This window comes from Akebia trifoliata, chromosome 4 (assembly GCF_017979445.1).
Source record: "Akebia trifoliata isolate Shusen 1 chromosome 4, ASM1797944v1, whole genome shotgun sequence".
NCBI classification, from domain to species: domain Eukaryota; kingdom Viridiplantae; phylum Streptophyta; class Magnoliopsida; order Ranunculales; family Lardizabalaceae; genus Akebia; species Akebia trifoliata.
Window position 1 is genome coordinate 25,061,007 of NC_141378.1, and position 72,089 is coordinate 25,133,095.

The following is a 72,089-nucleotide window of genomic DNA, read 5'->3' on the forward strand; positions in this document are numbered from 1 at the left end:
AGTTGATGTGGATTGGACTTGGGTAATGAGTTAGGCTTAGGTTGGATTGAATATAGAATGAGGTGGTTTTGGATAGAATAAAGATGGGTTTGGGGCTTATATCGGGTTGGCTTTAAAGATGGGGTGTTTGGGTCCATGGTCCACGTGAGTGGCATTGGGAATGCATCGAGTTTTTGTAAGTTTGGGCTTGGGGAGGGCCCATTCCAATTTTTTCGATTTTCGGGGTATTTTGCATCGAGGGCCCGCTCAAATTCGGGTGTCTACAACGTAAAATAGTGTATATATATATATATATATATATATATATATATATATATATATGTAGTTGTTTATATCTAACCCGTTTTGATATGATCCATACCCTACAAGAAGCAAGATCAGATTTGATTCATGATACTAAGATCCAGTAAGAAAACCAATCCAACAACATGAGATCCAATTATTCGATCAATTCTAAATCCGATCCAATCCTTATCAGATTGGTTCCACCAATATAGTTTGGGTTTGGGTCATTGTTAGTTGGGCCTTAAAATATAATTAAAAAATCAGGCCCATTTTCTAATCTGAATGTGATGGGCATCTTGAAACTTGATTTTTAAATACCAATAAAAAGGTGCAGTTTTGTATTTGAGAAAAGCACATCGATTTTCCAGCTTGTCATGTCACATTGAGTATGCCATATGCCTAAATAAGATTATCACAACTCTTTAGAAAAACTTACTTAAAAATCCCTCATAGAGAGATTTCTTTCTAAATAGTACTTAAATTTTTTACTCTAGTTTATCAGGGACTTCATCCTATAAGGTACGTGAAATATTCAAATTGTCATTTTCTCATCTTTTTCACATAGTTAGGTTTTCCAACAATAATTGTGATAATTTCCAACGATCTTTGATCATGAATGATAAATGAAGAATGATATTCTCTTAATTTTGAACATCTAGATATATTTATTTCGTTGATTTGATGATTACATAATAATTTTTGAAACAATCATAATTGATGAATTCAACGTTATAATGCAAATCGATTTTTTATTTATTTTTCTAGATATTCAAAATTTAAGATAATAACATTCGTCATTTATGAGCAAAGATCTTTGAAAATGATTGGAATTGTTGTTGAAAAATCCAATTATGTGAAGAAGATAAGAAAATGATAGTTTGGATATTTCAAATACCTTACATAGGGGGAATGAGTTTCAAGGATCATTTAGAAGGGAAAAGTTTAACAAATGTTGCTAACCAAAATATCAAAAACTTATGGACTATTTAGGAAAAAGTCCCCCTCGAGGGTCTAAGTAATGTTTCCTATATTTTATGGAGTGACCGTCAAAGAATGGTTGGTACTATTGACTTACCAAACTTTCACTCGTGATGTTGGTTTGGTTATATAAACACTGATGCTAAATGCAAGTTGGTTTTGCCCAACATCCTTTTCTCTCTCTTGCCCATAGTGAAAAACATAAATTTTTTTGATTTGATCACCTTATGACATTAAAAAATATGATTCGATTGAATGGAATTGTAGAGGACAAAATTATCTGAACTTAAAAAAAAAAATTATTTTTTATTAATAAATTTTATTTTTAAATTTTGGTGCTCAGTGACCGATCATTTTCAACATTATGTATCAAATTCATAAAATAATATTTTTTTAATTTTCTTTTTGATATTTTCATAAAATTTAACAGACTGTGTCGTTGTATTGTCAAATTGTGATAGTCAATGCGGGTCCAACGAGCTTTTTCAACATTAGAAATCTGAAAAACATAAATATGTGGGCAGCGGGCAAGAGAGAGAAGTCCTCTGTTGATGAGGTCATTGCCCCCACATGTCAAACGTTTGTTAGGCTGTTAGCCAACGCCAATGGCGTCCATTTAGCATTTCTCTTGTATAAACGAGAGGGAGGGAGAGAGAGAGAGAGAGAAGTGTGCAACTGCAGTGTTGATAGTTGAAAGAAAAGATGATGGAGAGAGAATATGGAAGTATAAACGAAGTAGAAGTAGAAGACATAGTTAAAGGTGGGCTATCCCTGGAGGAGGCTCGAGTCATACACAAAAGACTTAAATGGGCGATCGATCGAGCCGGGACGGACCCAAAGGAGATATGGCGCGAGATCTCGGACCAAAGAGTGTTAAAACCATGGTATCCACATGGTGTCCACCAGCTCGTCTATTACAGCACCTACGCTGGGTGGGATGTCTCATCCAAAGGCCCTCCACTCTATTGGTTCCCTTCTCTGTAAGACCGATCTCATTTTCTTTCAACTCTGTTTTTTTTTTTTTTTCTTTTCTATTAAAGTGAGATCCAGAGCAGTGTCCCATTCGCATAGTTAGCTTAGTTTTCTACGTGGCAATATTTTATTAGATTCTAAAAACTTTTGGTTACTAAGGAAGCTGTGTGGAAAATCAGAGACTTTAATTAAGGAAAAACATTAGTTACAAATGATCACTGGAGAACATTGGATTTATTTATCTAAATGGAGAACATTGGATCTGTTGACATTTATATGAACAAAATGACTAATTCAGATGTAGTAGCATAGCATGATTCTAATGAAAAAATGGCTTATTTTTCTCGGATTTATGGATACCCTAATTTCAAAAATCAAGATCCTCACCCGTCATTATAATCCCCTTTTCAACCATCGCAATCAAATAAACGTTGGGAAAATCAGATCCATTGGACGGATGGGTGGACGACTACGACGTTGATTTCAGATGATGCAAGCGTAGACGTTAATGGTGGTGGGATAGAATAGGGGGGCCTGTGATCTCCCATGGTTTCTTGAAGAACCTTCTCTAAGATTGGAAGATTGATTTTGCTGTTGAAGATGATACCATGGCGGATTGGTTGGAAAAGTAAGGACAATATTTTATTTTTAATTAAAGTCTCTGATTTAGAACGGCTTAGGTTAGCATTACGAAAATATATGGAATAGAATGTTACCACGTGGACACCTAACCTACCTATAGGAACGGGAGCGGGATATTGCCATGGATCCTCACTCTTTTAACATTTGGTCAAATATTTGTGATGCCCTTGTGCTTTGAAATTTGATGACATGGACCCTTGGCCCAACGTCTTCTCTTATAAATTTATTGTACATGATGTAATTTAGAAAAATTTTAATTGTTAGACTCACATGGATTGCCGATGCCTAAACCAGATTTGAAACAGATAAAATTAGGGGTGCATATGGTTTAGATTGATTCGGATTTTGAAAAAATTGAAACCGAACCAAACATGATCGGTTCTATAAATTTGGAACCAAACCAACCTTGGTTCGGATTGGTTCTCGGTTCTCATATTTTCAAAATAGAAAAATTAGTATTTTTTTCTTTCAAAAGAGGAACCTTTTGGATCATATCATAAATAATGCTTATTTTAAAAAAGAAATTGATTTTATGATTAAATTTTGACTAAAATCTATATAAATTGAAAATTAGAGGAAGCTTAATGAGACTAAAAAAAATTACAATTTTAAAATTAGTATCTTGGATGGATTAGTGAGAAAATTAATCCATAGATGGTAGGTTAACGAATCCAAGCCTAGGCTCATATAGTATATTTCATCTAACAAACATAGCATAAATGTTCTCGTAAAAAAAAAAAAAGGAATTAAACTTTTTGAAAAAGTTTTTCCATAAATTGGTTGATCCATTTGAAAGTTGAGAAAGAAATTTATGTGCATTTTTTATGAACTTTTATTAGAAAAAATAGAGGAGATAAAGTTGAAGACTTTGATGAGTTACCTATTCGTAACATACTAATATAGTTGAAAGAGAGAGAGAGAGATATGGTTTACCTTTTCGTTTTTCAATGAGGTGACGAGTGGCGAGGTGAGGGAGATGAACGACGGATATGTTTTTTTCAAATTTGAAGAAGAGAGAAATAGATAATAGAATAACAAAACTAAGAAAGAGTTTTATTTTTAAATATATATATATATATATATATATTAATAGATACTTCGGATTAGTTCGGTTCTCGGATTGGTTCGGTTCTATTATACCCCTAATCTGGAATCGAACCAAATCAATTGGATTTTTTTTATATACAATCCGTACCCGAACCAAACCATGCTCAATCCGAACCAATCCAATCCAAAGGCTTCGGATTGGTTTGGTTCTCGGATTTACCCAATCCAATGTGCACCCCTAGATAAAATAAGAGAAACTTTTTTATTTTTTTGTGTTTTCTCCATACTTTGAAAATGGATGGTCACTAAACTCTTAAATTTCAAATTCAACTTCAATGGTGAAAGATTATCTTTTCATTTTTTTTAATTCTTAGAATCTTGTAATTTACATCCATGTGGTATTGGATCATGTTTTTCAAGTTGAAGTGACATGATTTTGGGAAGAAATAAAAAAAAATACTTACTTAATATCTTATTTTTGTGTCCGATTGGTTTGACCAGTTTGACCTGATGCACTTAATAATATGAGTCGACTAGGGGCGGAGCTAGGGTTTTGCCCATGCGGGGGCAGTTAAGAGTATAAATTTTCTTTTGTGGGGACAATTAAGAGTGAAAAAAAAAAAAAAACCTTGTGGGGGCAACTAAGATTAGGAAAAAAAATTGTGGGGGCAATAACAGCTGATTTTTCTATCTGCTGCTAATATCTGTTGCAATAGCTCATTAATCCATAGACTTTGAAAATTCTTGTGGGGGCAAGTACCCCCACTATAAATCCACCCCCAGGTGCAACTCGGTTCGATTTAGTTCGGTTTGTGGCTAAATTGAAATCGAACCAACATAGGTCGATTCCACTAAATAAAAACTAGAACTAGAACTAGAACTGAAATGCCAATAGAATCGAACCCACCCAAACCAAACTAAGGTTGGTTTGGTTTGGTTTGATTCCATAGATTGCCAATATCCTATAAACTTAGTTGGAAACAACATATTTTAATAAAATAAAAAATAAATAAAAATTATATAATAAATCATTAATCTATTCAGTAAAAAAATTATTAATTTATCCATAAAGAAGTCAGTAATCTATGTCTTAACTCCTAAAATAATTTATATAACTTAATAAATTTATTTATTTACTTTATGAGGTTCGGTTCTATATAAGTCTTGAACCAGAACTGAACCTAATTGATCACTTCTCCATTTTGTAAACCCAGAACCAAACCGCAACTTGTTCCAAAGCGAACCAAACCAACCCAAAGCTATCGGTTTGGTTTGGTTCTTAGTTTGAATCAGACCAAGTTGGACCCCTAAGGTCAACCACTGGTCTGATTTTTAAAACATCCTCTAAAGTTGGCTTCATTATGAATTTTACTTGGATCCTTCAAGTTTGATTTCACGATTCCACTTAGTATGATTCGGACTTGACCCTTTCTTTGGGTCAATTGATTACAAAAGAAACTGTTGGATAGTTTTGATTTTTCAGATCGATTGGTTTTTCATGATTTGATAGTTGTTCAAGGATCTAATCCTATAACTGGATCCCTTAAAAGTAAAATGTTACAAATATAGTAGCATGGTTTAAAGTGAGAGTCCTGCTCATATACACTTAGGGATGAGGGTTAAAATCCCACTCCCATACCTCAATATTTTTTACCACAAGGATCGTTTATTAAAAGGTTGGATTATTTGCACCTACTTTTTTACTCTAGAACCCTAATTGATGAGCAATCGTTGTCGACCCCATGACCAATTACTTCCCCCTGTTGCTCAAACAAACTCATCATTAGAATCAATGATGTCTGAATTTTTAAAGCAATAACAACAAATCATGCAACATCAAATTCGGACCAACCAGAGCCAGTCTCAAATCAACCAAGTAAATGCGCAAGCAATTAGCAAACTAGAGGTTTAGTTGGGTCAACTAGCTTCTTCTATAGGGGAGAGAAACAAAGGGCAATTTCCTAGCCAAAGAGTGCCCAATCCGGGAGGAATTGCCCCTAGGGGGTAGTATGAAATAACAAGTCAGACAAATCCCTCTAATAATTCTGTTTAAGCCATCCACACCTTACGATCTGGTAAATTAGTGCACAATAAAGTGAACCCAAGGAAGTTCTAAAATGAACAACCTCCAGTGCACCTTCCACAGAGACACGATAATTGAGAAATGTCTATTAGATCTTGAGGCTAGTGTGAATCTTCTTCCTTTCTCTGTATACCAGCAACTAGGTTTGGGGGAACTCAAACCTACTGATATCATTATGAGTCTAGCAAATAGATCAGTGAAGATTCCTAAGGGAATAGTGAAGGACGTGGTCAAGTAGAGGCAACAAACAAAACAATTCTCTAGATTCTAAGTCATATTGTATCTGACCATCATGCTAATTGGCACAAGAAACTCCCCATGGCATTATGGGCATATCATGTCGCACCCCGAAGTGCAATGCGGATGTCACCTTTCTAATTCGTGTATGGGGTGGAAGAAGTGCTACCCATTGAAGTACAAATAGAATCAGCAAGGATCGCTTTAGCTAGCCGAATCAACAAAGGTAGCGAGTACAACATGGCGAGATTTGGAGAATCAAAAACCTTGGATGAAAAGAGAGTTGTCGCAACGCTTACAAAAAACTTTTGGTGTGAGCATATGATAGAATAGTATGACCATGTTGTTTCTCAAAAGGCGATATAGTTTGGTGCACTTGCATCAATATCAGAAGAGGAACATAAGTGTTGAAGTATAGCTCAAAAATCAAGTAGGCCCTGTCCAAGTGTGTGTATTGTTGGGTCGGTCTAAGGTAATCTGAGTTGGGCTTGTAACTTATGTAAGTGACACACTTATGTGGTGCTTCTAAAAAGGGTTTTATTCTTTTGTTGTAAGAAGTTTAACTTCAAGTCAAAGTCTTTTCTAGAGAAAAATAGAGAAAGAAATAAACTTAAGAGATGAGAAGTTGAGAGGTTTGGGAAGATTGAGATCTAGAAGAAGGTGAATCTAAGTGATAAAGGGAGTCCTTGTATCGATTTGCCCTATTTTTTTCATAGTGAAATCGAGCTCCAACGCTCATACCTCCGTGGACGTAGCCTTTGAGTGAACCACGTAAAATCTCGTGTTGTGGGTATTGTGTTCTTACTCTTTTCTTTGTGTGGTTGTGTATCTTCTTTACATTTGCTACTATTAGTTGAGTTACTCTTCATTGCCATTATCAAACAAGGTCTTGGAAAGTGTAGCATATAGGGTGTTTGGTTAAATATCCAATAGATGTTTGATCAAATTATTAAGTGTGCTTCACAAGGGTGTTCACATACACAATAATAAGTTCACCCCAAATTGGGAAGGTCCTTTTATCATAGAACAAGCGGCAGTGGATATTACTTTTTGAGAATTGTGGAGGTGCTCTATCCTATTGTGAAGTTGTATTTTGAGCATTGTACTTGTGAAGACATATTATATTTGTTAGCCTTGTCATTAATGTAATGTGGCGTTTTTATCATTGTGTGATTGTCTTTTATTTCTTTTGTGGTCGGCATTAGTTCTATAAGAAAAGACGTTTTGTTAAAATAAGAGGGAGCTTTCTCCTTAACAAAAGAGTTCTGATTACATCGAGTACAATTCTGTCAAGGATCAATAAGTTACATCAAAACAACTCATTAAGAAGAGAGATGCTACTTGAAAGTATAGACTACTGGCGCACTTTATCAAGTTCTAATCGAAGGGTCTCCAGCCTGAACCAAGACAGTTGGTCTTTGAATTCCAAAACATGTGCCTTTAGGGGTATCAATACATGTTCAGCCTTAGTAAGCAGCTCTCTCTTCTGGGCGACTTGAATATCAAGGGTGGAAATTTCTTGAGCAACATGATGTTGGGCTTCAAAGTCTTGTTCAAATTGTTCTAACCTCGCCTTCAACCAAGTGATGCCAACATTGAGACGCTCAAACATATCTATGCACTTTTCCCAGGAACTTAGCTTAGAAGCAGAAACAATTAACATTCTCGACACATGTATTGCCCTCACTAATTGAAGAACCTTAGTCACAACGGTGTAATGAATGTACCACGAATTGTCGAATACTTCAAGGCAGGCAATATGACCATGCCTTGTATGTATAAGTTCATAGAAAGGCTCATCTTTCGAAAGAATTTTCAAGCTACCTACCATGGTGAATTTATTACCTGCCCTATTCTCCGAGAGGCTGTAAGAGTTACATTTTGATTGAAAAGTGTAATCTGATGATTTGTATCTCGTACATCAGCGGAGGGGCACAACTCTACCCATTGCATCGTCCGCCATCTGAGTAGCATTCTGCTCTGTTTGTACCTGGTGAGTTTCAATTTGAAGGTCACAAGGTGGCGAAACATTCAGAGTTTCAACCTCTGCCTCGTTATCTCTTGTCATCTCTGTCGTTGGATGGTGAGATACATTTTGAAGGTTCTGAGAGGACTCCATATTTGGGGTTTCATCAACCCTTGTCTCATTCTTGCCTATTGCATCGACACTTCTCCCGTTATCTTGACATTGAGTCTGATCCTCATTACCCACCCTTCCACTGGTTCCGCCCAAATCTGTCTTATTGGAATTAAGCGCAACGCTACAGCCCTCTTCAGGTTCCGAAGGTGCCTTATCAGAATCGAATGCCACAACACCCTCTTCGACAACAACTGTTAGGAGCTAAACATTTTCATATATGGCTTAAAAGTTTCAGATTGGACTGACTTTCTGTGACGATGATCTCTATGGTGAGGAGATCGTCCTCACAAAAAGTCAGTCCCATCTGAAACTTCTAACCCCAACAAAAGTGGTTTAAAAATTAACTGTAAAAAATTGACGGTCCACAATCCTAAACCACTTTTGATGGGGATAGAAGTTTCAGAATGAGCTGATTTTTTGTAAGTATTTTCCACTACATTTTTTTCCAATAATACCCTTAATCATTTTGTCTTTTATTAAAAAACACAAGGGTATGTTGGTCTTTTACTTAATAAATTCTTATTTACATAATAAATGCTAAGGGCATTTAATCCTTGAATTTAAATGTTTTGTTCGTAATAAATGCTTTGGCAATCAATACAAACAAATATTTATTATGTAAAATACCAACATATCCCTATCTTTTTCACTAAAAGAAAAAATGGGCAAAGGTATTATTGAAAAAAAATTTAATAGAGGATGCTAACATCCCCATGAGGTCTTGGATGTTAGCATTCCCCTTCTATATATAAATGGGTTGGGTTTTATATATATATGGATAGAAGTTTCAAAATGGGCTGATTTTTTGTGAGGATGATCTCTATGGTGAGGATATTATCTTTGCAAAAAATCGGCCTATTTCGAAACTTTTGACCCCAATTTACAAGTTGAGGAATTATGGACTTTCAATTTTTACTGTTAATGGGGTTAGAAGTTTTGGAATGGGATGATTTTTTGTGAGGATAATCTCCTTACCATAGAGATCATCCTCACAAAAAATCAACCCATGATGAAACTTCTAATCCATATAGGAAAAAACACATTAGTTGTATTATTTATTGGCTCTTGAACTTGACCCATATATATTTTGCTAGGCAAACAAGGGATTAGTGGTCTACATGAAAGTGGGTTCAACGGGTTTTGAACCTAAGTCGTGGGAGCAACACTCCACAAGCCTTACCAACGTAGTTAAGTTGGAACCTTCTTCAACATCAATATATAATAGGATAGGACTTTTGGAGAAGAATACATATAGATTTTCTCAAAACTAGAAATCTTTGACTTTTCGATAAAATCATTGATCCTAATCTTCAACCTAAAATTCTAGATACTTCATCCAATAAACCTCAAGAACAAAATAGGATTTTTCGGGTACTAGAAAACAATGACTGATCTTGGATAGAAAAATCAGGTGTTTATAAGAGTTTAGTGCGAAATTGGAAATGATGTATCAAAAAGATGAGGATGAATAGGTTAAAAATAATTCCTCATAGCTTACAGAGGTTGAAGAGCTTGAAGATGATGGATTTTTGAGGAAAAAATCTAGTGTTTTGTTAACAGCTTTGAAGATGACAAATTTTCTAGGAAAACTAATCTAGGAGTTTTGGTTTTGGCTACAGGTTGAAAATTGAGTATTTAGATCATTTTATGTTTGTGTCTCAAATAAAACCTAGTTTAAGGGGGGCATCTTATCACTTTGAAAACCCTAGGGTATCTATTCTATTGATCAAAATAGAGAGGGGTATCCTTGATATTATCACTCAGAAAAAACTCAAAATAACGGTGTTCCATTCATTATAACAAGTTTTTTTTCCCCTTAATCTTATAAGGTTATATGGGTCTAAACCCCTTTTATCGTTTGGGCTTATTTTACAAACATTAGAAATAATAATTTTATCGTTATAATCACCGCTACATTCAAGGGCGGAGCCAGGATTTTCTTCAAGGGGGGGGGGGGTGGAACTATAGTCTGTTGTTTCTGAAAACTGATTTCTTATGGCAAAAAGAGAAGAAGTTAGAACAAATCTTAATTTCGAAATCGAATGTAATAGAAAAATATTACCTAAAAAGAAATGGTTGAGGTTTATTGCAAAAATAACAATTTCCCTTGATCTTCTGAATATTGGCTTTTGGACCATGCAAGTTTTTCTTTACATATTTTTTCTGGAATCTGGGTTTGAACTTTCTAGTGAATTTGGAAGGTTCTTCTTCCACTACATTCGCTTTAGAAATCATAGAATTTGTTTCACTCTTCTTCTCATTCTTACGGTTATCCTCTTCAATTCTAAGTCTTATGACTAAATCCTCGAGTCTCATTTCCTTTCTTTTATGCTTCAAATTATTTTTGAAGTCTTTCCAAGATGGTGGTAATTTTTCAATTATCGATCCAACTTGGAATCCTTCACTTATACTCATGCCTTCAGCATGAATCTCATGAATAAGGATTTGGAGCTCTTCGGATTGTGATACAACTGACTTAGAGTCTACCATCTTAAAATCTAGAAAACGCCCAACAACAAATTTCTTTGTGCCGGCATCTTTTAAAGTATATTTCTTTTCAAGAATTTCCCACAATGTCTTGGTAGACTCAATAGAGGAATACACCTTATAAAGAACAGTACTTAATCCATTTAGGATATAATTCCGGCACATGAAATTGGAATGTTCCCATTTCCGATATTCGGTTCTTTTGATTTGGTTATCCTCATCATCATCTAAAGAAATTGGTTCTTGAGTGATGATATGAGCCAAATGTAATGTTGTTAAATAAAACAACATTTTCTGTTGCCAGAATTTAAAATTCTTTCCATCGAATTTATCGGGTTTTTCACTGTGCACGGAATTAGAGACTGTCTCCATAGAAATCAGTAAAAAATAAATTTCATTTTAGATTGTTGTTTCTGAAAACTGATTTCTTATGGCAAAAAGAGAAGAAGTTAGAACAAATCTTAATTTCGAAATCGAATGTAATAGAAAAATATTACCTAAAAAGAAATGGTTGAGGCGTGCACAAAGCACTGTCCTAAAACGAAATTCGCCCCTGCTACGGTACCACAGTTTGTAGGCGTTCGTTCTGCAGGATTCAACAACCCACGTATCCAAAAGGGTACTCTAAATTGGAACGTAACTTCGAACTCGATGATGTTGTGTGCTCTCACAACGAATAATAAATTACTGATAATTCGAAAATATAAAATAACAGATAAAATCAAGTGTTTTAAAATCGACTAAACAATTTTAAATAAATAAAAGAGAAAGTGACTATTTAGAACAGTCACAAACCTATTCCGAAGAGACACATTGTGCTGGTTCAGAATAAACACATGGGTTCAAAATAGAATTTAAAACGTCTAGAATTTTGAAATAAAATTGGGCTTGGGCCTTGATAATTAAAGCAAAAACGGGCCTTTGCGCGCACCCACGTGAGGTGTAAATCCGAGATTTTGCACCCCTCCTGCGCGCACGCATTAAGGTTTCCGGACCAGTGGATCCAAATTCCAATTGAAACCTTGGGTTTTCCTCTTGGACCCCCGTGTGCGCGCGTGAGCCCGCCCACTACTTCTATCCACTTTTAAAGCTATTAGAAGCACAACTACTTAAGAATTGCAAATCAATTATTCTCCTAGTCGATGTGGGACTAAAATTACTCAAGGCAAAAACAAAACTATCAACTAAACTAAAAGCAATAAAATAAAAAAGCATAAAGCATAAAGCATAAAGCAAACATGGGATTTAAATACCCTATGGTTAATAGATTGATTTACCATATGGTTGCAATTAAATGAATATTAAAGAGTTTTCCAATTCAACCCTCTAAATTCCAACATAGTCAACTTGTAAGATTTGAAGAGCTTGAATTCAGATTTTGGTTAGAAGTTGAAGAAAAAGGAGTATTAAGGTTATTTCTCATTAGTCTATGAAATCAGACCTAATTCAAGTATCATTAGTTTAAGAACATGAATATTCGCTAAAACGCATACATGCTCCCTTTGATCTCGCTCTTCCTTAATAGATTAATGTGTAATGATCTCATATCCTTGTTTTCAACCAAGAATCAAAATCCTTTGGATTTCTCTTTCAAAAATTGATTATATTCAACCTATTGGGTAAAATTTTTACCCTAGTCTTCAACTTTCAAATCTAAAGAAATAATGTGGGATTTTTTTTGAGTGGAAAATATGTGATTCTTTGATAGAAAATTCAAGGATTTTCGACAATGCGAGGTAATGATCTATTTAAAATGAAGACAACTAGATTAAAGTTCATTTACTATAGGGGTTGAAGAACTTGAAGATAACTAGATTTTTAGGAAAAAAATATATTTAGTGGTTGAAAATGAGGGAAACCTTGGGTTAATTTTTTTTGTTAGTTCGTAAAAGAAGAACACAGTCGAAAGGGACACGTCATCAATTTGAAAAAATGGGTATCTCAAATGTTTGCCAAAATGTAAAGGGGCACCCAAAAATTAAGGGGAGGGGAAGGCAAGAAGGTCAAATATGCCATCAGTTTTATAACATAGGGGTGTCTCAAATATTCAACAAAACTTAGTAGGGGTGTCTAAATTACCCCAAAAATTTTAGGGGGCAGGATAATGGAAAGAAACGTGGGGGCAACAACCATTGGCAGAAGGAGAGGGTGCAAATGGTGTTGCATCTGTTTGAAACATATGGAGGCACCTCAAATATCACTATATTTATAAGGGTATTAAAATCAAATGAGAAAGTTGGCCCCCTGACTCTGCCCTGGCTCCATTACTATTATGGCTATAATTGTAAACCATGGATAGGGCTTAAAACGATTCGGGTTTGGGTCGGATACGAGTATGCCCATATTCAAATTTTTTATTTGGATCTGATCTGATCAAATTAATTGATACAGGTTGGTCGGATTGGAAAATGTCAAACCATTCAAGATTATTTCAAATAAAATTGCTAAAATGGTACAAAATGGTGACTTGAACTCAAGACCTCTCCATTTTGAAGAGAGGCCTTGAACACTACACCCAACTGTTGTTAGGTTAATAAAACATAACTTGAAAAATATATCATTTGCAAAGTAATGTACCATTCGGATCTTGACAGATATAGCGATGGATCTGTATCCGACCCAGGTCAAGGGACATCAACCCATATTCAAACCATATTTTAATTCGGATGTACTTGAAGGAACCAAACCTACTAAATTCGGATTCAGATCACTTGGATTTCAGATAAAATCCGTCCCATTTTAAGCCCTAACCATGGGTTGCCGCACAAAATTCCTTTAAAAATTTGTTAAAAATACAAACGAAAAAATAATAATAATTGTGATTTGTTAAAATTGTTATTTCGGAAAAAAAAATTAGTTTTTTGAATAATTCATGCATAACACATTCATGAATGTGTATAATTCTAAATATAATATGTAGGTCTAAAAATACTAATAAGGTAATTTTCTAATATGCACCTCTATATGCGAAGTTCTCAAAGTGTTTAATTGGTTAGGTTGCAGGCTAAGCATACAAATCTGGGGAGAGTCATGGAAGTTCATGGTCCAAAATTGTTAGGGGAGTTGTATCAGGATCCTATTACAAGCTTTAGTCTTTTTCAGAAGTTTTCAGCTCAACGGCCAGAGGTAAGTGTATTATTTGATGAAATAGTTTTTTCTTCTTAAATTTGCAAATTAAACAAATTAACCACGTTAAAATATGAGATAGATTTTGGACATTTTCAAAGAAAATGTTGGAGTAGCACCCATATATTTAAGCAACTAAGAGAAAATTGATTGACATGGTTTGAGCATGACATATTCAGCGAAACCTAATTATAATCCTAGTTAGAAGAAATATTCTAGTTGAAGGCCCTTAAAAAATTAAGGGGAATTCCTCAAAAGAAAATGGATGGAGATAGTGAAAGCATATAGGAACTCACTTTGAATAATAGAAGACTTGATTTTGGACAAAGTGGAATGGAAGAATATGATTTGTCTAGCCGACCCTAAATATTTGGGATAAGGTTTTGTTGTTAATATACATTACATGACAACAGGATTCATCCAAATTGTTTAACATTAAAGATATCACAAATTGATGGGTGTATACCATAAAAATTAGGAACTTTATAATTACTTGAATTAGATATGAAATAAATTGTGGGTAAGGCTATCTATATGATGGGTTGTTCAAAATCAATGTAATTTTTGATTTTATTAATAATCTTACTTCTTTTGGTTATGTTTTTGAGTGTTCTCATATTTGGTATGTTATATTAGGCCATGTTAATAATAAATCAGTTATTAAATTAATGAATAGTGGTATGATTCCTAAAATGTATTGATACATTTAAGAAATGTGAAATTTGTGTTGAATCAAAATTTGTTAAAAAACCTTTTAAAAATGTTGAAAGATTTGCAAAACCTTTAGAATTAATACACTCTGATTTGTGTGATCTCAAATATGTTTGATGCATTTAAAAAATGTGAAATTTGTGTTGAATAAAAAATTGTTAAAAAGCCTTTTAAAAATGTTGAAAGATTTACAAAACTTTAGAATTAATACCCTCTGATTTGTGTGATCTCAAATATGTTCAATTTAGAGGCGGTAAAAAATATTTCATAACTTTTGTTGATGATTGTACTAGATTTTATATGATTTATCTTTTAAGTAGTAAAGATGAAGCATTAGAAATGTTTAAAATTTATATTTCTAAAGTTGAAAATCAACTTGAAAAGAAAATTAAAATTTTAAGATCTGATCAAAAAGGAGAATATGAATCTAATCCTTTAATTGTATTTTGTCAAGAAAATGGAATTATACACCAAACAACTGCTCCTTATTCTCCTCAACAAAATTGTATTGTAGAAAGAAAAAATAGAACTTTGAAAGACATGGTTAATTTTTTTACTTATTAATTCAGATGTACCTCTAAATTTATGGGCAGAAGACTTTTTGACATCTTGTTATATTTTAAATAAAATTTCATTAAAGAATTCTGATTAATCACCTTATGAACTTTGGAAATGTAGAGCAATTACTTTTAAATACATGAAAGTGTGGGGCTGTTTAGCCAAAGTGGTTGTCCCCTTGCCTAAAAGAACCAAATTAGGTCCTAAAGCTATAAATTGCATTTTTATTGGATATACTATTAATAGTAGTGCGTATAGATTTTTTGTGTTTAAATTTGATGTAAATGATATTAATCCTAACATTATAATTAAATCCAGAGATGTTGGATTTTTTGAGGATGTATATTCTTGTGAAGAAAAAAAAAACTTTTAAAGAGATCTGAAAATGATATATCTAATAATGAACCTAAAGAACAAAAATCTAATATAAAACCTAGGAGAAGTAAGAGAACTAGAACAACAACATCCTTTGGACCTGATTTTATTAGTTTTATGTTAGAAGAAGAACCTCAAAATTTTAAAGATGCAATTTAAATAGATTCAATTATGAGTAATAACACTTGGGAGTTAGTCAATCTACCTCCTAATAATAAAATAATTAGTTGTCAATGGATTTTCAAAAAAAAAAAAAAAAAAATCCAATGGAACTATAGATAAATAAAAGGTTAGACTAGTGGCTAAAGGGTACAGGCAAAAAGAAGGCATGAACTTCTTTGACACTTATTCTCCTATTAGTAAAATCACTTTTATTAGATTTGTTATTGCTATAGCTTCCATTTATCATTTAGAAATTCATCAAATAGATGTAAAAACTATTTTTTTAAATGGAGAACTTGATGAAGAAATATATATAGACCAATCGGAAGGATTTGTAATTAAAAGACATGAAAATAAAGTTTGTAGATTAATTAAATCCTTGTATGGTTTAAAACTAGCTCCAAAATAGTGCATAAATTTTTGATAATATAAGGGTATAAAATGGAGAATCAACGAAGCTGATAAGTGTGTTTATTATAAAATTATAGTTGATTCTTATGTGATCATTTTTGCCTATATGTAGATGACATGCTCATTTTTGGATTATATAAATGTTGTGAATCAAACTAAAAAATTATTGTCTAGAATTTTGACATGAAAGACTTAGGTCTTGTTGATGTAATTCTTGGAATAAAATTTTTTAGAAATGTTAATGGATTTGGTTTATCTCAATCTCATTATATTGAAAATGTTTTGAAACGTTTTAATTAGTTTGATTGTATTCTTGCAAAAACACCTTTTGATCCAAATTGTAAATTGATGACTAATGTTAGTAAAGGTGTTTTTCAATTAGAATATTATCAAGTTATTGGTTGTTTAATGTATATTATGAATTGTACAAGATCAAATATTGCGTATTCAGTAAATAGATTAAGTAGATACACTAGCAACCCAGGACATGATCACTAGGAAGCTTTGGTTAGTATCATGACATACTAAAGGTATACTATGAGTTATAGGCTGCATTATAATAAGTATCTTGCTATATTGGAAGGATATAGTGATTCCAATTAGATATCATACTCGGAAGAGTCGAAATCCACTAGCGGCTATATTTTTACACTTGGAGGTGCCGCAATCTCATGGAAATCTACTAAGCAAACATGCATAGGTCGTTCCACCATGGAATATGAGTTTATTGTCATGGACAAGACTAGTGAAGAAGTAGAGTGGCTTATGCGAGGGCCAAAAATAATGTAAACAATGGTAAGTCAAGGCATATTAAATGGAGACACAACTTCGTAAAACAACTATTCTCTAATGGGATTCTTTCCATGGACTTTGCAAAGTCTAAGGAAAATTTGGTGGATCCTTTAACAAAAGGATTATTTAGAGAGTTAGTTGCATCGACTTTGAGGGGAATGGGCCTAAAACCTATTGATTAAAAATTACTTCAATGAAAACTCAATCTAATTGATTGGAGATCCCAAGATCTAGGTTCAATGGGAAAACCAGTTGAACATGATTTAAAAAAAAACACTAATGGAACATATTGTTCCAAGTCCATTTTTATGAAGTGTTAATGTTGCCTGTAAATAAGAAAGGTTAAAATATAATTTCTTAATGTTGCCTATACTTGTAAAAGTAGAGTACAGCAGGGTACTTCTCATAGGCACACCTAAATGACTGTAGTATTGGGCCGATTCTATGGGAGTTTAGGCTAAGCTCTTTAAAGCACTTATGATACCAGGTTTTGTTCAGGGCTAAAATGAACACCATCGATGGAACTTGATAGTTGATTGAGTAACCTGCGTGTATAGTCTATTGTTTTGGTTTACACTAAAGGTTGTCAATTTAAGGCCTAAAGTCCACTGACCGACTAGTAAATCCGATAGACTTATACTAGGTCCAAAAGACACCTATACTGAAACATGATTGTTCAAAAAGTACTCTTTATATTTTTTATATATATTTTTATTTTGTGTTTTCTGCATTCATGTGGGGGATTGTTGGAATTTAGAGGGTTGAATTTAAAAACCCTTTGATATTCAATGGGTTTAAACCATACGGTAAACCAATCCCAATTTTTTGCTTTATGCTTTATGCTTTAAGCTTTAGTTGTTAGTATTGATTTTGCCTTGTGTAATTTTAGTCCCACATCGACTAGGAAAAGAGTTGATTTGCAATTTTTAAATAATTGTACTTCTAATAGCTTTAAAGTTGATAGAAGTAGTGGGCGGACTCACGCGCGTACACGGGGGGCCTAAGAGGAAAACCTAAGGTTCCAATTGAGATTTGGATCCACCGGTCTGAAAACCTTAATACGTACGGGTAGGGTGTGCAATATCTCGGATTTATACCTCACGTGAATGCACGCGAAGGCCCGTTTTTGCTTTAATTATCAAGGCCCATTTTATTTAAAATTCTAGCTATTTTAATTCGTTTCTATTGGTGTCTGTTCTGAACTAGTACAATACGAAGAGGTTTGTGACTGTTCTAAACGGTAATTTTCTTTTTTATTTATATGCTTCTGTTTAGTCGATTTAACATACAATTTTCTCTAATCTCTTACTTAAAAATTCCGTTGTTTTATCGCCATCAGTATACTTGTATTCTTCGTTGTGAGAGCACACAACATCGTCTAGTTCGAAGTTACGTTCCAAGTAGAGTACGTTTTTTCTATTACATTCAATTCAAAAATCAGGAATTATTTCAAACTTCTTCTCTCTCATTCCATAAGAAATCAATACACAATTAAACTAACAGTTTTGCATTTGGTCTTCTAATAAATATTGGAAAAATAAGACCAATAAATGATTGAAAAGGAAAAAGAAAAAAATAGTGTTAAATAACAAAAAGAAATTTAAATCCCAAAGTAGTTAAAATCATTTGAAAAATAACAAATGATATATTGGTTATGTTGTGTATGAGATGTCTTGTATTCTTTTGAGCTACACAAGGTTGTGGGGTGCAAGGGGTAGTGCCTTCGCAGGGGGTCTTATTGCCCAGTCAGTGGAGGGCATCACCCCCAAACCAAATTTTTTAGGATTACAAGAAGGGCAATCTCGTAATATTTTCTTAAGGGTTTTCTGTTTTTTTTTTTGGGAGGGAGGCAGAGGTTCTATTTTGGGGAGAAAAATGTGTTTTAGCAACTCCCGATTTTATAAATAGAGATCTCTAGAGTTGTAAAACTTGAGAGAAAATAGTGATTGTTCTTGTTTTGTGCCATGGACGTAGGAACACTGCCGAACCACCTAAATCCTTGGGTTTGTGTGATTTTTGTCATCTTTGCTGTTTCGTCTTCTCACAGGTTACTGTGTTTCTAATAAACAACAACTGCAAGCCTTATCCCAAAGATTTGGGGTTGGCTAAACAAGTCTTGCCCCTCCATACCACTTATTCCAAGCCAAGCATTTTGTTATTGGGGGTGTGTTCCTATCTGCTTTTGTTGTCTCTATCCATCTTGTTGGATCTTTCTCTTGCTCTTTCATCACCTTCAACTTGAGTATTTCTTCTAATTGGGGCTGTTGTAGACCAATTATTTTGTTCCTTGCAAAATGAATAATATTTTTAGTTGAACACGACCACATTTTGTATTAAAATTGATAATTGGTCTATTATTTTCAGGTCTACTGGTCAATTGTTCTCAAAGAGCTTTCAGTTATATTTCATCAAGACCCGACTTGTATTCTAGATACCACTAATAAATCAAAGCATGGAGGAACATGGTTGCCCAATGCAGTTTTGAATATCGCTGAATGTTGTCTGCTACCCAGGAAACATCCTAGAAAACAGGATGACAGTCTTGCTATCGTATGGCGGGAAGAAGGTTTTGATGATTCAGCTATCAATCATTTGACACTGAAGGAACTACGAGACCAAGTGATGTAATGCTTTGTATTATCAACTTCTATTTATTTTTGGCAATGTTTTGATCTTAGTGGAAGCACAAGGACTGACTTGAAAAAATAATTCATCTTTTGTCTATGGTGTTTGTTATTAATAGCGTATTATGCACTTGTGTGCAAATCATCTGATGGGCTCCACCCTAAATGGCTGCCAAATTGATAATACACTTATGACCCAATTAGAGATAAGAGATTTAACTTTCCTTGTCATTATCGCCTAGGTGCGTTTGGTGTATTGATTAGGTTCGTATCAAAGTGAAAACCGCCACAATATGGGGCATGTGGTCGTGTGTGATGACCCAAGATATTAGAGCTTAAATTTTCACGTATGAATTGTTTTAGACCTGTCTGAGTGTTACATTTATTTTTTTTAATTCACTAATATAATGTGTTTGCAATATCTTTCACAGGGTGGTTGCAAATGCTCTAGATGCAACATTTTCAAAGGGTGATGCGATTGCAATTGATATGCCAATGACAGTCACTGCAGTTATCATATACTTGTCAATTGTACTTGGAGGATTTGTTGTTGTATCCATAGCTGATAGCTTTGCAGCCAAGGAAATTGCGACTCGTTTGCGTGTGTCTAAAGCAAAGGGCATCTTTACTCAGGTCAATTTCAAAATTTTAAATCTATATAATAGAACACAACTGTAGGGTCCACTTTTGTGGAGGACAAACTTCAATCCAATTAGGATAAATATCCCATCCAACTACAATTTTTGTGGGGCCTACTTTATTGTCTTTCTTCTTCACCCCTTCAACTTTACTATATTTCATTTTTTTACTCCTTTGACCCACTTTAAATTTTTTTAATAATAACCCCAACTTTATTTTTTTCGTTTTTACCCCCTTAATCCCAACGAGGATTCTCGTGTTGTAGGCACGGGGGAACTCTAGTTGATTAACAATCCAAAACCTCAGAGTACGTGACCAATTTAAAGTGTAAGATTTGCTTTAAGCCGTATAATTCTATTATCTGTAGATTTCATCTTGGAAATATGATAAATTTCGTGTAGACAACTAATATAGAATTCTTCTTTGTAACTTATAAATATGCTTTAAAACTAATGTATGCCTTCACTTGTGTCCAGGACTTCATAGTAAGAGGAGGAAAAAAATTTCCTTTGTATAGGTAACGTGTAATTATTGACAGACTGCGCTGTGTTTTTAAAATGTACACTCGTACCTAACAAGTTCACAACTTTTCTTGCAGCCGTGTTGTTGAAGCTAATCCTTTTAAAGCTATTGTCATTCCTGCCATTGGAGAGGATGTGCAAATTCAATTACGGGAGCATGATTTATCATGGAAAAGCTTTCTTTCTCGTGTTGATCACCTTCCAAGGTACACCGAACCCTGGTGTTGATTCATTTTACTAAATAGTTCTTTTTCTTTTGGGTATGATTGTCTTGATAGCTTTCTTGGTTCAGGAGGACTGAGAGATGTATAGGAAGAAATCTATGGCTTTAATATCTTTCTCGGAGTTAGTTAGTTGGTCTCATCTCAGATGTGGACGTCAATATTACCTTGTCGTTTCTAATTTTCATGTTTTTTCCACGCCTGCATATAAACACAACACAAAACTTCCAAGTACTTTCCATTCATATGGTAATAGTAGTTCTCCATAATTTTTCTTTCTGAAATAAATTCACATTATGGATCATTTTAGTAAATTTAGTACTTATTTAACTAAAAGTTTCCTTCATATATCACAAATTACAAGATTATCACCCAGAAGATATGTTATACAACAATTTAATATTTGTACTATTGTGTGCCAACCATTGGAATTTTTGGAAATTGCCGTTTCTGACTCGTTAGGACACTTTGACCCTTAGCACCCATGCCATGTGTCAAGGTAACACAGATGCTTAGCAACCGTTTCTAACAATTTTGCGATTATTGGAACAAATATTCAAAGTCTATACTGAATGCTTACAAGCAGTCACTCTTTTTATTTTTTCAATTAGTAACAATGTAACCAATTACATTCTGATCCTTCCATTCTTCTCTTCAAAGCTATGTGTTTGACAAATTGATCCAACAACCTTGATTTTACAGACCAAACTATTACACTCCAGTATATCAACAAATAGATTCTGTGACAAATATACTCTTTTCATCAGGAACCACAGGTAGATGAATCGTCCGTTTTATATATTCATCCTTGTTTGCCTCTGTTATGCCATTTTGTTCCACCAATCAAATGATCCACTACTCTTGGACTTCCTATAGGAGATCCGAAAGCTATTCCATGGACACAACTTTCTCCAATCCGTGGCACTGCTGATGCGTGGGCACATACTGATATCCAAGTAGGAGATATCTTTTGTTGGCCAACAAATTTAGGTTGGGTGATGGGACCGGCCGTACTTTATGCATGCTTTTTAACTGGTGTTACTTTAGCTCTATATCATGGCTCTCCTCTCGGTCGAAGTTTCGGAAAATTTGTTCAGGTAACAATCACCAAAACATGTTCTTCTTTTTCTCTTACTTCTATTATTCACTTACAATACAACTTTTTGTTCTTCTTTTTCTCTTAAACATGTTCAGTTTCACGATATATGTCTTGAATTACCAGGGATGTATTGAACACTTATACCCAAACTGCGGCTCACAGGGCCTCAGAATTTCAAATTGAACAAACCATAGAAAATTTGGTTATTTGGGTCTTACTGGTATATATGTAATTGATGGTGAAATTAATAGCGAAACTAGGGTTTCAGGGTTGGCCCTTGTTGAAGGCACCCCATTTCTTAGTAAGGGCGCCCATCTTAGTAAGGGCACTCTTTTAACTTATTTCTATGATTTGAGCACCCTACTTTTTTTTTCTATGTTGACATGAACATGTCGACGTAGGCCAAACATTTTTTTGGAGACATGTCAACATGAACATGTCCACATAGGTGGGGTGCTCTAATCATGGTAAAACTTAAGTTTTCAATAGGTCATGGGTGCCCTTACTAATACAGTGAGTGCCCTTAAACACAGCCTTTAGGGTTTCAAGATTTGTTTGAGGTATTGGGAGAAATCTCAGGTTATAATTTCTACTCAACTGTCATCTCAGCTGTGGGTGTAGGCCCTGCCGAACGACATTAATACTAGTTGCGTTTCTATGTTCTTTGCTTTGTATTTTTAATACTAGTTTTGTGGTTTGATCTATGGTTTCATGCTCACATTCAGGATGCAGGTGTGACACATTTGGGTACAGTACCAAGCCTAGTGAAAACTTGGAAGAGTACTCGCTGTATGGAAGATCTTGATTGGACAAAAATAAAGTAATTTAAACTTCAAATATCCAATAATATTTATTTATAAACAATTTTTGACAAAAGAGTAAAATTTATATCTGTGTAGGTCATTTGCTTCAACTGGAGAAGCTTCGAATGTTGATGATGACTTATGGCTTTCTTCACGAGCTTATTACAAACCTATTGTTGAATGTTGTGGGGGTACAGAGCTCGCATCTTCTTACATTCAAGGATGTTTGTTGCAACCACAAGCTTTTGGAGCATTCAGCACAGCATCAATGACAACTGGATTTGTCATCCTTGATGAGCATGGAATTGCTCATGTGAGAGTTTCTTTTGGGTTGATTTCTAATTTTAATTTTTAGGTCATATTATATCATACATGAAAAATATTTATAGTTTATTGTCTACATGACAGCCAAATGATCAACCTTGTGTTGGAGAAGTGGGTTTATTTCCTATATATATGGGATCATCTGATAGATTGCTCAATGCTGATCATGAGGAGGTTTACTTCAAGGGTATGCCGACATACGAAGGAAGGGTATGCCATCTTTAAGTATTCCTCTTTACTTCTGTTGGTTGGATCTAATGCAAGAAGGAAGGACTCCGTTTGCCAAGAATTTTCCATGAGAAGACACCATGTCATATCCACTTGTCGGGACACATGCATAGAAAATATTACTAATATATGATTTTCAGAAAACAGGAGAAAAAAATAATGTGAGTCGACGTGTAAGCTCCACATGCCTTTAAATACATTGGGCTGACAAATTTTATGGATTTCTTGGCATATGGGAATTGTGGGGTTTCTGTGTTTGATACGTCGTCTCCTTGTCAAAAACAAACCTACATGTCTCTTAGAAAAAATACACATAATTAATTAGCTCTTTCAAACTCAAAACAACTTGGGTCTTGGGCAACAATATAGAGATAAAGAGTTTAAATTGATCTATTCATGTGTGCTAATTCTATAATGATTTACATATGAATTGGTGTGGCAATAGAATCTCTTAAAAATAATTGTATCTTTATAGTTACAAATCAACATGTATGATATAATTCCAATACAGTAATCACTAAAATTTCTTTGTTAATTTTCAGCAACTAAGAAGACATGGAGATATACTTAAAAGAATGATTGGAGGTTACTTGGTAGTACAGGGCAGGGCTGATGATACCATGAATCTTGGTGGCATCAAGGTATTTATTTCCCTGCCTATCCTCTAATATGGTTCACTTAGGAACCAATCTAAAGGACGAAAATTATTTCTCAAAATTTTCAGACAAGTTCGGTTGAGATCGAGAGAGTGTGTGACCTAATTGACGAAAATGTATTGGAGACTGCTGCAATTAGCATTGCACCAGTAACCGGTGGACCCGAACAGTTGGTTGTATTGGTTGTACTGAAAAAAGAATCAAACTGTGAACCAGATCAGTTGAAGTTGAAATTCTCAAGAGCCATCCAGAGAAATCTTAACCCATTATTTAAGGTATCATTATTTCTCATTTTAATTGCATTTGGGGTATTTCTTGCTTTACATGCCTATTTTTTATAGAGCTATTTTTCTGTAAATAGGTGAGCTATGTTAAGATTGTCCCCGAGTTCCCTCGAACTGCGTCAAACAAGTTACTGAGGAGAGTTCTGAGAGATCAGATGAAGCATGAACTTTCTGTTCATAGTAGGTTGTAGTCTGTACTGTTCTGGGGAATTCGAATCCGCAGTGATGCCTTGACTGTTATTATTAGACCTTGAATGTTGTTATGGATATATGAAACAGATTTATGTCGAGGGAATGGATCAGAAAGCTCTCTGTCAAAAAAGAAGAAATAAGATAGTTGTGTTCAAAACTTCTATTGTCCCAAACTTATGTCATATTCTGTCTCAACCTTAAGCATTGTATGCCAAGGGGTTCTTGTGTAACATAAGAAGTCAGAAATGTAATAAAAAAAAACCCATATATCTGAATAATAATTGAGTCTGCTCAGCAATGTAATTAAGGTAGATAAAGTTGAATCATCATTTTGCCTGTGATGTTAATGGGGGCAATCTTTACTAATAATTGGTCCAAAAACTGAAGTATGGTGTTGTATAAATGTCTTGTATTCTGTTGGGGGGTATGGTGAACTGTGGGGGTAGCACCCCTTATTGGGAAAATTTTAGGATTTCACAAAGGGCAATTATGTAATATTTTCTCAAGGGTTTTCTATTTTAGGGAGATAAGACATGTTTTCTCTACTCAAGTTTTTCAAATAGAGATCTCTAGGATTGTAAAACTGAAAAGAAAATAGAGACTTGTTTTGATCTGTGGATGTAGGCACACTGTAGAACCACGTAAGTCCTTGGGTTTGAATGCAATTTTGTTCTCTTTGCTGATTCATTTTTTTCAAAAATTGGTATCAATACCCCAGGTTATTGAGGTTAGTGGCGAAGATGACTAATTCAAAGTTGATAAGTTCAATGGAAGGAACAACTTTATCTTATGACAGAGGCGAGTGAAAGATATGCTAGTGCAACAAGGATTGTACAATTTATTGTCTAGTAAGAAACATGCGGCCATGGACAAGGATGATTGGGAAGAGATCGATTAGAAAGTCATGAGAACTATTTATTTGTGTCTTGCAAACGAAATAATGTATAATGTGATTGATGAAGAATCAACTCTAGATCTGTCGAAGAAACTGGAGAGCTTGTACATGACGAAACTCTAACAAACAAATATTTTTGAAGAAACAATTGTTTGGGTTACAGATAGTAGAAAGTTCAGATTTGCTAAAGCTAGGGCTGGCAATGGATTGGTTTTGTACTAGATTAGTTAGAATCCGTTACCAATCCGAAATCTTTGCTCTTTGATGTAGATATGATCCGATCCGATTAAGGTAAGAGATGCCATCAGTAGACATGTGAAAATAGACTTGTGACAAACATGCAATTCCAACCATTAAAACACAAAATCCAATGTTCATGAATTATCTTTGGGTTTTATCCCGACCATAGGGTTTCTTGTTTTAATAGTTAGAGATTGCATTTTTTTTTATAAATTTGTTTGATGATTTTGCAAGGTGGCAGGGTATCCCCACATCCTTTGGGATGGGGACTAGTCCGTTTGGTCACATGTTCCAACTCCATGAAAGGTTATCAACGTCCAACATAGTAACTTAGGAGACAAAATCAATTTTGAACACACAAGCAAAAAAGTGCAAATCCTTGTCGCTAATTTTATTGTTGAGCCAACTCTCTGCCGGTAATGAATTTTTGGTAGGGCTATGTGTGGAGGTCCCGAAAGTCCATACCAACATCCCCATATACACGAGGAAGTGGTAGTGGGGATTTAAGTGAGAGATTCAGCACCCTATTAGTCTTGGGTGTCACTATATCTGAGGTGTAGGTTCAGGGCTTTATAGCTGAATCGAATGGTACAATTAATTTTGATTTGGTTAAGGGATTTTTTGCTGCTTGATCCTCCTTTACCAATTGGGCATTGAGACCTCAAATATAGTCTTGAAGGGAAGGGGAAGGGAAGGGACCTTAGTGTGGTGATGATCCATTGTATATTATTATTGTAGACACCTCGATTTTGCCTAGACCAAGCTTGAAAATACCAAAAAAATTTTAAGGAAGAATTTGACCCAAGATAATTTTTTGAAGAGTCTGAGAACCCAATTTACACATAATCTAGGTTTGAGGACCAATTTTCATACATTTTTGACTTGGTCAAAGGTGACCCACAGATAGGCCTAAAATTTACTCAAGTTGTGTAGGTCACCCATGGCCAATTTTGTTGGGCAGTTTCTCTAACCCATGTACACTCGAAATTGGTTAGGGTTAATTACCCATTAACCCTCTATTTAATATTGTTTTTTCTCAAGAAATCCTTCCATTTTACCTTTGCTTTAATTATCCAAATAAATCTTTCATCTTTTTTTTTTTAGTAATTCACCAATTCCTTTAATAAAGACCTTAGTCTTGTTTGGTCCCTACTTGAGGCCAATTACTCTATTAACCTTGGTTTGTTGAAACTTATCAAAGGTTAATCTCCCTTGTACCATTTTCATATTCTTTATCATTCAAAGAGTTTCAATGACATTCAAAGAGGTTCCATGACATTCAATGCCAATTTCCAAAGTTTATGACTAATTTGTCATCCTAAGAGAATTTTCTAGAATTTGTGCTTAATGACCAACCTATCCGTAATTTGTTAGAGATTTTTTCAAGAGAAATGACCAAAAAAGTAAAAAACCTATCATCTAATTATATACCATTTGGGTTGTTTCCTTCATCAAGGTCAAGGTTGTAGACACCTCATTTTTGCACTTGCCTAATTAATTAACTCGTCGACCCGATTGTGACAGTTCCCAATGATAGATGATTATTCCAATGCTTTATTTGTTTCTAAATATGTTTCAGAAATTTGGATGAGGTATTTCAACAAACAAAACTGTAAAAACCACGCTATGCTAAGAAAATATAACCTCAAAAACATATAAATTATCATTTTGCAGACAAAAAGAGCTTTACAATAAAAATCACTAAAAAATAATCAAATTACCAAAATATCCCTAACATCAAAACATCCTTAGAGCCCCCCTTATGCTTAGGAAAACCCTTTCGAACATTAATTAACGTAAAGTGAAACCTTTATAAAATTACTTTAAAAATCTAAACCAAGAAAATTAATCAATCAAGTACTCAGGTAAAATTATTGATGGTTGCCCATTTATTTAAGTGGAGCCCCCTGATATTTATTAAAAGAACCCTTCATCTGGGGGCCTAAAGAATTAAAATATAATTAAGGGAGGCTCTTTAAAAATAAAAAATATATTCTTTCATTATACGTAAGAATTAAAACCCTAATCTAAAGAAACCTAGTCAATCAAATAAGACTTAAGTTAAAACCCTAATTCACCTTATCTAAAAGGAGACCTAGTCAAACCCTAATTCTTCCAAAAAAATTTAGGAGTCTCCACAACCCAATCTCGCAGATCAAAATAAACTCTAGAAAAAGTATGTCAAAAAGTCTCCCTAGCCTTCTCTAAACCTTAATTTTGAAGTCCTAACTCCCTACCTATCATCCAAACCCTAGCCTTTTACTCAAAAAATATCCAAAAATCCTTAAAAAATGCCTAGAAATCTTTAAAAAAATACTCAAATCTAAGAAGAAGATACATCAACTTGGAGATCTGAAGCAGATCCAATGACGAAGGAAAAGCAAGGAAACTCGTACAAGGACGCTCTCCGCTAGTATTGAGGGAATAAATCGTTGCGATCATTTAAGCATATTTTTTTACTTTTTTTTATTTCTTTTATATATTTGTTTTAGGTCTTTTAGCAATGTAATCCTTTTTGAAAAATAGTAAAAATCGACGTTTGCCGAGCGGGATTGGTGCCTATCACATTCCAACCCCGTAACGTGATCCTCGAACTTATTCTGTTTGTAGATTAGTGTTTTATGTGTTAGAGTCAATGTTTGATTCCTAGACTATAATAACTAGGTGGCGACTCCCAAACCTCAATAATCAAAAGCGGATCCGCACACGCCGCGGATCGAGGGCGCTTTCAAAGGTATAATTATATGAATCAAGGTCAAGGTCTTAGGACAATTCTAACCTTCATAAAAAATTTTCTAGAATTTTTGGATTTTTGCCATTATACCCATTGATGATCAAGATTGGTGAGACCCAACAAGAGGATAAAAACCATCAAGACCAAGGTTAGAAGGAGGAATTGATACCTTTCATAGAAGTTTTATTGAGAATATTGGAAACCCTATGATTTAGGACAAGTTTACCCCTAAGGGTCTCCCAAAATCCTATAAATAGGATCGCTGTCCAAGGCAAAAAGGAAGAGCTCAAGTGGTTTAAAATCCTGCTCAAACTTTTCCAAACCTTTCTAAGCCTTCATATTCTCTCAAAACCTCTCTAAAAATTTTTAGAAAAACAAACCAAGACAAAGAAGAAGAAAGAAAGAAGAAGACCAAAATGGGGTTAAAAACCTTCAACATCCCCCTTTTAAATACAACATCGTAGAGCAATTGAACAAAGTACCAGCCCAGGTATCGATACTAGGATTGCTATAAAACTAAAAAAACACAGAGATGCACTATTCAAGGTTCTCAACGAGTTATACGTGACAGAAACTATTTCACCCGAACAATTGGGTAGGATGGTTAGAATGATCACATCACTGAACGTCATCACATTCACGGAGGATGAATTTACTCCAGATGGTTATGGTCACATAGAACCATTACATATTGTAGTGATGTGCAAGGGTATGATCGTTGTTCGCATATTGCTAGATAATGGATTTGCATTAAATGTCTATCCTTATATAACTTTGAAGAACCTAGGCGTGGATCGGTCTCTCTTCAAACCTAATGTTAGGCAAATTTGAGCTTTCGATGGCTCAAAGAGATAATTAATGGATGAAATTGATTTACAGGTCACAATTGGGCCTTGCACGTTTTAGATCACTTTTGAAATGATAAGTATGCCAAGTATTTTCAATTTCTTCTTGGGAAGCCATGGATCCATTCAATTAGGGCAATACCATTATCTCTTCACCAGAGGGTGAAGTTCATCATCAACCAAGAATTGGTTTCGATGAAAATAGAAATTTTATTGCTAACAGACAGATATTTGGATATGCCATACATAGATATTGAAGGGGCAAGTGAACAACTTATGTATCACTCCTTCCAATTCAAGCCAGTTAGTCACATTCTAGAAGGCACATAGGTCAAGAAGGCGAGTTTATCACCAACTGTGACAATGATAGGAAGGGTGATAAGTAGTTTAGATTTCGTCCAAGGAGAGGCTAGGGAAGATAAATCAAGGTAGAACTAGGCTCATTTTGACTAAGAAAGACATGCCATGGTTCGGCCTTGGTTACAAGCCCACCTAGAAAGATAGGCAAGTGATAGAAGCAAAGAAAAAAGAACTCAAGCTAGCAAGGATGGAACATTGGGAACCCAAGATTTGGGATCTAGAGAAGGTTCCTCACATCCGAGAGACATTCCCTGTGTTGGCTTATACAATGATAAGCGATGACACCCAAACTAATGATTAGCAAATGCAGCTACTACAACAAGGTCAAAAAGAGCCAAAAGTACTCCCCAAACATGAGTTGTCCTTTGAGGACAACATCAGTAGCTTATTCAAGGAGGATTTTGGGCAAAGAGAGCCTGTGAAAATAGATGATGCCAATAATGTCGATTTTTTATTCACACCTAGAGTTCATTGGGATTCTATTGTAATCCTACCTCTAAGAGAGGTATCACTATTAGATAACCATTACGATTCTGTGATGGTCATCACGACTGAGTCGGGGGAGGATCCCCCCCTCAGTAGTCTACCTTGCGAAAGAAACAAATGTTTTTCGCAATTGGGACATCGTCCCAATTACTTTTGAAGCTTTTATGGCTTAAAAAAAAAAACATTGTTAGTTTCACACTTTCCTCCTGAGGATTCTAATGGACCTTCGTCCTTGAAGGGTATTTGTTTAGAAGGTCCACCCTTATTAATAAAATCTCAAAAAAAATTCAGAAAATCAAAAGTTTACAAAGTTGTTTGAGACATGGAATATGTGATTAAATGATTACAACCTTGAACCCAACTTCGATCTCATGGAGATTGAGAAAGAGTTTGGTGCACAAGACATCTACGTGCCAAAAGAATTAAAATAGCTTGTAGAACATCATGAGGAAGAACGTCAAATAAATGTTGAGGAAACAGATTTAGTAAATCTTGGATCCGAAAATGACCCAAAAATAGTCAAAATTGGATCCCTTTTAATCCCAACCTAGAAAATAGAAATGATTGAATTCCTCGACAATACCAAGATGTGTTCGCATGGTCCTATTAGGATATATCGGGGCTAGGGTTTGACATTAATCTTGTATTACACCATCTACCCATTCTTTCCAATACAAGGCCAATCAAGCAGAAATTTAAAAAATTGAAACCAGAATGGACTCTCAAGTCAAATACTAGGTAACAAAACAGATTCAAGCAGGATTTTTAGTAGTGTCAACTTATCCAAAATGGTTTGCAAACATAGTACTAGTGCTAAAGAAAGTTGGCAAAGTAAGGATGTGTGTAGATTACCAAGACTTGAACAAAGCTAATTCAAATTATGATTTTTCACTTTCTCATATCAACATGCTCATCGATAACACAGTAGGATAAGTCATATTCTCGTTTATGGACGGTTTCTCTAGTTATAATCAAATAAAGATGGCAAAAGAAACCAAGCGAAAATTGTATTTATCATGCCTTGGGGTACTTTTCACTACATGGTTATGCCCTTCGGTCTCAAAAATACTAGTGCAACCTATCAGTGAGCCATGATCGCTCTCTTTCATGATATGATAAGATTGTTAAGTCTGATTTTGAAGAAGATCACTTCAGCAACCTACGCAAAAATTTTGATCATCTAAGGAAGTTCAAGTGTGTAATCGAGACAACTTTGGGGAAGTTACTAAATTTCATTATAAGTCGAATATGTATGAAGTAAATCCAACTAAAGTAAAAGCAATCATTGAAATGCCAGCACTAGAGATAGAAACAGAAATATGAAATTTCTTGGGAAAGATTTAATACATCAATAGATTTATCGTAGAGCTCACATCAATCTGTGAAAATATTTTCAAACTTTTAAGGAAGAATGAATCTTTAGAATGAAATAGTGATTGCCAGGAGGCATTTAATAAAATTAAAAAATATATGTTGAATCCACTAATCTTAGTTTCCCCTACCCTAGGAAGATCTCTGTTAATGTACATGTCAATACTTGAAACATTTCTGGGATGTGTACTGGGCTAGCATGACAAGACGGGTCGCAAAGAAAGGGTGATATACTACCTCAACAAAAGTTTATAGATTATGAGATAAGGTATTCTTCGCTTGAGAAGACATGTTGTGTCCTGGTTTGGGTCTCTCAAATATTGTGCCACTATTTACTAAGTTATAAAGTACAACTTATTGCTAGGATGGATCCATTAAAGTACTTGTTTGAGAAACCTGCACTCACTAGTCGCATCATTAAGTAGTAATTATTATTATCATAGTTTGATATCGAATATGTCACATAGAAGGCAATCAAGGTGCATGCTATCATAGATCATCTAGGAAAGCACCTTCTTCCAGATTATGAACCATTGAAGACCAACTTTCCAAATTAAGCCATTCTTTCTACAAAAACAAAGGAAAATGAAGATGAATCAGGTTGAAAATTGTACTTTGATGGTGCAGTCAGTTATAAGGGTAATGGGATTGGGATTATTTTAGTGAAGTCTAATGGATCACATATACCTATAGCAGTTAGACTACATTTCCAATGTACAAACAATCAAGCAAAATATGAGGCATGCAAAATGGGTCTCAAGGCAGTAGTAGAAATGGAAGTTGATGAGATCGATGTATTTAGGGGCTCCAATCTAGTTGTCTATCAGACTACCGGTGAATGATAGACACGACAATAGAGACTAGTACCGTACCACGAGTCTATCAAAGAACTAAGTACTAACTTTTCTCGAATCACTTTCAATTATATGCCAAGGGCCGAAAACTAGTTTGTAGATGCACTCACAACCTTGGCATCTATGATTAGAGTCACTGAAGAAACAACTATTGATCCCTTGAGAGTAAGGATTCAAGATGAGTCAGCTTATTATTTATTAATTGAGATAGATGATGCAGAAATAGAAATTCCATGGTTCTTCAATATCTGAAAGCGCCCTCGATCTGCGGAGTGCGCGGATCCGCTTTTGACCCTTGAGGTTTAGGAGTCGCCACCTAGTTGTTAAGGTCTAGGAACCAAACTGACTCTAAAAAAGGCAAACTAATCTACGAAAGAGAAAAAAAGAGTCCGGGGATCACGTTACGGGGTTGGAAGGTGTTAGGCACCAACCCCGCCCGGCCAAAGCCGGTCTCTACTAACTTTCCAAGTAAATCACATTGCTAAAAACCTAGATAGAAATAAAAAAATATGAAAATTTTATACCTTTCCGATAGCAAGGATTTTGCTCCCTCAGATCTGACAAAAATAGCTCATTGTACCGTGCTCCCTTGCTTCGTTCTGTCTCCAGATTTGATTTCGGATCTCTGAGATCAAGGTATCTCCTTGTTTTTGGATCTGAACTCTTCAAGTTTGTTGCGGATTTGGGGGTGTTTTTAGAAGGCTTTTAAGTGTTTTCTAGACTAAAATTGAAGGAGGGATGTTAGGTAAGGAGTTGGGGCTCCAAAACTAGGGTTTATGGGAGGCTAGGGGAGCTTCTAGACCTATTTATCTTAGGGTTTATGATTTGATACGAAAATAGGGTGTGAGCACCTTTATTTATAGATTTTTTTAGGGGTTGATTTAGATAGAGTTAGTGTTTAATTAGAGTTCTTTTAATTAGAGTTGTGTTTTAGTTAGACTTGTTTTAGGTAGAATTGTGTTTTAATTAGAATTGTTTTAGGTAGAATTATTTTTAAGTTAGAACTCTATTAGATAGAGTTATTATTTAATTAGAGTTCTATTATGACTTTTGGTCTTATTTGATTGACTTTTAATGTTTTGACTTTAGTATTAATTGATTGACTTTTAATATCTTGACTTCAGTCTTGCTTAATTGACTTTAATTTTGACTTTAGTCTTGCTTGATTGACTTTAATACCTTGACCTTAGTCTTACTTGATTGACTTTAAAATTTTGGAGAACCCCCCTCTATTATATTTTTAATTCTTTGGACCCCCAAATGGAGGGGTCCTTAAATATTTTTTAGTTCCAATTTTTAAATTAATTTCATTAATGTTTTACTTTAATTATTTAATATTTTATTTATTAATTTCGAATTTTTTAATTATGAAAATTGTGAAATTACCGTTTTGCCCCCGGAGAGGACTTTTCACGTTTTAAGTCGATTTTTAATGTTCTAGGATGTTTTAAAATCGATTTTTCGTAAGGAATTCAATGGAAATATTATTTTGTGTTATTTATGAAATTTTTTGTGTGAAATGGTCATGAACTTTATGAGGGGCATTTTCGTAATTTTGTCAAATTCTGTTAAAATTGGTGAAATGATTTATTTGGTTCCGATTTGTTATTTTATGTGTTTGAGAGAGTTTTCCTAAGCGTAATGTAGGCTCTAAGGTTGTTTTGAGGTTAGGGGTATTTTGGTAATTTGGTCAATTTTTAGTGATTTTTATCGTGAAGCTTCTTTTTGGTCTGCAAGATGATGATTTCTATGTTTCTGGGGTCGTATTTTCCTAGCGTAGCGTGATTTCTAAGGTTTTGTCAGTTTGAGATACCTCATCCGGATTTCTGAAACACATCTGGTAACAAAATAAAGCAATAGAAATAACATCCATCATTGGGAATCATTGCGATCGGGTTGACGAGTTGATTAATCAGGCGAGTGCAAAAATGGGGTGTCTACAATATCAAGGCTTATTTAGAAAATAGAACCTATCCTTCAGAGGCTACAAAAGTCGAAAAGAAAACAATTCAACGATTAGTAGGAAAATTCTTCTTAAGCAATGGGATACTTTACAAGCAATCACATCACGAGGTTCTTTTTCGATATGTAGCAGAAGTTGAAGCTAAACGTCTCATAAAAGTTGTCCATAGAGGGATCTATGATCCTCACATGAATGGGCACATGCTAGAAAGGAAGATCATGAGGATGAACTATTACTAGTCTACAATGGAGAGTTATTATCTTCAACACGTCAAGAAATGTCATTTATGTCAGATATATAATAATAAGATCAATGCACCACCAAATGAACTCCACAACATGACATTACCATGGTCTTTCTCATTCTGGGGCATAGATGTCATTGGTTCGATAAATCCTAAAGCGTCGAATGGTCACATATTTATCTTGGTTGATATCAACTACTTCACTAATTAGGTGAAAGTCATGTCTTACACAAACGTTACGAAAAGATAGGTTATTAAATTTCTGAAGAGGAATATCATTTACAGGTATGGCTTACCTAGTGTCATTGTGTTAGATAACACTCTTAATATGAAGAATAAAGATATAAAGAATCTCTGTGAAGATTTTCAAATAAAACACCATAGATCGATGACTTCTAGATCAAAGATAAATGGATTGGTGGAAGCAACTAAGAAGAACATTAAACGGATCATTGAGAAGATGACAATAACTTACAAAGATTGGCATGAAATGTTACCCTTCGCTCTCCATGTTTACATAATCTCTGCTGGGACAACGCCATTCTCACTTGTTTATGGGATGGAAGTAATCCTTTCAGTTGAGGTAGAAATTCTTTCTTTCAGAATCCTTATGGAAGTAGAGTTGGAAGAAGCTGACTGGGTAAGAACACAATATAACCAACTAAACTTAATTAAGGAAAAAATACTTGTAGCAATATATCACAAACAACAATATTAGAAGAGAATTGCATGAGCTTACAATAAGAAGGTTAGATCAAGATATTTTCAATCGGATGATCTAATTTTGAAAAAGATCCTCCAGATTCAAGAAAATACAAGAGGCAAGTTCAAGCTGAACTACGAATGTCCTTTCGTAATCAAGAAAATGATGTTAGGGGGTGCGTTAATCCTCGTAGAGATGGATGGTGAAGTATTTCCTGAACCACTAAATACTGACACAGTTAAGAATTATTACACTTAAGATTTGATACTTGAAAGGAAGAGATACCATTTTCATTTCCCATCATTTTACCACAACCTCCCTTAGTCAAACCCTTTTAAGCTTGATCGTTTTTTTGACCACCCAGAACTACGTCAAACCAGAGAATACACTAGGGAAATTTGGGAGAATAGCTAGGTATTTTCAATAAAAAGAAAACGAGAGAAAAAGAGAAAAAATCAAAAGAAAAAAAATTCAAATAACTCTGGCTTGCATAAGGATAAACTATGAACGGCTAAAAATACAAAAAAAAAAAAATATATAAAAAAATAGAATTTTTAATCTTGGCCTCAACTTGCATCTCGAAGGTCAAGAAAAAGTCGAGAGGATAACATCATTGAGATTTCTAATAAAAGGATAATTTTAGGAAAGCAATAAGGGCACCCTTAGTTCTTACCTAACACATTCATTTTCTTTTGAACTTTTTATCCTTTTTTTCTTCAATCATAACCATAGCCTACACTATAACCCAATAAAGTCATCTCCGATCAGGTAAAGGGTCGAAGGTAAGATCTTAAAGTCAGTTGGTTGGTGATGACAGAATTCAGATAACATTTGGCAGTAATAAAAATACATTATTGGAGAAATAAAGTCCTTTCCGATCAGATAAAGGGTTAAAGGTAAGATCTTAAAGGTTGGTGATGATGGAATTCAGACAACATTTGGCAGCAACAAAAAGAAATAGATAGGAGAAATAAGGACACATTTATCTTGTGTTTGCATCTTGGACCCAAGTCACAAAAGTCGTTGGGAGACTCAAGAGGGGAGATCAGATTGGATATTCAAAAGTAGACGCAACTACCTGATCAGAAACAAGATTAAATCATCAAAAGATTAGCTGCAAAATAGAGTCTCTGATCTATTGGCTCAACTTGAATCACAAAACTACTAGAGTCGTTGGGAATTCGTATGGGTTCAAGTCTTTGTATCAATTTTAATTGTAATGTTAATAAATGTAACAAATTTTGAAAGAACACAGTGAAAATCCAAAAGAGTGTTGTGAGTAAAAATATCAGTTGTGGCAAGATCAAAACTACTGACACAATGAAAATCCCAAAAAGGGCATCGATGTGCAAAAATGGTAGAAAATCGGATTTGGTGAAACATTAATAGACACTAAGGGTAACATTAGTAAGAAAAATAAAAAAAAACTGTCAAGAGTTTTATTAAAACCACCAACCAACCCAAACATACCTCTTCATATAAAAGTTTCACTTCACCTCCCTCAAATTCTTAAAGACAAGTCTTGTCAACTTTGGGGGATGAGTCTAAAGAATCTAGGAGAAGGTGAGAAGGGGGCTACATAATTTATTTGCCCTTTTATCTCAATGACTACAAAAATATTTAGGCTCAACTTACACATGTCTTAACCAAGCCTGACTTGAATAACTTTGCAAATCAAAAGTAATTTACTTGTTTTCTTTTAGTTTTATTTTACAAATTTAAAAATCCAGAAAAATCTATATTTTTGGCTTATGAGAAAAAATCTACAATTAATATCAAAACAACAGCTTTCAAAATAAAAGATAGATATATTTGAGGCCAATAATATCAAAAAATAATTTTCTCATTCATTGCATAATTTTACATCATGTTGTTCAAGTGTACAAAAAATAAAGATGTAGAAAATACAAGGAAATTCTGTTTAACTACGGAAAACATAAGAAGCATATAAACGAAGCTCTAAGTCTCAGACTCGAACCACCAAATCAATGATCACCCTATTAGCATCGGAAAGGTTCCTACTCACTAAATATTATGCCATGTCATCAATGCAAGTACTTGAGCTCAGTCTCATCTAGGGATCATCAATCTTAGCCTGGTACCTCTTAGCATTGCTACGTCTCAAAGTCTCGCTATCACTCAAAGTGACACTCAAGTGATAAATAACAGATTGTAGCTTTTGTTCAGATTATACCTAGATACATTCGATACGACAGTAATCTACTCGAAGAGACCAGAAGTTGGAAGAAGATGGACCACTAATCAAATCTTTAAACCAAGATTGGTACTGAATAAAATAGTGAGATGCAAATATAGGAACACAAAGAATCTCCACATTCTGCCAAAGCCTACAAAGTTGATCTTGTAAATGGGTGTCTGAGGTAAAATCCCAAGTTCTCAATTCGTATCTCGAGGAAAAAATAAATAGTAAAAAATTAAGAAAATTCTGAACGTGGGAATTAGGATAAAATTTTAGGATGTTTCTGATTATTTTTAATGAAATCTGATGTCACCGTAGGATTCAAAATTATCAAAAAATATACTTCAACCTGTAAACACACTCAAGTGTGAGTCCGAACAGAAAAGTTGCAAAATCCTCAATTTTTGGGTTAAATCAAGTCAAACTAATGATATTTTACTAGAGTAAGAATTTTTAAAATTTGATTACACCATTGAATTCGTAACGAAAAATTATAGAAAATGGACTATTTACTTATCATTTTTGAAATCTAAAAAGTCAAATTATCATCAAAAATGAAAACAACATCAATTTTAGGGTTCCATTGGACCGAAAAAGTAAATTTTTGTTAGCGATATAATTTATAGAATTTGACCATACCATTAGATCCAGAGTGAAAAATTAGATAACATAGAGTTTACATTTGTCATTTTTGGAGTCCGGACCATCAAGTTATCGTCGAACGAAACAATAGGTAAAATATCGATTTCGTCCTACACTTATATAAATAAATTTCTTAATCCAAAATACTATTCATCATCAACTAATTTTGTCCAAAAACTAGCCTTGATTTTTTTAAAAAAATTAGTTTTTTTTTTCAAATCTTCAAACTCCGATTCACTATGAATGGTCCATCTTTGACTTCCGATGCAAAAGGAAAAAACATCCACAACATCATTCTCTACAAAAACCCACCCAATATCCTTTCGTTTCATCTTTTCTTTTACCTCATATCATCAAAAATCAGAAGTACGTGATACAACATTTTTTATTTTTAAACCTCGGATTTCATTAGTTTCGAGGTCAAATCGTCCTCCGTCGTAGAAGGGAGATAGGACAACAACATCGAGATCTTCGAAATCACAAGGTCAAATTTAAAATTAACCACTTCAAATTCGATCCATCTCGATATCCACACCGATCGTCTCGATTTTTATGCACGTACTTCAATTCTATTTCCTAAAGATTGTAAGGACTCTCAATTTCTATTGGTAACCGTAGATTTATGAAAATTGCATTTAGGTTTTTTTTTATCAAAAATTAGTATTAGATTTAAAAATAGTAGAATTATTTTTGTTATTTCAAATTCATGCCAGAACTTGCAAATTTGATATGTTTAATTGTATTTTATAACAAATTATACATGGGTAGGATATTTCACTGGGTTATTTTCTTTAGTTGAGTTTTGTGCATCGTTCGGATCCCGTTTTGATCTCAGTTTTGTATTTTTTTCAATGTTATTGAAAAAATAAATTTAATAGTTGAAAAAATGATTTAGGTCCCATTTGATTCAGCTGCCTGAATCTGCTGTCAGCTTCTACTGTCAGAATCTACTGTCAGAAGCTGAAACACTAAAAAACTTGTTTGATAGTGCTTTGTAAAAGTGCTGTGCTGTTGACCAGAATCTGATAATTATTGTTTGATACAGCTTCTAGAATCTGCTGTATTAAGGTAAAATGACCAAAATACCCTTAAGGTTGATAGTACACATAAAATACATCAAAAATTACCAGAATACCCTTATAAATATAATAAAATTATATAAAAAATAAAAAAAAATAATTATTTTAATTTTAAAATGTTTATAACTCTTTAAAAATTTATAAAAAAAATTTATAATTCTATAGAAATTTCGACAGCATCCCCTTTTAAAAATGGACATATGAAATTTTCTTGATAAACAAAATACCCGCATAGTACGCAATGTTGATAATGCATAAAAAATTAATAGAATACTCTTATAAATATATAATTACATTAAATATATATATATAATTGATAAAAAAAATTATTTTAATTTTAAAATATTTATAATTCTTTAAAAATTTATAATTCTATAGAAATTTCGACAGCATCCCTTTTTAAAAATGGACATATGAAATTTTCCTAATAAACAAAATACATGCATAGTACGCAATGTTGATAATGCACTTAGAATGCATAAAAAATTAACAGAATACCCCTATAAATATATAATTACATTAAATATATGTATATATAATTGATAAAAAAATTATTTTAATTTTAAAATGTTTATAATTCTTTAAAAATTTATAAAAAGAATTTATAATTCTATAAAAATTTCGGCAGCATCCCCTTTTAAAAATGGACATATGAAATTTTCTTGATAAACAAAATACCTGCATAGTACGAAACCAAATATCCACATTACATCATATATACATAACACATCCACATTATATCGTATATACATAACATATCTACAGTACATCGTATATACATAACATATCTACATTACAGCGTATATACATAACATATCCACATTACATTGTATAATCTCATTTACATCGTATGAAAATATATCAATGATTGCTAGTAAAAATGACATCAGCTATTGAATCCCTATATATTTTCATTGTTTGTTGACTCTGATGACCTACTGATGAGGGAACTGGATACTCTTGATTAGTGTTACCCTCTTCTTCCTCTACCATTGATCATTTTTCCTCGAATCGAGCAAATTCTTCATCTACAATCGCATGTTTTCTAATAAAATTATGCAATGTCATGTAGGCAACAACAATGTTTCGTTGTTTGTCCAAATTATATGAACGCATTGTCTTCAAGATTGACCATTTTGCCTTCAAAATCCCAAATGTTCGTTTGATTACGTTCTGAAATGAAGAATGTAAATAGTTGAATAATTCTTTTCGACCATTTGCTCGTGATCTTCTATAATCTTGTAGATGGTATCGAACACCTCGATAAGGTGCAAGATAACCATCTATGAGTGGATATCCAGCATCTACCATATAGTATTTACCTATTATTCAAACAAAAAAAATTAATTTCTAGGATTAAATATAAACAAATATAATTGACAAATTTTTAGATATAAACCTGGTGGAGGATGTGAAAAATTTAAATTGAGAGTATTCAATGTCTCAAGGAAGATACGTGAATCATTGGCCGACCCTTCCCAGCCAACCACCACATGAGTGAACAACATGTCAAACGAACATGTTGCCATTTATTTTTTGTGAGTCCCTTATGTCCTCGATATTTCACTTGTTCTGCTATTGGTACAAATGCACTAACGTGTGTTCCGTCTATCGCTCCAATACAATCCTACAAAATTTTAAATTATATTAATCTATGAACATTAATAAAACAAATGTATTTAAAATATATATATATATATAAGAAATTACCTTAAAATAGGGCTAGAAACGAGGATTGTTACGAATGTGCGGAGATACTTTATTGAGGTCGAGAGGTACAATTAAGGACATTGACAAGTTCATAATCGCCAAAAGAACTATGTTGAAATACTTGCTAACCGTTTCAAGTGAGTGAATGAAACGATTTGCAATTAGTCTTTGTCCTTGATTATGTCCTATTATCAATAGGAACATTGCTACTTGTTCTTGAATGGCAAGATATCGTTGCATCTTCAATAGATTTCGCTCTTCCAAAATGGAACACAAGTTCACAAATACGTGTCTTTCCATTTTAAACAGTGCGTGGCATTCCGTATTATCATCCAGTATTTTTCGCACAAAGTCAATCCCCTTGTACTGACAATTAATATGTTCCTCCCTATGTAAGAAATTCTCGCAATAAAATAAGGAGCCTAGGATGACTCCTCTCGTGACTATATTTAAAACACTTGACTCAACAGCATTACTAGTATCACCATTTGAATTAATGGTATCAGTCGTATCATCTGAATCGATAGTATTTCTGGTATCAACATCTGAATCCATATAACCTGTTTATGAATCCATATTAGTGTTATATACACTAAACTTAGAATACACAATATAGAAAACACAATTAAATGATATCCACCGCATACAACAAAACTCATTATCCACAACATTAATCACAATATCCATCCAACAGAAAATATTATATCCATCTAACAGAAAATATAATATACATCCAACAGAAAATAATATATCAATCTAACAGAAAATATAATATACATCCAACAGAATAGAGTATATTGCACCATATTAGTACAAAAAGTAACCAAAGTATATTGCACTCTATAAGTACATCATACAATCAACATAAATATAAAAGTAACATGAAAAAAGTCTAAAAATCTCTCCCAGCCAGAAAATCAATCATCTCGCTCTCCAACCACTTAAGACGAATCTCTGTTGATTGTAACCCATAAAAAATCTCTCTGAATTGCTTATTTTTCATAAACATCTTCAACGCAAAATGATAGAGATCACTATTGGGGATTACATCTGTTAGCAGGTCTAAGAGGTTGATTGACTCTTGAATACTACCTTTTTTAATAGGAGTGAAATTGTTAGAAACAGATGGCTGGCTGTGAACTACATCTACGAGCTTCTCCAATGATTGGTCAATTTGCATAGTAGTAGTCATCTTCTACTTACAATCCTGAGATTGTAGAGTATCGCCACTTCTACGTCGAACGGGATCTGTGGGTGGGGGTACAATAAGGATAGCATCATCTTCAAACTCATCAGCATCATCAGAAGTAAAGTCTAGAGGTGTCTGAGATTCCAGGGGTTGGGTCTCCATGACATTATCTAGATCATCTGCATCAAGATTCTCTTGTTGGGGTGTTGATGTAGATGGCATTATACTAGATGCAGGCAACCACATTCGGCTACCAGTAGCATATGTGCCTCTAAAAATGAAATCCAATTGCTTCGCAAATTTCAGAGGCTTCATTCGGAATATTGCATCTTTTGGATGATGCTTTAAAAAATAAAAATTTTAAATTATATATAAAAGAAAAAAATTAAAATAAATAAAAAAAAAGTAACAAAAAAACTATACCTCTAACCACCCATCCCACCATTCCTCACTTGCATCTAATATGTTGGTCTCAACATCATAAGAGATGCCACTATTTGTGCAAATCTTATTCCAACGTCCCCAAAGTCCTTTTTGTCTATCCCACTTGTTTATCATTTGTCCTCTATCATAGTAAACACTAGTTCTTTTTTTAAACTCCTTCATTAAGGTTTCATATCCGATCTTCTCAAGTACTTTATGTGGTCTCCTCCTCCTTTTAACTAATTCAATGCATATTTCAACCCAAACTTCATGTTGTTTGGGTGTCCATTCTGCTTTCGCACCCTTTGAATTGTTATCTTCCATCTGTCAATGGTAATAATAAGAGTAGTGCATGAAATGAAACATGTCATATTCTACTTCACCTTCATCATCAGTCATTCATAAAAATTTTAATTGATGTGTGTGTAAATTAAAGAAAAACACACATATATTTATGAAAACATTAAATACAAACAAGAGATTGAATCAGAACTTAAAAATCAAATCCATGAATCGACGCATTAGTTATATAAATTCTTGCAAAAAGGCTTGGGTCCTCATCATTCTGAGTAATAGCTGAAGACACCATGTAAGATAATTATAGTTAATAACATATCAATGGCCAAAGCATGATTCCAAAATCCTGATATTCGAAGTTATTACTGAAATGCATTAAGAATAAAATCACAGAGATGCTCAAATTAGGACATCTATATCAATGACTACCTTAACCTGCTAAATAAGAGAAAAATCCTAAAAGACTATTATTAAAAATAGAATATGAATCCTACTAACATGAAATAGAGCTTGACCGATAAACTTCATTATAAAATCAATTTTAGAAGACTATTAAATCTCACAAAACAAATAGAGAACAAAAAACTACTATTTATTTTAGAAATATCTGTATTTTATAACTCTTTGAAGGAAATAGAACTTCTAAAATGCCAAGAACATAACCAAATACTTCAATTTTCCAAAAAGTAGAAGAAAAAAATATCCAAAAAAAAATTAAAAAAAAACCCAAATAAAAACTCCCTTATTTCAACCTATAAAAAACTCCTATATTTCTTAGAATCTACAAGTTCCCACAAATACCCATATTTATTTATGATGGGATCTCTAAAAAATCAGAATAAAATATACCTGAAAATAGAAAAGCATTAATTGAAGAACATGACATATTTCCCTAAACAATGAAACAAAGAGAAAACTCAACAAAAATAACTGCATCTGAATCTCTCAAATCAAAACAAACAAAATCTACCTAGAAACACCCTTAAATCAAGAAAAAAAAATACCCAATTGAGATTTTCAGGTTTAGTGATCATTAACCAACGTTCTACCGACAACAAATAAATACAAGAAAAAAAAAGTTAACACATAGAACAAGAATAAAGGTGATACCTCTGTAGAGAGAAAAAAGACAAATAAAGAGCTTGATAGAGAAGAGTGAGAATTCAATTTATACCTAAAAATAGAATATTATCAATTGAAGAACATAACATATTTTCCTAAACAGCCATTTCTATTACAAAGAAAATGAGAATTCAATTTAAAACAGTGCCAAGGTTATAATTCTTCAGTAATTGAATTAAGGTTAGTAGATCGAAATCCTCCTCTACCTCTCTATCAAGTAACTCCAGATCAAAGAAAAATTAGTTACAGAGACCCAAATGCATCTGCCCAATCATTTATCCCTAAAAACAAGTGTATATCCCCAATTTCAAATGAAACCTAATATTAAACCACCTTAGATAGATCAAAACAATGTGCAAACAACACATACACGTAAAGCAACAGATGAAATAGAAATAAATTAATAAACAGAAAAAGTCTCTAGATTCCATGGGAAAAATATTAATATAGATTAAATCACAAGCAAATGACCATGAACTTTACTCATCTGAGATTCAAGATTAAAAAATTCTAATAAAAACTTCAAATTGGTTCATAAACAAATATAAAAAAAATATCAAAATTCACTAAAATTAACACGAAATGTCGTTACTTGTTAAAATGCAGACCTAAAAATCTGAAATTTAAAAATAATAATTTAAAAAATAAATAAATATAGAGACGAAATGTTACTGGAAATTAATACCCTAGAAAATATAGTCGAATTACCTGGAGATTCACCAGAGACGTATGTATATCGAAGATTGATGGATGGATTTGATTTCATTTTTCAGACAAAGAGAGAGAGAGAGAGAAAGAGAGAGAGAGTTTTGATCTATTTTTCGAGGTATTTTCGATAAGAAGAAATGAAGAGAAGAACAGATTTGTGATCTATTGAGTAAAAAATCGAGCTGTTGTGTGCGGTTCTTCAACAGAGAAGAAAATGAAAGAAGAAGAGATGTGTGACCAAAGAACAGTCGCATGCTGTCGAGAAGAAGATATAAAGATGGAAAACATATGTGATCTGTTGAGTTGCTGTGTGGTTCAGTCGTAGAGAAGGGAAGAAGAGAGGGGTGTTTCGGTTTTTCGAGCTGAGTAGTTTTTCGACTTTAAATTCACCCGCAAACACGAATGTAAAAAGCCCCTTTCAGTAGCTTTTGTTATCTACGTTTCAAAACGCAATTTGTTAACGTGAATTTTATTACCAAACGATAATTTCGGAGTGAGTGGCAGATTTTAGAAGCAAAAATGCGCTTTAAAAAACGGAAACAAACACCAGCTTAATATTCAGTGAACTCATATTCAGTTAATGAATATCAGAAAATAAATATTTTTTTCGAAAGATTCAGAACTACGAAAATTGGAAAAAGGGGATGAAACGGTAAAATGTCAAAATCACACCTAAGGGGGTGATGTTTGCATTTTACATCAGAAAAGATGGGATGTCACACCCCGTACACATGCCAAACTGGACCCATGATCAGTTGGGATAGCGGTGTGGTAGTAGTGTTACACATGACAAACTCCATAAGCTGACATGTGGCTGTGGATAGGAAATACGGCTAAGGAGTGATGCCTGCATTTTACATTGTTGTGTTGTGTATAAGTTGGTGAACGAATATTCAGGGATAATGTTATTGATTGCATGTTTATTACTTTCTGTTAGCGTGAGGCGCTGTTTACTTTTCCGTTCTATTATTTATTTTAGGCCGGATAGCCACAGTTACATGGTAGGAAAATGAATATCTATTATCAACCTTGTATTGTTAATTCTCTTTTATTTTCAAATGAAAATAATATGTAATATATATATATATATATATATATATATATATATATATATATATATATATATATATATATATATATTATTTTGTGAGCTGTTAAAGAGTTTGTGAATGTCTGAAGGGATAATGCGTCATATCATCTGGAGTAGTGTACTATCTTAGGATATACGGTAGGGACAATCAAACTCATATATGGGATAAGACACGTATGACAATGGAGTCACTACTGGAATTCGAGTTTATTCCTCTCTATTTTCACTAGTGAACTTGTAATGTAAAGGTGGTCGTATATGAATGGTTTGTATATTTAGGAATCACATGCACGCTTGGTAGGCATAGACGAAGATGATTAGTTAGTGATTACTAACAATTTATAGAAGTCGAACATTCTGACACATCAAAAAGAGACCTATTGCTTACGATCACGTCAAATGGCCAATCTGAACCGGATAAATGGTCAACCTAACGTGGTAAGTGCAATGATCGACCACAAAATCAGGAATTAAAAGCCAGTAAAGAATTGTAATATCATGTCCCAACTGAGAGTAATCCAGTCGTAAATCCCAACTCTCTAATTTCACTACTCCACCATTGTGTATTATGTAGTTGTTGCCTTATTTTGATATATAAAATGAAATGCATGTTTAATGTTTCTCTTCGGTCAATTAGATTTGTATAAAAAGAAAATGCTATAATGAGTATTGTTGATTGATGTAATATGAGTTTTAAAATATTTAGTTACTCATCCTTAGCTATATGTACCAGTTAATCGTAGTTTCTTCTGTAAAACTTTGCATATTTTAAAATGATTGAGTATGTTTATTCGTTCATGTTAGGAGAGGTTATTGGTAGAAATTGTTTGCTTCCCTACTGGATAACCATTATTACTAATCATTTCATTTTCCATTTTTTTAATTTCAAATCATGCGTTTGGCAAGACATGTGTAGAGCACGAGTGATGACTATTTGGTATGTCAGATACCCCCTAGTGATATTAGTTCATTTAGGTAGTATCATAGATCTTGTACTGAGCATTAAGACTTTTGTTAGAGGGAGAAAATGTTTGTATAATCATGTATTTTGTTTATCCTTCCGCACTCTGATTTATCATACGTTATTAGATGTATATAGGCTTTCGTTATTATTCTATTTTGTATGTATATATGCAAGATTTAATGTATGTTATTTATTAGGTGCATGTTTTTAGCGCCTTGGAATGCTAACATAAATGGAGGAGACCATGTCAAAATTTTGAGGTGCCACCTAGTGCCTCGAGATCTGACATGGGATTTTATGTTAATGTTTTTCAGGGCGCCACATATGAAGAGTTAAAATCTCTGATCAAGTCAGGGCAATGGACTTCCTAAATGTGACCATATTGACAGCAAACTTGGAACAAGAAAAAACGAGTAGATCCCGACAAACCAATCAAGACTAAGAATTGATAGTTACTAAAAGACAAAGAGGGCTAGGCAGAATGTTGGAAGGAACCTATCCATCTAATCATGCTCTTATCGACACACTAAAGATAATCATACCAGTTCTCATTCCTAACCACAAAGAGCGGATACTCTCTTGTCGACATCACGGAAACTAAATCGACGCTATAAGAGAAAGGACGCTCAACCGCTTCAACGAAAGAGAGATGATCGAAAAGTCGAAACTACACCAGAACAAAGAGGTAATCAAATAATAATAAAAAAAAAATTTAAATAAAAAATCTATAAAAATTCATAAACTTACAAAAAAAAAATAGAGTGTGTTTTTGTTTTTACCTGCAAAAGGGGTGCACACCTCTAGAAAAAATGACGTTTCTCAACAGCGCAAGTTGTCAAAACTCTATTAAGCTCAACTAAAAACATCAGAGATAACATACTAACTTCACGAACTTGAGTGATTATGCTTATCAAAGAGGGATCCACTAAGTCATTTTCCCTAGGAAACAAGATTTAGTTTACAACCATCAAGGATAGGGCGTTAAATCGGATATCCGACAAAATGTGTGTTCAAAGATATAAGGTTTTGATAATCGAACTAGAGTAGAATCCCCATTTAGCTTCTCTAGATAAGAATGACGAATTCCAAGAAATTGAATTACTTCATTCTGATAACTAGGATGTAAAAAAGGAGAAACTATTTTTTTAGAGAAGTATAACTCAAGGATCCTCTCCAACTCTTCGATAGTTGGTGTGAGCTCATATTTGTTGAATCAAAACACATTAGAATTCGGAGTCCAACACTCAATCATAACTTCAATCAAATCCTACTTCACCCCCACCTCATACAAAGCTTATTCTCACCAATCCATCTTGCCCTTTCATCCGTAGACATTGATTGAATTTACCTAGTTGTATGGTTCTCCCTAATAGAATACCGATTTAGGTTAAGAAAAGTAGGACCCGAAGTGTTGGTTCCCTCCCTGATTTCATAGTCATTTGTTCTTGAGTAGTTGGTATGCTCCATCTAGGGCAAGAGAGTCTCAAGTCTTAGAGAAAAATCATAACTTTTTGAGCAAATTGCAAGTTTTACAAGCAAAATATCAATTTTTGGACTTTAAATTGCGAAAAAAGTTATGGTCCATAGGTAATCCATGGAATGGGGGGAAATTTTGCTTGGCTGTAGGTAACCCACGGCTAGAACAAAAAGTTTTCAAAACTTTTTTTGTTATATTCCTTGATGAATTTGTTTATAAAACCCCAGGGATAGCCCTTTTGTATTTCGGATCTAACCTGTCAATTTTGTAGAAAATAGTCATTCATCGAAACATGCATCAAATTCAAAATAGGTAGAAACTGACGAATCCAGGTAAAAAAGGAATAAAAGTCTTACACACACAACTATACAAGGTATGTAGTGTTTTTATTACAAAATGACCCTTAAAAAACACTCATTTTAGCCAAGAAATGCCTTTGGTACAATGACGAAACATCTTGCCAAAGAATCATCATTGTTGAGGCTCTAGCTCAAGCTTTGCCTCATGCTCCGGTTCATGCTCGGCCTCAGGCTTCGGTTCAGGCTCTACCTTGGGCTTGGTTCTAGCTTTGTCTCCTTTTCAACTTCCAGTTTAGCCTCTAACTCTAGTTCAGCTTGATACTCAGACTCGCACTCTTCAGTGGCATAGTTGGTTTTGGGCTCTGAGGGTCTCGTGAACCAATAGTTTGTGCACCCGACATGGCTGGTTCTCGTTGCATCCCAAGTAGCATTGTTTCTAGTCTGATAGTATCCTTGATGACCAAAATTGCTTGCTCGATGTGGCTCGATAGGTGGCTTCGGGTAGTAAAGTGACTGGTAAGCACTAGCCGAAGTATAAGGAGTACTTTTCCCAGAAACTCCTTGATGTGACCAAAACAATCAAACAAAAATATATACATGTTAATAAGTGTGATCATTTTGTTTTGTTAAATGAATAATTACTAACTAAAATATTTTCTCTACTAACCTAATATGATTCAGGTGGCCTCTAATATGAGGAACTAGCATCTTCTCGTGCCTGTTGGAAAGCCTACAAGAAATAATAGAATGATCGAATCAGAGTTTTCAAAATGAGGGAAAGTCTATCAAGTGATTACTAGTTCACGTTGGAGTTGTTCTATGTAAGAAGTTTGTCAAGCCATATCAAGGTTCCTCCTTTCCTCTCGTTCGAGGTACCTAACCAATTCAGCATCCTATGAGCAAAAACGAGAAGTGGGAAAGCGGTAATGACAACAAAAAAGGAAAAAAAAAAAAAAGGTAAAGAAAGACAACTGGACCTCATGTTGGCGAACATAAACGCCCTCGAATTCCTAAACCCCCTCGACTACCTCAACTAGAGGAAGCAAACACCTAATGGATACCTCCTGGAACCACTTGTTGTAGTTCCCAGGAAGAATCAATTGCTCCCTAGGAATACTCTTAGCATTGGCAAGCAAGCCATCCTCAGTGGCACTGAAATGAGAGGCGTTCTCCCAAGTAGGACATATAAGAAAACTCGTCGATATAACACGAAGAACCATCCTTTGAAAATCAAGAAGGCAAGGTGCAGCAAAATCTGGATGAGCAGAAATAGAAGGTGGTAACTCTAGTACTCAAGGATTGATGATCTAAAAAAAAGAAATGAGTAGCTAAGACAGGGAGGAAAATGAATGAGAATAAAGAAGGACAAAGAAACATGACAATACTTACATCTCGACAGAAGCATCGATCCAAGTGAGCCCGAGCAAACAAACCTCTACTCTTTTGTGTCTTTTTAGGATGGATAGTCAATTTCTGACCCATGGGGTAGTCAGCTCCTCTTGAAGGCATATGAGGACGATAAAAAGGAAAATAGCGATGCGAGAATAATTGCAAAAGAGAAAAGGTATGAGGCACAAAAAAGAGAGTACAGAATCTAAAGTAAAGTTGTGAAATACCTCAACAAAAGGCCAGAAGAAGCATAGAGATATTCCATCACTATGTTGGTCCATCACACCCAAGATCACTCGATCTATTCTCCCAAGTATCATGCTTCCCTAATTGTATTCATGAATACAATCTATGTCTCATACAACTGAAAGGAAGATGGCATCAACTGAAGCTTGGTCCTTAGAGAAGGAGCAAGCACCCAACATAATGAGAAATAATCATCTAAACATGATGATAAAACAAGGGTGATCAACTCAAATCTATACATAAGAACCTACTATACTGGCAGTTGCTTCTATAATGGTTGGGCTTAGAGGAACCATACTTAAGTTTCCATTACTTGGTTAATATTTTTGTCAAAAATGAAGTTTTAAATCAAAGTGTCATTATTCGCAAAAAATATTTTAGAAAATGATGCATTGCGAATCAATTCGAATCTTAAAGATAATGTCCAATATCTTAACATAATAATATTTTTAAGCTGCCATTGCCACACCAGCTTTTACTAATGCCACACCAATTCCTTCTAAATCACCAAAGAATTGACACAATTGGTGTGGTGTTCGTAAAAGTTAGTTTGGCAATAGCAACTCTCTAATATTTCAACTTTAGCTGGAAGCATTGAAAGAAAAATGAGTCATGATAATATGTTCACCTAGTGGCATACTCAAATGACGCCATGCCATGACAAGGTCGGGTGCCGTAGATTTATACGATTGCACTTCCCCATAGAAAAAGGTGTATCCCGAAGTGTTCAGTCAGTTTAGATCTACGGTTCCCAAACTTGTACACGTCATGGAGTCCATGGTTCCCAAACTGAGTCATATGAGTATGCCACGACTCAAGAAAAATATTGCATTCTTTTGTTGATCCACTAACCGTATGAATATGTGGTCTGGTCCATCCCTTGGGAAGTCTACACACAAAAGATCAGTTTAATTGGTGATGTGAATCCATTTATTATTAGCATTGTCTTAAAAATGATTCTAATCATTATCATTAAATTATTCACAAAATACTTTAGGTTGACCACTTGAGTTATTTAATGGTTTTCTTAATTCACCCAAGTCTAATATGATAGGCCTTAGACGAAACTACCAATAAAAATTCTAAAAATCAATTATACTTTATTCAAAAAAATAAATTTTTTTTTGTTAATATCCCTGCTGTAAGACTCGTTTTAGTAAATAGAAATAAAAATTTTCAAAAGTAATTTTTATTCTTTAAAAAATGTTGGAAGTTTTAACTTTCAATTTATAATTTGAATTAATTGTAAAAAATAAGAGGGTAGTTTAGACACATAAAAGTTTGTTAAGTCTTGCTGAACATTTGATATACCCAGCCCCTTGATCGTGGCCTATTAATAAAGATTGACAAAAAAATAAATTATTTTCACAGAAATCCACCGTTTTCAACCTCTTTAATCTATGGCTAAACGTTTTTTTGATTATTTTACCTTAAATTTTATTCAGTCTTACATTTATTTGGTGAAGTCTTCTAAAATAAAATTTTATTGATTTGAAGAACAAATAATATAGGCCACAAAGGACCATTTTTGTCATCACACCCCAAAGTTAATATGAAGGTTTATTTTATTTTATTTGTGTCCACAAGTATTAGTGATGGATTGAAGATGAGGGTATTTTGATCACTTTATAAGTTTTTCCTGGAAGATCATGATAAATGGGTTGCATGGTTTTTAAATTCATCTGGTCTGATTCAAACGTGTCATCCCAGTCCACTGTAAAATGGACGGACTCATTCGAGATACAAGTTGACTAGTCCCATTTTCGAAATATTAGCTGAACTAATAAAAACTTTCAATTGGACTTTCATAATTTTTTATTTTACAAAAAATAACTACTCTTTTATGATATCAGTATGAATAAGAGTAACAAGCTCTGATCCTCCATTCAATTCTATCTATGTTCAGCCTGATCCTTGAGTTCACAGTGTCTCCCAACCTACAAAATAGAACTTGAAAACAATCCGATCCAAGTAAAAGAGGGTTAAGGAAGCTAGAGAACTAAGAAAGTAATAAAATTTTGGGATCTTCGGCAATGTTAATGACGGATCAGATTTCATGCCAATTTTCTTCTTTCTTTCTCCACAAAATCCTGCTAGTTCCTTACTTGTCAGTTTGGTTAGATGTGGAGTTATATAAGTGAATAGTAGACTCACAAAAAGCCCAAAATCACTCATTATTTGCATGATCTACATGGTGTTTTTGGCTACTAATTCATAAATAAATAAAAATAACAATCAGAGGGTTCAACATAATCCCTTAAGGAAACTACGCACTAGGGGACTAAAAATCGACATTCATAAACCATGGGGATCAAAATTCAATTACAGTGGACATAGTGAAACGTAAGAAAAGCAGCAAAATTTCCTCAATTGATCCAACAGTCCCTTAAGGAAACTACTCTTAAAGAACATGCAAGAAAACAAAATTGTACTTATATAGTAAATAAACAGGAAATCGCACGATTTGAAACTCGTTAGTCATCAAGTTTAAGAGAAGTGTATACCAACCTTGTTGAACAAAGAGAGTAGGTACAAGAAATCCACTTGAGTGAGTTTAGAAGATCTCTTCTCCTCAAAATCTCCTTGCTTCAACACACCCAAAATCTTTTCCTTGAAATCAGACTTGTCCCCTCCTACATCACTATCCTCCACCTCCATCTCCTCATCATCTCTTCCATCCTCAATCTCCATACTCGGGTCCTCATTGGTATCAGCCAAAGCAGTTACGTCCACGGCCATCTCTGTCTCCACCGATGATCCATTCTGAGAGAGTTGCAATGCTTGGAGTGTCTTGTAGTTCTTCTCCAACAAAGAAAGAACGGATTTTTGTCTGAAGATCGAACCTAGTGTTTTATTCTTCCGATTGAAACATAAACGGATCAAACCATCCCACTCCTTGAAATTTACAGTTGGAACGGGTTTTCTTGGCTCGATGCGAACAACAGAGGAGTCTACTTTAGGTGGGGGGCGGAAATTGTTTTTTCCCACTTTTAGGAGATGAGAAATACGGGCCAAAAGTTGGGTGTTCACTGAAAGGCGACAATAGAGATTGTCACCGGGTTGCGCAACAAGTCTCATAGCGAATTCCTTTTGGAACATTATGACTGCACATCTGAAAGCCGGTCGGTGTGACAATAATTTAAAGGTGAGAGGAGAAGAGATTTGATAGGGAATGTTTGCCACACAGATATCGAAGTAGGGAAGTTCACACTTGAGCACATCTCCTTGGATAACCTGTATACATCAGGATTGCAAAAGGGAAAAAAAAAAACAGGAGCCAGCTTTAATTAATTTTAACAATCACTTTCAATACAATTGTAGAACAAACAACACAACTAAACATACAGAAACCACATTGACATCTCAGACAGGGATCACCCTTCGACTGAGGCAACTTTGGCCAATTTCAAACACGACCATGCTTCAACAACAAATTTATCTGATTATTTATCATTAAAAACAATACTTATGCCCTTTTGTCGAAATTAGTGATATGGTGGCAACCCTTCCACTGAGGCAATTTTGGTCAATTTCAAACACAACCATGTTTCAAAGACAAATTTATCTGACTATTTATCATTAGAAACAATACTTATGCGCTTTACTGAAATTAGTGACATGGTAGCCATTAGGTATTTTGGAAATTGGGGCAAACAGTAGGGATCAGTAGCATGGTTTCAAAACTCGTCCGAGACCGAGACATATTGCCTGAGTTAATTCGGTATCAGAGCTGAACGAGACCAACTCACAAACCTATTTGATAGGTTCATGTATCGCAAGATAAGCAAGACGTCACAGACGAGATTTTGCAAAATCTTGTCTGAGACAAGCGATACCTAATAGTAATGTCTAAATCGCGAGACAAACGAGACGTATTGGACGAGATTTTGAGTTAAGCGAGACAAACGAGTTGAACATTTTCACCCCTATATTCTTTCGGCCAAATCGATTTTTCTTCATCTCCTCAATCAAGTGAACAAAAAAAAACAAGGTTTTGGGGGAAAAAAATTCAAAAATTTTCAGATTTTTCAAATGATTAAAAACCATTGTCTCAATGCCGAACGAGACAACTCGAACGAAAAGAGACATATCATCCGACTTAACTCGATATCGGGGTTGAACGAGACAAGATGTGAAACCGAGTTTAAAAACCATGATCAGTAGATTTTCCCAACACATCAAGCATTATCAAAAACATTATTTTTATGATTTCTGATTTTTTTTTTCTACAAGCTTTCCCTGAATAAATCAAACTAACTTGCAGATAATTGCCGAATCTGAACATGGTTAGGATCACGCAACAACAAAGCCTTATCTCAAAAGATTTAGGGTCGGGTAATTCCTCCATTCCACTCTAAGAAAACTATGGAAAATAAATTCAAGATTTCAAGAACAATTAACAACAATACATGAAGGAAAGAAAAACAATTTTTTAGGTGAAAAAAAGAAACAATTTTTTTTGGTAAAAAAAAATTAATTTCAAAGCACAGAGAGCAATTAAACATGTGAAAAGGTGTCGAATCATCTTAAATTTAACACCAACAGAACCCAAAAAAAAAAAAATCCTTACCTTCAATCGATTGGAGAATGGTGTTCCTTGAAACCGCCGCTGCAACTCAAGAACCATACGAGGATCCAATTCGACAGCGATAACCATTTTTCCAACTTCAAGTAGCTTCTTTGTGAGATTTCCAGTACCAGGACCTATTTCGAGGATTACATCTGTGCTCTTGATTCCTGATTTTTGAACAATTGTGTCAACCAAAAGAGGGTTCTTGAGGATGTGTTGGCCTTTGGATTTGTGGAAAGATATGCCACCTTGATAGTGATTGGCCGCAGCACGAGATGGTTTCTCTTTCCTGATCTTCCCTCCCGCCATTACTAAAGCACAAAAGCTTTGAATTAGTATTTCTTAGATAAGGCTTTGAACTACAATTTCTCAAATAGGAATTTTTGCAAGTAAGAAGGGAAGCAATTTGAGCCTTTGAGGGGAATTAGAGGCCCATGTGGATACAGGAGTCAGAAGTACTTAGAATATAAGTACTCCCAGAAGTACTTTTTGAAGTACTGTCTGGAGTAGTTCTGACAGAGTTTTGTGTTTGAGAACTATTCTGGATTTTGTTAAAATGACCACAATGCCCTTATATGTAACAATTATTATTTTTAACATTATAACTCAACAACTTAAGCTCCAAAAAGTAACAGTTACTGTTTTTATTCAATAAAAACATTATAACATCATTTTAAACTCAAAATATACTTCCTTTTTTTAAAAAATATTCGACAAAACCTCCCCTAAATATTGGACATATGAAAAATAAAACCTATATAAAAACTTGACAACTATCATATAATAAAACCTGTATCATCATATATAAAACTATATAAAAACATGACAGAAAAAATGGAGTCATACTGAAACACTATTAATATCACTAACGGGGAAAAACATCACAAATTTTTTTCACTTTCCACACAAACCTCAACCATTTTCGGAACCCTCATCCATAGGTTAGTCTCAATGTGTAAGGCTCAAAAGCTTGTTAAAACAATGGCAGAACTTAAGAGGATTGTCTCTTATGAAGATATTGGCTTGAAACTAATTATCTAAACTACTCATGAACTTTATAAACATGTTTCCACATTTTTGTCCCCAAACATGGGAAATTCCATAGTAAATTATATTTCATAAAAATAAGAAGTAAATGACAATTTGATTCCATTAGGACATAATCACAATCACATATGGTTGTGATGGATTAGCTACAGTTTTGCTCAAGAAGGAACCATAACATTCCACTCCATAACTAGTATAATGGTCTAAACTTTCTGCGTTTTAAGAACTTTGGTCTCGATGAAGGATGAGATTAGATAGTCATAAATACATAATCACATAAGGAAATTAAACATAATCCTTTGCACATACCCAGTAAGAGTAAAATATAGATTCAACAAGTGTTTTTGGGTGTTGAGATAATTATCAGACGAGAGAATACTTGCCTATACTAAAGTAGTTTAACCAAATCAACATGCACACAAATACCCTTCTGCTATTGTCAGTTAAGGTTAACATTCAAGGAATGTCTGTGCTTTACCAAGGATAAGAAAACAAACTTCTACCAAATTCAGGCAAGGGAAAAAAACTGACAAATTAAGAAAATTATAATAAGACGATAAATTTGTCAAACAATATAAGAATCATCCAAGTAGAGGAACAATCAACATTCAAGAAGCATCATCCAAGTAAAGATTCAAGAACAACAATTAATGATGAAGTATATTTGGGGTTTCCTCAATCTTTCACATGCATTTGCAGAAATTGGAGATAGAGGAAACCCTCAAAGAAACCCTCGATGTTAAACAATATAAGAATCATCCAAGTAGAGGAACAATCAGCATTCAAGAAGCATCATCCAAGTAAAGATTCAAGAACAACAATTAACGATGAAGTATATTTGGGGGTTTCCTCGATCTTTCACGTGTGTCTGCAGAAATTGGAGATAGAGGAAACCCCCAAAGAAATCCTCGATCTGAATTCAACCAGTATATTTTCAAGAACTCCAATCTAACACACATCTATCTCACCATGATATCTTAAAATCTAGTAGAAGAACAATCAGCATTCAAGAAGCATCATCCAAGTAAAGATTCAAGAACAGCAATTAATGATGAAGCATATTAAGGAGTTTCCTCGATCTTTCACATGTATTTGCAGAAATTGGAGATAGAGGAAACCCCCAAAGAAACCCTGAAAACTCACGGTTAGATAAACTAACCTCGGCGAAAATCATCCCTTGAATCGATTAAAGAAGTGAAAGATTTCGTCGCCGCTGCAATCAGAATTTTCGATGAATAAAATCAATTTCTACCGCATCAATCATTGATGGGGGTATGGGTTAGGGTTCAAATAAAAACGAAGAAGATCGTTGATGGGTATGAGTTAGGGTTCAAAGGGTATGAGTTAGGGTTCAAACAAAAAGAAGAAGATAATTGATGGTATGAGTTAGGGTTCGAACAAATCGAAGGTAAGGAACCAAACAACTGAAATGTAGAAGAGATGATTTTGAGAGATGGGTGATTTCAAGAGATCGAATTCAAAGACTAGAAGTGTATGAAACTGTCCGTGAGTAAAGCTTGGGCGGAGAAGATAGTCTCACAAGACCTAATTTGATGAGAATGGAGAAGAAAGAGAGAAAGAATCGTGACAAGAGAAGAGAGGAGTCTTTCTTCTTTGTAGCAGAGTTGGAGATGGATGGCCATGAGTTAGGGATCAAACAAAATGAAGAAAATAATAGGTAAAGGAGTAATTTTCATTTTTTTTTTTTTAGGGGCATACTTGCAAACAAACTATTAAAATGACATGAATCTGGTACTCCCGCAAAAGCAAATTTGAGAAGTAGAGGTTGGGCCCGTTTGGATACAGGAGCCAGAAGTACTTCAAACATTAGTACTCCTAGAAGTACTTTTTGAAGTATTATCTGAAGTAGTTCTGACAAAGTTTTGTTTTTGGATGTAGGTTCTGAGAAGTACTTTCAGAAATACTTCTGGCAGAGTTTTATGTTTGAGAACTGTTCTAGACTCTGTTAAAATAACCAAAATGCCCTTACATGTAACAATTATTGTTTTTAACATTATAACTTAACAACTTATGCTCCAAAAAAAGTAACAATTACTGTTTTTATTCAATAAAACATTATAACATCATGACCAAATACAATCCATTTTGACATTTCTAATATCATTAGAAAATTTGAAATAAATTATATGAAAATTTGGAATATTTATTCTTGATGGTTATAATGTTAAAAAAGAGTATTTTTGTTGACAATGATCTGGTATCATGTCAAGCATGACAACTGATATGCTGTTGGATCTTCCAACATACTTATGGGCCTCAAAAACAGGAGTACCAAATTTGATTTTATATAGAGAGGAAAGAAAGTGCTAGCCTATAAGGTGGCAAAGTCCACGAGTGATTATACCTCAAATAGGGGTTCAAAACCTTGACCTCACCCTATAGAATGTATTTCATTGTTGTTGGTAAAGAGGATCAAAAGGTGTAAATGTGCTGAACCAAAAATACAACAATATTTCAAATTTATCATTCATTCAGAATAGATTTCAATTTAATGAGCAACAAAAAGTCATATACATCAACACCTCTATGATCCAATGTGAATTAAACTTCTTGTTTCAGACCTGAAATCTTTCAAGAAACAGATTTCAGCCTAACCCACAAACCAAATAATCACTAATATCTACTCTGATGAATTAAAAGCAAATAATGATCAATAGTGAAGCTTACAACTGAAATCAAACTCAAATAAAGAAGAAAACACAATAAAACTAAATAATAAAAAAAAAAAAGTAAAAACAGAACATAATTTTCTGTGTTACGTATGAGATTAAACAAACCCTAGAGAGCTATCATCAAACAAGAAGAACAAACTCCTCCACCCTCAAAACGCAACTAAATCAAACAAAATAAGGACCAAAAGCCTTAAATTTTTGTCGATCAGGTAGATGAATTACCTCTACACGAGCTAAGATGAAAGAGAGATAGTTATTGAAATCGGGAAATTGACTATAGTGCTGAAGTTGCTGCCAAATCGGAGGTTTATCTGAATTGGGAGAAATCTGTTGTTCGAGAAGATTGTTTTAGGTTAGGGTTTTATTTTTTTGGTTATGGGGAGGTGCTGATCGAAGTGGTTGCTGATGCTGATGCAGCGTGACGACGACGAGGAGGAGCTACTGCTGAAGCGTGACGAGGAGTAGGAGCTGCTGCGGTTGATCGAAGAGGTCAAAACCCTTAAGAAGGTTTTTGGTTTTGGTTTTAGGAACAAGCCGTGGACAATAATAGGGTCACTTATGGATCTGACTTACTAGTTTATTGGATCGGATCTTCATTGGATCCATATTTGAATATGAATCCAATCCAATATCCTATTTAGTTCCTTTGAGCCCTCTGTGCGTCAATCGAGGGCACCATCAAAGGGAAATTTTAAAGAAATTCACAAATTGCTTTGAATTGAAGTTTGACTCTATTAATATTAAATTTAGAGATATATTCAATCATTTTTGGTGAATATTCTAGTAAGGGATTGACTAGTTGCACACCACTAACTCTCTATTGCACTTCAATTGTAAAATGCCGCTTTTAAAATTTTATTTTAAATCTCTATCTTAACCTATTAGTTGCACTTCTTGTGTTTTCATGCGATTCTACCACACGTATAAAAAAATAAAAGAAAAATGCTGAAATGACAAAAAGTATTTATTGCGATTCTCACAAAGTCTGACGTGGGATGTGCACATAACCATAGATGTGTTTTCTTGTGATACAAGTAAAAAATCATCTATGGCTCTGTATGCATGTCCACGTCAGACTTGTGAGAATCACAGTAAATCCTGTGTCACCCAGCAAGACTCTAAATAAAAAACTTGCTCCCTATTTATGATCCATTAAAAAGGGTCAATTTCAAAGAATCTTCTTCAAACTTTGATATCAAGCACTCTTCGATATCACAATGATAAAGAAGGTTTCAAACACTCTCTCACTTGTTTGACTAATAAAATAAATATGCTTGGACTGAAACATTAAAGCATGTAGGCAGAGAATAACTTTTATGTGGCCTTATTTGAGAATGAGAAATAACTATGAAAGGGGAATATAACTTTTTTAGAGAGATTCTATTGTCACCAACTTTTTACGAAGAACACCGTAACATGCGTGCTAATCCTTCGTTAAAATCATATGAATTGATGGAGTGGAACTGGTAATGGGTGATGTGCAACTAGTTGCTCCCTTTGAGTAATTCCCATCTTTTTTAAGCTGATGGTATATTCCCTTGACCTCTATCTTCTCTAATAGACAAATGAAAAATGTTCTACGCCACTAAAAATATGAAAGAACAAAATCATCAAAAAATCAAGTAATCCAAAGTTCCATCAGAATCACACAGATGCTGGAAGCTAGAAGCTAGAAAGCCAATGTGAGCAGTTTTTGGTTTCTATCCTTTTTCAACTTCTCACTTCTCTACAAGAAGCAATTTGAACATAATCAAAAAGTATTTTTGAGGGCTAAAAGTACCAGAAGCAACCCCGAATGCAACCTCAGAAATTTGCATTATTATAGCCAAAAGGTTACTAGCAGTAAAGCGGGAAGGAGAAGAAAAAAACCTAACAAATCTGGAATTCCAACAGATAGCAACAGCAATGGAAACCTTCGAGTTAATTTATATAAACAGAGTAAACTTTATAGGCTCGTCGAGCAAATTCGTATTCTAGCAAATGAATTTTTCTGCAATGTCATCATATAATAATATAGTGCCTTAGACAATCAAGCTCCTGTTCTACTGCAGGACTGGAAGAGAATTACTGCTCAGTAAAACCCAGCAATTCAATCTGAATTCTCATTTTACCGCCTTTGCTCCCAGCTTTTATAAGCACTTCTTAATGGAACGTTATGTGACGTCTCTTTGCAGGAGCAAAGTCCAGCTATCATGGTTGGTATCAATGTCTCTGAATTCTATATTCAATCCCTTTCGGAGTGAGGAAAGTATTTGTGGGCGTCAAATGGCTGAGTCTTGGAAACTGGATCGCGGTTGTCAAAACTGGTTCCCCTGTTCATAGGGGCAAATGCTGCAATAAGAGAATAAAATATGTCAAAGGCACAAACAGTAGAACACACAGAAAAACTCATGTAGACCTTAAAAAAACTGAAGCTAAGTATGTCATTTATTCGGTATTGAAAGAATCTAAAATAATGATGAAAACTTATGATCAAAGTCAAGCTTAAGGAGACAATTTAAAAGCAAATTTGCTTTTGCAAAAATCTAAGAGCCCATGTAGCCTGTTAAGTGAACGCACTCAATAAAAGTTAATTGGAAATAATAAAAGGAGAAAAAAAAATGAGAGCACGAGAATTGGATTAACATTCAAATTGTTAGCAAAGACAAAGATATCCAAACAAGCACAACCAACCTCTCTTTCTCATTGATTTCTCCCTATCATATTCAAACTTATCCCGAATTTGGCCAACCTTTTCCCATGTATCACCTTGTCTGTTTGGCTCGAAACCATGGTCCTGCATTTTAAAATCATTAACTTACATAAGAAGAGAAATTATTCAAAACATCCTAAAGCATGTTCAATATCCAAAAAGTTTAAATGTGATGCAGCAAGGTATTCCATTCTTTTGATGCACCATTAGTTTGGCAATTCACGTATATCAGGTTTGTGGGGGGTTAGTGTTTCTGTCTCATTATATCAATGTGGCAACAACGCAAGTATCTATGTCCTTGTTAAATACAATCTATATTTCATGAACTCTTTTAAAGGCATGAAGTACGCATATCGGATAACATCAAATTGGACACTAACAGACTCTAGTGCAATATTTCTGACTTTCTTCTTTCTTTATGGGAACATTATTACTAGCATTTATCATAAAATATGAGTTCTACCCTTTCAATTATTACTTTCTTTGTAGAAAATACAGTAGAAATATATGAGATCTCCTTTCTATAGGTATATGTAGAAAATATAGTGTGATACTTCTGACTTTTTTCTTTCTTTATGGGAACATATTGACTAGTATTTGTCACAAAATATGAGTTCTACCCTTCAGATTGGAATTTTCTTTGTAGAAAATACAATAGAAATATATGTAATCTCCTTTCTATAGGTATATATTTTATCGAGGAAAAGCTTGAGGTTAGGCAGACCTGATGAGATTTTGTTAATCATAAACAAAAAGTACAAGCAGTAATACTTAAAACCATTTGCATCATCCAAAGCAATTCTTGGATAGCTAGCAAAGACAAAAATAGATTTCTCCCTGGGACTTAAAACCATATTTTCAAGTAGAATTTTTGACCATTAAGTATTCATAAAATATCTGAATCTGCAAAAATATTCATAAACTTTGCCAGATTTTGCTAAATGAACAAGAATTCAATCACATATATACACTTACAATGCTATACGATAGAATAGAAAGCAAGTACTAGACTATTTCATGGAAGTCAAATTCCGAGAGACGAATGTATTATAACCAAGTTGTCAAAAATGAAAAAGAGAAAGAAGAGACATTAAAAATGTAAATAAATGACATTGGTACCTTAGTCTGCTCAGCTTGGGATCTCCTTCTCCTAGAGCACAAAAATGAGATATATAAGTCCCACTTCATGTGTGTAATATCTCAATTACATGCTATTTCTATTAAAACAAAATAAAACCTTGGTTTATTACTAACAGAATTAGAAATTGACTGATGTCTTTAAAAGAAAGCATAGACCAGAAAAGAAATTGAATAAATAGCAATGCATAATGGACACATAAAATCCATATAATAATGGATTCAAACAGGTTTAGATTTATTATGTAACTAAAGAAAATTGATTCTTGTAACTAAAATGAGCATCATTTCTAAAACTCATCACGCAATTTTTCTCACTAATAAGTAAAAGCATAAAATATATCCAGATAAATAAAAAAGAGCCTATGTTCCTTATATCAAATAAGATTTTTTTACTACTCATCACTATGATTATTGCTGAAACTAACCAAGCAATCTGTTTGGTGAAGCAAGATTCGGAAAGTGGTGTAGATGACATGTGCATGGCATAAAGAAAATCAAACAAACCAAATTCAATACCAAGATGTTACAAGTAACCTAAAATAATGGGCTGGAAAATTTGAGAAAAAGCTCGAGTTAATGTAAACCTGTACGGTGAAAAATCAAGGTCATCATCCTCGGCAGATTCATAGTTGGCATGATCTTGGGCAAGCTTTTTTGAGTAACCTTCGTCCCAATAGAGTCTTTCCCAATTTTCTCTGAGCTCCTGATATAGTTCCATATATCTTTTACACCAAGGTTCATGTTCCTTTCAATTAAAAGGATGAGAATTGTCAGACTACAAAATATATTAGACACATTTTCACCAAAATACACAATTGTAATAGCCTTAATTAGAATTATAAATGTCAAAGCAGCTAAAGGGGGAAAGATGTGGGAGAAATGAACATTGAGCTTATTTCAAACATGAAATGCTAGGATGAAGAAATTGTTAAGATGGCAAAATGCCCAGAAAACACTTTCTCAAAAGCATTTCTTTTCTTTTCTCTTTTACTACTTTTTATAAGTATAGATATTTTCTTCAAAGAAAGGAAAGGCTAAAAAAGAAGTCTACCGGGGATGTTGGGTGCTGATCTACCATGGCGAACAATAAAGAAAGAGAGATGAAAGAAAAGGAAAAAAATGCATTTACCATTGGAAATTAATTATGGAGGGAGAATAATACTATACAAAATTATTAATATTCAATCAACAAAGACTTTTAAAGCTCAAAAAGATGATATCTTTTATATAATATATTTTTCCCTTTACATTTTGATCACAAGTGCACAAAGGGTGTAGGGAGATTACCTTGAAGATATAATGAATCTCCTCGATTGAAGGATTACTGTGATATACAATGTGCACTGTCCGATCACAGTCAAATCACTATTTTTTAAGATTTATGATATTACACAAAAGAAACGACTAAAACTAATATATTTTAGATTTTTCTAAGTGTGAAAAAATTGGAGATGAAATAATTTATATACACTTATTTATGTGTCTATTCCCCAAGAACACTTGTACAGTCAAGAAATTTGTGTCAAATCTGGATAGGCATATGCTTCTTAAAAAGAAAATATTTACAATACAATGTAGTAGTTTATAATTCCCAAAGAGCATATTTTCAACTTAGTAAGTTGGATTGATACTCCAAAATTTTATGACTGCTTCCAATAGGTATTCTATGAATTCTGCAATCGAGATCATATCTAGACAGACCTCTTCCCAACTAGTACAATCATAATCGATCACAGACATGACTGATTGCAACCACTCTTTCAAAAACACAATTCGAACCACTTAATCCAAAACATATATATAGAAAATATTCCAAAAATCCCCTCCCACTTTCAAAATAACATATGATTTAAAAAAGTATTATATAATAACAACAATTGCACCACTAAAATTGGCCGCCTATGTGCTCTTTACGGGGTTCAAACTTTCATAGTTCTTACAAGGCAATAAACACCACAAAAAAAAAAAAATGACAACTTAACATCATCGTAAAAATAGTACCTCGATGAAGTGTCTTTTGAACTAAAACTTCCACGTAGTGCAAATAAAACATATATCTATCAAAATGTTAGGTTAACTGATCTTAAATCAAGGACCCTTACAGATGAACCAAACTCATTTGTACATACACATTTCTATAAGCAAGAATGATCTTTAAAGCTTGCACAATAATGGCCATGCGAAAATATCTAGATTTCGTGAGTGCTCTAGAAATGGTCTAGAATTCATAAAAAATGGCCTAATTTTTTCACTCATAGGAAACTCCATAAATAGTGATCCCGTGAGTCACCCATATGAAGAATTTGCATCCAATCTTTTTCTTGTAGGAACCAACACTAAATGTCTAAGAATGGGGCAATTATAAAGTTTCTAGTATCTCACTAAACAACACATTCAACTTTTTAGTACCTATTCAACCTTGCCTATCATTTCAAGACTAAAGTTGGGTTCCCATTAAATGGTGGTTGAATTTACTATATTGACCTCAACCCCATCCATTTATAAGTGAGATACATCACCTATTTAACAAGACGTTTTGGTTAAAGGATCTGCTAAGTTTTTATTTGACTTCACATAGTCTATTGTAATTACTCTGCTCTTGAGCAATTGTTTGAGATGATGATGTTTGTGACTTATATGTGAAGACTTGTCATTGTATGTCATATTTGAGACTCTATACAATGTAGACTAGCTATCACAATTGATCATTATTGCTGGAGTGGGCTTTTTCCAAAGTGGGATATCTACCAATAAGTTTCTAAGCCACTCAACTTCTTTACTTGCATCTGCCAAGGCTATACATTAGCCAATATAGTAGAATAAAAAATGCAAGTCTGCTTCTTGGATCCCCAAGATACAGCAACAACTTCTAGCATAAAGATCCAACCAATAGTGGACTTAGACTTTGATTCATGGTTATTTGAACCACCATCACTATATCCTTCTACCACACCAGGATATCCAACATAGTGTAAGCCATAGTTCATAATCCCTTTCAAGTATCTAAAATATCTAGAAACTGCATTATAATATTCTCTTCCTGGATTACTAGTAAATTGACAAAGCACCCCAACATCAAATATGATATATGGTCTTGTGCAATGCATAACATATATAAAACTTCCTCCAATACTAGCATACTCCAATTGAGCATTACAATGACTAGTGTTTTTCATTAATTAAATATTGGGATCAATAGGGATAGGTGCTGGCTTTTGATCTGTCCAAATATAATCTAAACTGCAAGATTGAAGGAGTGCCTATTAGGAATAGTCATAAAATTATCAAAACTCAATCTAGCCCACTAAGTTGAAAAGGCGTCTATTGGGAATTATAAACCATTATATTGTATTGTAATACCAGAAAAAAAAAATTCTATCCAAAAATTCAAATATAGGATTGATAGGTGTCTCTTAATAAAATGTATGTACTACCCAACTTTGACCTAAGCTTTTGACCGTATAAATGTTCTTTGGAATAGACAAATAAATGTCTCTATAAGCTATTCCATGCTTTAATTCTTCCACACTTGGAAAAATCCAGAATATAATAACTTTAGTTTTTTATTTTGAGTAACATCATCAGTATTAAAAGAGAGTAATCTGACCGTGATCGAAAGATATACAATCTGCATCACAGTGATCCTTCGATTAAAGGACTTCATTGTCTCCTCAAGGCAATATCTCTACATGTTTTGTGCACTTGTAATTAAGATCTAAAGGGGATAAATATTGCCGAAAATATATTATCTTTCAAACCTTATTATTGATCGAATTTGTATAATTCTGCATATTATTAGTCTCTCTTCATAATCAATTTCTAACTTATGCAACAATATACAAGTAGACAACAAGCTATTACTCCCCAATAATCAATATTTCCATCAAAAGATGAAGTCCTCGAAAAACACTCGTCTAAAGATGCTTTGCAACAAAGCCCACAAAAACATAAGGCCCTCAATGGAAAGTGCAATGGCTTAAATGCCCCCCCCCCCCCCCCCACCCACACACACACACACACACACACACACACACACACACACACGCACAAACACCCACTGATTTCATTTATCAATAGTCCCAAAACATAAAAATGGGAGAAATTTAACCTCTATATAATGAGATCAAAGAAAAGAATCCCAACTGCGACAATGTTCCAATGAATCTTTAACTGCTAAAAGAAGACACAATAAATGTCCTGAGCCATAGGGCCACACGAATAAGTAAATGGTTCACAAATTCAGCTATATTGTCTTACAAGCTAAGCAAAAGTTAACCATAATCCAGTTGTGGGTTAGTCGGCCACACGAATAAGTAAATGGTTCACAAATTCAGATATATTGTCTTACAGGCTAGGCAAAAGGTAACCATAATCCAGTAGTCAGATTTTATAAAGAATATTAATCCAAACTACAAATAAATAAATAAAAAATACGATCTTTAAAGGAAATCTTAAAGCCCCAAACAAAGGATATTGGGAAAAAAAAAAGATTTTTGGCCAAAAAAGAGAGTAAAACAAGGTAAAAAAGATCTCAAATATTCACTAAGTATCGTTGAAAGGGAAACCCTAGAATGAAATTCAAAGAGGAGGGTACGAAGACCAAACCGATTCCTTAAGAACGAGACGAGTACGGCGCATGAACTGCTCTCTCATCTGCTTGCGACGCTTGTTGGGAAGATTATCTCTCGGAATCACAAATCTCTCTCTTGGAGGAACATTGTCTCCAATCTCGTGCATCTCTCCATCAACCACCCACCACTCTGATTTTTCGTCCACTTTCTTCATCTTCGATGTTGATGGGTATTTGCTTCTCCTCGTAGAAGATGAACCAGAACCAGAACTAGCACCAACCCTAGACCATCTGAGTTGCTGGAACTCATATTGGGTGGAGGATCCCACCAACCTCTGCAGTTGTCTTGCTAGTGAGAGCATGAGAACGTTAACTGGCACTGAAACTCAAAAGGGCGTAAAAGGGTGGGCACCTGTTTGAAGTTTGGACTTTGGTTGTAGGAGGGCGCTCATGTTGTCATGTTTGATAATACTTGACACACCCCTGCATTTTTTTCAAAATAAATAACGTACCCCCTTTGAGCTTGGACTCACATGATGGACTATTGAATGGAATATAAACCCCATGACATGACATGTCATGTGCTAGAATCATACATATTTCCTCGAGATACACAACAGCACATGATACATCAGGGAGTGTATGTCAGAGGGGGTGTCCAAAAATCACAACTCCGAATGAATAACCTGAATGACTAATGATGAAATGACGCGTTAAACTGTACGTGATCGATGTGGCAAGTGCACAGAACTGTAGATCTTTTTCTTTGGGATACAATCTTTTTCCTTGTGTATCCTGAAGAAAAAGATTTGTGATTTTGTGCACTTTGCCATGCCAATCACGTACAAATTGTGTATGTTTTAGCATGTTAATTTATCTGAATGCCCTTTTCTTCACCTATCCTTGATGATTCAAGTGAAAGAATCAGCCTCATGGGTATTTAAAATATTTACTTTAAAAAACACTTACATAACCATTAGTAAAGAAAAAGCGCCTTACTAAGGCTTATCCAACGTCAAAACAAAACCTAAAGATTCATAATTAATTCCAATAGTCAAGTAAAGCTGAAAAAAATAATTTCAGTTGGATTATCTTGAGAAATAGAAAAGTAGGGTGGTTGATCGGCAAGTTCAGACCAGGCGGCTTGGTTAAAACTTATAGAGGTGGGTTATGCCTTAGCTCATTCATATATTCCTATCAGGTCTAAGTTGCCCATTCCTAAGCCCAACCTTAACAAGCTAAGGTCGGACTCATGTTGATTTTCAGATTCCATAAAAAGGTGAAATGTTTTGAAATCATTGGGAGTTGTTTGATATTTTCTTTATCAAAATAGGGATTCACTGTCTATCCTTATTGATAAATGGTTATCATCTATAATATGTTTAAGACATATTTACCAAGAGCGGGTAGTGCATAGTCAAGCCTACTCTATTTTGTATTAACAAATTAGCATTTTTGAGTTAGACCCTATTTTTGCTGGCTCAAAATCAAGGTCGTAATCCTTCATTGTTTTGAGTGGACCAACAAGTTTAATTGACAATTTGTGGATGGGTAAACTCCTCGAGCCTTAAGATGATGACACTTGTACATGGGGATCCACACAAATCTGAATCACGGTGGTAATTCCTGACCCAGGGTTCAGAATAACAAAAAGCTGAATGGTTTGTGTCATGTTAAGACATAAGTATCACTCGATCCATTAGCTCTAGTGAGTTAGGAGAATGTTCGTCTGGAAGTATAAAACATAAGGTCATTGATAATCCCATGAATAGTGTGCCAGACGGATTGCACCAATTTCTGGATTTGGTGGTATTTGGACGTTGATTTAGGAAGGATTCATATCTAGAAGATGCCAAACAAAGAAGAGTTTGAAAAAATAGACAAAAAAGACTATCAAAGGGAAGTTACTTAATTAGGATGAGAGCAAAATGAAAAATGTTTAGAAAGGGGATTATATCCCATCCTCTATAAATAGGGCACACACTGATAATCAAAGGTGCATGAAAATTACTTATTAAAAGTTGCTAAAATTATTTTGTGGGTAACTTGGGAGTTAGAGGATATGTGGTGTAGGCACAACCAAGAGAATTTGACCACTATGAGACAAACTTCAACAAAAAATTACAAATCTTGAGGTAGAACGAAAAATCACCTCTACAATGACCATCTAAAGATTTGTGAAATGGCCAAATTAACTCATCTTGCTTGAAATATTAATATCTGATTGTCTTATGATTCAAATGCATCAAGTGCATTGCGAGCTGTTGTTGCCCACCAACAAAAAAGGGAAGACAACTATTATTTGTGTCCTCATCATTTTCTGAGCACAGTTTTCAGATAAACTCTTTGATTAGATCTCTAAGATTAAGCCGAACCATGATATATGAGAAGACAATCAGGACCATATATCTTATCGAGAATCTGAAACCAAGAAGTTCCAAGTTGGTAACTACATTGAGTATCAAAAAATAGAAGGAAAAAAGACGTTTAATGACATTGAAGCAATGTCTTCACATGATGCTCAATTGCAGAGAGAAGCTATCAAAGATGAGATGAACTCGATGAATGTCCCAAAAGATGTGAATTTTGGTGAGTTTTCCACGAGGTTGCAAGCCAATCAGATAAAAAGTGAATATTTCTAAAGAAACCAAAAGCTGATAGCACATTTTTGCACACTTGTTTCCTTCTATGGCAACTATATATAAACTGCACAGTTTCAAGAATTTTGCATAGTTTATTTGTTGTTTGCAAGAAAACTATACTCAGATTTCATGCTTCGACATTAGTATGATCTGTATTTATGAACAGAGTAAGACTTGTTAATGCTTGTAGCTATTGCTTTATTACTTCAATTTTTTGATAGTGTAACTTCTCTTCTGACATTAATAAGTTAAATAATTTACGTGGGAATTGTTCGTTTTTTAATTATGACTATATGGATTTTACATGGATTATTATAGAACATGAATGGATTCATATCTTGGTTGCAGTTCAATGCTCGATCAGAGTCAATATGTGAAAAAGCATCTTTTCGCCGTCTAGTTCCTAATAATAGGTGCCTTGTGGCAGTTGAAGGGTATGTATAGTTCAATGGTTTGCACATTGAGTCGTGAGCTTTCTCTTTTTCTGTTCCTTGAGGAAATACCTTTATTTTACTTTAGTTTTATTCTATATAAATGCTTTTCAGAGTATTTTAGTTAAATTTCTTTGAGGTAGTATAAACCTACTCTACTAGCTACTTCAATGAAATGATATTCAACATTATAGTGACATCATCAATCTCTTTAATCTCAACAAGAACTGAAAATAGGCTTTCTGTCGTTACTAGACATTTTGAAACAACTATGGTTGGTTGGTGTCTTATTTGTTAGCTCATTTATGTTTTAGAAGTCAAAAATTTATCATACCATATACAAATAGATAAAAATGTGCAAAAGATGTATAATCGATTTAATAATATATATTGAATAAAGAGTAGTTTTTGTGTGTTAACCAACCTAGTCCAAATGACCGATCTGTTGGAGAGGGGGAGAACTATGATTATAAGAGTGTCATGGGGATTAACTGAGGTATGACACACCCGAGAGTGGAGGAAAATATACACTCAACACTCCCCCTTACCCATAAGGGTGGAATGAATCGAACCACTTTGATACCATACCAACTACTCCAAAAGATCGACCTGTTTGAGAAGGGAAGAACTCTGATTCTTTTATTGCTTCATATGTTCTTTTTATAATATGGTCTTTTGAAAATATGCATGTAGATACTATGAGTGGAAAAAGGATGGATCTAGAAGGCAGCCATATTATATTCATTTTAAAGATGATCTGCCTCTTGTTTTTGCTGCTCTTTATGATTCGTCGGGGAACTCAGAAGGTAAATCTGATTTCTCTTTTCAAGTTCTAGAGCTAAAATTTCATGTTATGAGAAGCCATTTTGTTGTAGAAACTGATTTTGAACAACTACATGATGATCCAAGCAAGAATGTGGTTGCTGATAGCTTAATTCCTTAAGAGAACCCTTTTTAAATGGTGAACATCATGTTTCATATCATCCATATTTGAAAGAGTAGTTTCCTTAGCAGCCTTTGTTAAAAGAGATGGGTAACTAACTCTGGAGTGAACTATTCGTTGAACGATTCCAGATTTCTATTGTTCTTACTCTTGTAGTTTCATCCATGGCACCTTATGGACATAACTTTATTGCACTAACCAGGCCTCTCTTTTTTCTTCCCCCCCCCCCCCCCCCCCCCCTCCCCTCCTTTTTACTGGCAATTTCCTTAAAACTTCTAATCATCCTGGTTTTCATCTTGCAAGAATTCTCCATCAATCATTTCTATGCAAAGATCCCTCTTAAACTTTTATTTACTCTCTAATCATATTTACTCTTTCAATTTATTTGTAGCTTCTAATTGAATAGTGTAGTAATGATGCTATCAATTGGAGCATACAACTGCCATTGTCGGCATTGGCAATATAACCTTATTATCTCCATTTTTTTCTTTGTACCTGAAGAACACCAACCCAAAATTAATTGGCAATTGTTTGAATTACTTTTTCCTTCACATAATAGTGATATTTATCTGAATGTGAGTAACTCCCATTAGATGTTCTTTACTTTTGGTATTGATAAACAGCATATGTTTTGCAGGAGAGATGCTTTATACATTCACTATACTCACAATGATTCATGTGAACTTCCTTAATGTGGTCATCTTTTCGAATGATTCAAAAGTTCATTTTGTCATTGTTGCTTGTTCATCATAACGAAAAGAACTCGACTATAATAGACCTTTGTATACCTATAAAAAAATGATTCCTTTGTATTTTCTGCACTAGGATACTGGCTCTTACTTGTTGCAGTTTTTTTCCTCTTTGGACCAATGAATGTCTGTGTGCTTAAGGGTAGAAATTTAATTTGCTCTTGGTGAAGAAATCTAGCTCATGTCTTTGTTAGGTCGTGACAAAAGACTGTCGGAATTAATTTTATAGAACTCATGTAAAAGTAATCTTTTTTCCACTTCATTTATTATTCCATTTTTGTTTTCCTAGGCAATCAAGGGGGTTAGTGGTAAGTGTGAAAGTGGGTTCAACAGGTTTTGAACCTGGGTTGTGGGATCAACACTCCACACGCCTTACGAACTTAGCTAAGTTGGCACCTTCACTATTATTCATTATTCCTAAAGCTATGTTTTATTCATGAGTTGATGGTCATCATATCCTTTGACTTCTTTGCCTTTCTTCGTGA

General features: G+C 34.1%; 3 protein-coding genes and 1 long non-coding RNA gene across 8 annotated transcripts; 2 read left to right on the forward strand and 2 right to left on the reverse strand.

Moving 5' to 3' along the window:
• Positions 1-1,809: 1,809 nt before the first annotated feature.
• Positions 1,810-24,983, forward strand: AAE18 (acyl-activating enzyme 18). The gene is made up of 14 exons (XM_086440618.1): positions 1,810-2,243; positions 13,868-13,997; positions 19,371-19,630; positions 20,062-20,263; positions 20,746-20,786; positions 20,868-20,996; positions 21,714-21,787; positions 21,888-22,108; positions 22,836-22,930; positions 23,010-23,226; positions 23,322-23,447; positions 24,008-24,106; positions 24,190-24,396; positions 24,483-24,983. The coding sequence occupies exons 1-14, from the start codon at positions 1,966-1,968 to the stop codon at positions 24,594-24,596; spliced, it is 2,193 nt and encodes a 730-aa protein (XP_086296744.1). The 5' UTR covers positions 1,810-1,965; the 3' UTR covers positions 24,597-24,983.
• Positions 24,984-48,595: 23,612 nt separating this feature from the next.
• On the reverse strand, positions 48,596-58,971 carry LOC147404586 (ribosomal RNA small subunit methyltransferase-like). 5 transcript variants are annotated; one of them, XM_086440621.1, is made up of 5 exons: positions 58,660-58,971; positions 54,698-55,008; positions 52,636-53,361; positions 49,160-49,222; positions 48,596-49,052 (listed from the first exon to the last, which is right to left on the reverse strand). In XM_086440621.1, the coding sequence occupies exons 2-4, from the start codon at positions 55,004-55,006 to the stop codon at positions 49,181-49,183; spliced, it is 1,077 nt and encodes a 358-aa protein (XP_086296747.1). In that variant the 5' UTR covers positions 55,007-55,008; positions 58,660-58,971; the 3' UTR covers positions 48,596-49,052; positions 49,160-49,180. The 5 variants fall into 5 exon arrangements, 4 of the variants coding, with proteins under 4 accessions (XP_086296747.1, XP_086296745.1, XP_086296748.1 ...); XR_015177830.1 differs by lacking the exon at positions 48,596-49,052 and adding an exon at positions 49,882-50,279 and having other exon boundaries at positions 49,183-49,222; XM_086440619.1 differs by lacking the exons at positions 48,596-49,052; positions 49,160-49,222 and adding an exon at positions 49,850-50,279.
• A 1,259-nt stretch (positions 58,972-60,230) lies between these two features.
• LOC147404587 (uncharacterized) lies at positions 60,231-67,299 on the reverse strand. Its single transcript, XM_086440624.1, has 5 exons — positions 66,875-67,299; positions 62,854-63,014; positions 62,249-62,279; positions 61,111-61,213; positions 60,231-60,768 (listed from the first exon to the last, which is right to left on the reverse strand). Exons 1-5 carry the CDS (start codon positions 67,199-67,201, stop codon positions 60,662-60,664), a joined length of 729 nt encoding a protein of 242 aa, XP_086296750.1. The 5' UTR covers positions 67,202-67,299; the 3' UTR covers positions 60,231-60,661.
• A 2,529-nt stretch (positions 67,300-69,828) lies between these two features.
• On the forward strand, positions 69,829-71,525 carry LOC147404588 (uncharacterized). Its single transcript, XR_015177226.1, has 3 exons — positions 69,829-69,915; positions 70,606-70,718; positions 71,493-71,525. It is a non-coding gene; the product is annotated as an uncharacterized LOC147404588 (long non-coding RNA).
• The last annotated feature ends 564 nt before the right edge of the window (positions 71,526-72,089 follow it).

Coding starts and splice junctions, on each gene's coding strand:
- AAE18 (XM_086440618.1), top strand. CDS start 1,966: ATGATGGAGAGAGAATATGGAAGTATAAACGAAGTAGAAGTAGAAGAC. Junction 19,631..20,061: donor GAACTACGAGACCAAGTGAT/GTAATGCTTTGT, acceptor TATCTTTCACAG/GGTGGTTGCAAATGCTCTAG. Junction 20,787..20,867: donor AAAAAATTTCCTTTGTATAG/GTAACGTGTAAT, acceptor CTTTTCTTGCAG/CCGTGTTGTTGAAGCTAATC.
- LOC147404587 (XM_086440624.1), bottom strand. CDS start 67,201: ATGCTCTCACTAGCAAGACAACTGCAGAGGTTGGTGGGATCCTCCACC. Junction 63,015..66,874: donor GTCTCGTTCTTAAGGAATCG/GTTTGGTCTTCG, acceptor TTTAATTGAAAG/GAACATGAACCTTGGTGTAA. Junction 60,769..61,110: donor GAAATCAATGAGAAAGAGAG/GTTGGTTGTGCT, acceptor CTCTTATTGCAG/CATTTGCCCCTATGAACAGG.
- LOC147404586 (XM_086440621.1), bottom strand. CDS start 55,006: ATGGCGGGAGGGAAGATCAGGAAAGAGAAACCATCTCGTGCTGCGGCC. Junction 53,362..54,697: donor CATTCTCCAATCGATTGAAG/GTAAGGATTTTT, acceptor TGATGTATACAG/GTTATCCAAGGAGATGTGCT. Junction 49,223..52,635: donor TACTCTCTTTGTTCAACAAG/GTTGGTATACAC, acceptor TATTTCTTGTAG/GCTTTCCAACAGGCACGAGA.